This window comes from Giraffa tippelskirchi, chromosome 6, assembly GCF_054371585.1.
Source record: "Giraffa tippelskirchi isolate mGirTip1 chromosome 6, T2T-mGirTip1v1.2.pri, whole genome shotgun sequence".
Classification (NCBI taxonomy): domain Eukaryota; kingdom Metazoa; phylum Chordata; class Mammalia; order Artiodactyla; family Giraffidae; genus Giraffa; species Giraffa tippelskirchi.
In genome coordinates, this window is record NC_137280.1 from 116,071,866 (window position 1) to 116,143,954 (window position 72,089).

Consider the following 72,089-nt stretch of genomic DNA (forward strand, 5'->3'; position numbering starts at 1 on the left):
AGCATATTTTTATAAAAACATAAGGTGTTCTAGTGCACTGTGGTTCCTTTTCTAACTTTTTGAGATGGAAACGTTGGTCGTTGGTTTGTCTTTCCTCTTTTCTAACATTTGCATTTTGAATTTTAAGTTCCCCTCTGAACACTGCTTTGGCTGAATACCATGCCTGTTATAGCAGTTTTTCATTGTGAAAAAATGTCGACCCTATAGAAATCGGCAAGACTGTAAGGAAGAACTCCCACAGCCCCTTAGCCAGCCTTGCCAGTTACTTTCTGCTGTTCATCTATCACCTTCTCTCTGACTCAGAGTGGACGCTTTCTGAGCCCTTGGTGAGCCGATTCACTTTCCTTCCCACAGTGAAGTTCAGCAGAAGGCAGTCAGAGGGACCTGGAACCATTCCTCCTCCACTAGCTTTGTTCTCACCAGCCTTTTTAATGAGAGCCGGATGCACTTGTTTCTCTTCAGCATGGTGGTGATCATCTACACACTCGCCATGGCCGGCAATGCTGCCATGGTCCTCCTGATCTGGGCAGATGCCCGGCTCCACACACCCATGTACTTCCTCCTCAGCCAGCTGTCCTTCTTGGACATCTTCTTCACCTCAGTCACTGTCCCCAAGATGATAGCAGGCTTCCTCTTTGGATGGATAAGCATCTCATTTGGGGGCTGTGGAGCACAGATGTTTTTCTTCATGTTCCTGGGGGCCGCAGAGTGCATCCTGCTGGCCTTCATGGCCTATGACCGCTACGTGGCCATCTGTAATCCTCTGCGCTACCCGGTGCTCATGAGTCGCCAGACCTGCCTGCTCCTGGTGGCTGCCTCCTGGCTGGGAGGGTCACTCAACGCCTCCATCCAGACTGGACTGACCCTGCAGTTCCCCTACTGTGGCTCACGGAAGATAGCACACTTCTTCTGTGAGGTGCCTTCGCTGTTGAGGTTGGCCTGTGCTGACACAGCTGCCTATGAGCAGGTGCTCTTTGTGACGGGTGTGGTGGTCCTCCTGGTGCCCATTGCATTCATCACCACCTCCTATGCCTTAATCCTAGCAGCTGTGCTCCGGATGCCCTCTGTGGAGGGGCGTAAGAAGGCCCTAGCCACCTGCTCCTCCCACTTGGCAGTCGTCAACCTCTTCTATGGGCCCCTTGTCTACACTTACATGTTACCTGCATCCTACCGCTCTCCTGGCCAGGATGATGTAGTGTCTGTCTTCTATACAGTCCTCACACCCATGTTGAATCCTGTCATCTACAGCCTCAGGAACAAGGAAGTAACAGGAGCAATGAAGAAGGTCATAGGGAAGTGTGGGGTAGGTAGGACTGCTTAAGACCCAGGAGAGAAGGATCCTCACCTCTAAGATGTGCCTGTGGCTCCGGGTGCCCATTCTAGGATTGCCTTCCAGAATGAGCAGTCCCAAATCCACATACAGAAAAGTGAAAGGGGCACTCCTCATTCCCTTCCAACTCCCACACTTCAGAGAGATGTCCAGATGGTTTGTGTCCACTCCCCACTCCCCTTCCCTACCTCAACAAGCTCCAGGCCAGCTTTTCCATCCATCCCTTGTCTGAAGCAGCAATCACTCATCATCTCCATGTCACTGAGTGTCCAAGGGCTTCCCAAGGCCCTTCATTGCTGGCTATTTCCCCAAACGTCTCCTTTATTCTTCTCCTCCAGCCACAATAACTCTCTTGCTGTTGCCCAAAATTCCTAAGCACAATCCCACCTAGGGGTCCTTCAACCCAGAGGTCTCAATGCCTGGGCACTTCCCCCTACATTTTTGCATGGTTTTTGCCTTCACTTCATCTAGGAACTGCTCAAATGTGACCTTTTAGGGATTCCTACACTGGCCACCCTGTCCAAAATGTCATTCCCACTCCACCATCTTTTTCTAACTTCATTTGTGTATTCTATGTTTCTTTTTCCCTTTAGAATGTATGGGAGTACCAAGGCTTCAATTCTGAATTCTGATTCCTATAAGAGTGATGGGCACAGGGTCCATCAATAAATACCTGTTTAATCAACAGATAAAGCTAAAGAACATTTTCTTACCTTATCCAATGTTGGCACTGTTGTTAGTTCCTCCTTGAAAATCTCTCTTCTGGCCTACCCTTTCCCACTAAGTGATGAGTGCCTCAGAACCTGGTGCTTACCCCTTCTCAATTTACACTCTCTCTTATTACTCTAATTCATGGCCATGACTTCAGTTACCACCTGACACCAAACTTGGTCATATATTTATAAGCTAGCCAGGTATCTCCTACAAGACTTTTAACACCCAACTCCACATGACACCCCACTGGATGTTTCAAAGATACCTCAAATTCATCACGCCAAGACACAAAGTCATGATCTCACTTTCATGTCAGGTAATTGAGTGAATGTCTCACCAGGTCAGTAGGTGTGCATCGCCACTCATATTCAGTCTCTCACAAAGTCCTCAAGACAGTCCATTTGACTGTCAATGCTTACCTTCCCACAAGGTGTATTCCCTTAGGGTTGCAGCTACCACTACCATAGTCTAAAGATGCAGTGGATGAGTCAGGAATTTCCAAACAGGTCTCCTTGCCCCCATTCTTACCACACCTCATGGACAAAACCACAGGTTTTTTTCTCAAGATGTAGCCAACAGGGTTGAACACAAATCTAACCCCGTGCCACCGACTTCACCCCATAGTTCAGTTCAGTTCAGTTCAGTCACTCAGTTGTGTCCAACTCTTTGTGACCCCATGAATCGCAGCACACCAGGCCTCCCTGTACATCACCAACTCCTGGAGTCTAGCCAAACCCATGCCCATTGAGTCGGTGATGCCATCCAGCCATCTCATCCTCTGTCATCCCCTTCTCCTCCTGCCCCCAATCCTTCCCAGCATTAGGGTCTTTTCCAATGAGTCAACTCTTCGCATGAGGTGGCCAAAGTATTGGAGTTTCAGCTTCAACATCAGTCCTTCCAATGAACACCCAGGACTGATCTCCTTTAGGATGGACTTGTTGGATCTCCTTGCAGTCCAAGGGACTCTCAAGAGTCTTCTCCAACACCACAGTTCAAATGCATCAATTCTTCAGTGCTCAGCTTTCTTTATAGTCCAACTCTCACATCCATACATGACTACTGGAAAAACCATGGCCTTGACTAGACGGACCTTTGTTGACAAAGTAATGTCTCTGCTTTTCAATATGCTATCTAGGTTGGTCATAACTTTGCTACCAAGGAGTAAGCGTCTTTTAATTTCATGGCTGCAATCACCATCTGCAGTGATTTTGGAGCCCAGAAAAATAAAGTCTGACAGTGTTTCCACTGTTTCACCATCTATTTGCCATGAAGTGATGGGACCGGATGCCATGGTCTTAGTTTTCTTAATGTTGAGCTTTAAGCCAACTTTTTCACTCTCCTCTTTCGCTTCATCAAGAGGCTTTTTAGTTCCTCTTCACTTTCTGCCATAAGGGTGGTGTCATCTGCATATCTGAGGTTATTGATATTTCTCCCAGCAATCTTGATTCCAGCTTGTGCTTCTTCCAGCCCAGTGTTTCTCATGATGTACTCTGCATATAAGTTAAATAAGCACGGTGACAATATACAGCCTTGATGTACTCCTTTTCCTATTTGGAACCAGTCTGTTGTTCCATGTCCAGTTCTAACTGTTGCTTCCTGACCTGCATACAGGTTTCTCAAGAGACAGGTCAGATGGTCTGATAGTCCCATTTCTTTAAGAATTTTCCACAGTTTATAGTGATCCACACAGTCAAAGGCTTTGGCATAGTCAATAAAGCAGAAGTAGATGTTTTTCTAGAACTCTCTTGCTTTTTCGATGATGCAACAGATGTTGGCAATTTGATCTCTGGTTCCTCTGCCTTTTCTAAAACCAGCTTGAACATCTGGAAGTTCACGGTTCACGTATTGCTGAAGCCTGGCTTGGAGAATTTTGAGCATTACTTTACTAGCATGTGAGATGAGTGCAATTGTGTAGTAGTTTGAGCATTCTTTGGCATTGCACATTACACATTGCACATTACACATGTTCCAAGTGTACAATCACCTCCAGAGCAGAGAGGGGCTACTTCTACTGGTTACCTAGGGCTGCTGTAACAAACTACTGAAATGAATTGCTCAAAACAACAGAAATGTATTCTCTCATCATTCTGAAATCAGGTGTTGGCAGAGCCACCTGTGTATTGTCACCCTGCTTATTTAACTTATATGCAGAGTACATCATGAGAAACGCTGGGCTGGAGGAAGCACAAGCTGGAATCAAGATTGCTGGGAGAAATATCGATAACCTCAGATATGCAGATGACACCACCCTTACGACAGAGACATGAGGGGACGACAGAGGATGAGATGGTTGGATGGCATCACTGACTCAATGGACATGGATTTGGGTAGAATCCAGCAGTTGGTGATGGATAGGGAGGCCTGGCGTTCTGCAGTTCATGGGGTCGCAAAGTGTCAGACACAACTGAGCGACTGAACTGAACTGAGAGCCACCCTTTCTCCAGATGCTCGTGGGGAGTGTCTGTTCCTTGTCTCTTCCTGCTTCTAGTGGCTGTCAGAATTCCTTGTGACCACATCAGTTCAACCTCTGCTTCCATAGTCTCATAGTCCTATTCTCCTCTGAGTCTTCTCTGTGAGTCTATCTCAAAACTCCTCCTGCTTCTCTAAGAATACATTTTAAGGGCCACCCAGATAATCTAGGGAAAAGGTCTCAAGATCCCCACCTTTATCAAATCTTTTGCTATCTAAGGCAATATTCACAGGTTCAAGATTAAGATACGGATATAACTTTAGGGCCACCATCCAACCCATCACAGTACTACACTAACACAGATATAGATCATTTTTTGTTGTGACTGAAAGTTATTTTGCACAGGTCTATAGCAAGGAAAATTATAAACCAAGAATCAAAACATTTGATGAGGGCTTCCCTGGTGGCTTGGTGGCAAAGAATCCACCTGCAGGAGACACCGGTTCGATCCCTGATCCAAGAAAATCCCATATGCTACAGAGCAACTAAGCCCATGCACCACAACTACTAAGTCAGCACTAGACTCTGTGCTCTGCAACAAGAGAAGCCCCATGCTCGCCACAAGTAGAGAAAAGCACCCCCAGCAACAGAAACCCAGAACAGTCAAAAATAAATAAATAAATAAAATTATTTCCAAAAATTTTGAAGAGTGGTTAGAACTGACCTAGTAGCTAGTGAACTTATCACAAAGAATGAAGTCAATGTAAATGTCAAAGGAGTAGGTTTTTTTTTTTAATTGCGGTTTTGAAAAGCCATAAAATTTCCCATTTTAATTATTAAGTGCATAATACAATAGTGTTAACTATAGTCACATCATTGTGCAACAGATCACTATAAATTCTTCATATCGCAAAACGACCTCTATACCCATTGAACCACTACCCCTTTCCTCCTCTCCCCGCCCCCCATCGCCAGCCCCTAGTAACTATTGCTCTGCTTTTCATTTTGAAGAGATGAAGCAGAGATGTTTAGAGTTGACAGGTAAGAGGATCAGCCACCGTAAGACATCTTTAATCGGGTATGTGAGTGAACACCAAACAACTAGGAAAAGCGGTAACTCAGCTCGACTCAGTTCTCTCAATTCTCCGGACCATGGAAACAGCCCATCAGGCTTTTTCTAGTCACGTGGGCCTCTGCGCGAAGTGTGGGAAGAGCAAGAGGAGGGACCAATAGGGATGGGCCAATTAGGAAGCAGAGGCCCCTGCCCCTGCGCTTGCGCAGTACTCTCTGGCCCGCTCCAGGAAGAGCTGTGTCCCGGTTGCAGGTGCTGGGTGATATGTGCAACTTGCCTGGCCACATAACACACCAGGGAGCTAGACGCAGCCCACTTGCTCCCGGAACCCTGTAGAAAGTAGCAGACAAGCCGGAAGGAGCCCCAGACCACTTCTGAATACCAGGTGCCTCCAAAGGCCAAGCTCACAGCGGCCCACCCAGCAAGTAGGACCTCAGGAAGGGTTCACAAGTGGCAGAAAGGCTATTCCTGTGGGAGGTCGATCCTGGACAGACTGGGTGTTTCTTCTTGTGGACCTGGGCTAACTAGCTCCTGTCTTTCAGAGAGAAAGGGACAAGGCATCAGCCATGCAACAAGCAGCTCCCAGAAGCCTCCTCTTGGCCTATACCCTGGCCTTGGCACCTTTCCTCGCAGGTAAGTGTACAGGGTGTGTCTCTAGCCAGATTCTCTCATCACCACATCCCCACCCACATTCCTGTATCCCTAGCTGAATTATCCTCTGTATTCCTCTTTGAATTCTCTCATTAATGTGCTCATTCATGCATTCCCACCCTTATTCTTCCATTCTTGTCTGTATTCTGCATACCTCAGTGACACTTTCCTTGTGGGTGCTATGCTTGGCATGGATATCTGCAGTGACTATACAGGCATCATTCCTGCCCTCATAGGTCTTACAATGTACTGACCAGTGTTGGGAACAGAGTTCTGAGTGTCAGTTCAAATCAACTCCAACTCCTTACTGCCTGGCCTCAGGCAAATAATTGAGCCCATCCATGGGGCTTCCCAGGTGGGGCTAGTGGTAAAGAACTTGCATGCCAATGCAGGAGAGATACGGGTTTGATCCCTGTGTTGGGAAGATCCCCTGGAGAAGGGCATGGCAACACACTCCAGTATTCTTGCCTGGAGAATCCCATGGACGGGGGAGCCTGGCAGGCTACAGGCCATAGGGTCACAAAGAGTCAGACATGACTGAAGTGACTTAGCCCTCACACACATGCCTCTAGTATAGGCTTCCTAGATGGCTCAGTGGGTAAAAATCTGCCAGCAATGCAGGATACATCCCTGCATTGATTTGATCCCTGTGGGAGGAGGGCATGGCAACCCACTCCAGTATTTCTTCCAGTTCAGGTATCATTGCCTTGGGCACCAGAGAGCACAGGGAGGCTCGAGGGCAACTTCAAGGGAAGAGGAGGAAGTAATACTGCCACGCTTAACCTGGTGACCATTTTTCTTCAAAATTGCCCTTGTATACTCTGCCAGTCAGAGCTTGTTTTGTGGCTATGATTTATAGTGAAGTTTGCTTGAATGTTCTCTACAATAAGCCTTTTTCCTGGTTTTATTAATATAAAATTAACATACATCACTGTTCATCACTGTATAAGTTTAAGGTGTGTGGCATAATGGTTTGACTTACATTTATTGTGAAATAATTACTGAGTATGTTCAGTTTTTCCTTTGTGATGAGAACTCAGGATTTACTCTCCTAACTTTCAGTGTTAACTGTAGGCATCATGTTGTATTACGTCCCTAGTACTTTTTTTCTTATCACCAAGAGTTTGTGCCTTTTGACCACATTTTCCCAATGCTCCTTTCCATTACCTCTGGTAACCACAAAGCTGATTGCTTTCTCTATGAATTTGTTTTAGATTCCACATATAAGTGAGATCGTACAGTATTTATCTTTTTGTGTCTGACTTACTTTACATAGCATAATGTCCTCAAGGTCCATCTATGTTTCCACAAATGGCAGAATTTCCTTGGTTTTTATGGATGAGTGAGACATATATATATATATTTTTTATATGTAAAAGAGAGATCTCACAATTTCTTCATTCATCCATTGATGGAAACTTAGGTTGCTTCCATTCTTGGCTGTTAGGAATAGTGTTGTTGCGAACATGGGGGTGCAGCTATCTTTTTTTTTTTTTTTAGTGTTTTCATTTCCTTTGAATGTATTCCCAGAAGTAAAATTGCTGGACTAAATACAGAGGTACTGTATTTAATTTTTTGAGGATCCTCCGTACTATTTTCCACTAGTGGCTATGCCAGTTTACAATCTCTTTTCTCCACATCCTTACCGACATTTGTTATCTCTTATCTTATTTATGATGACCATTCTGTCAGGTGTAAGGTGAAATATTGTGGTTGTGATTTGCATTTCCTTAATGACTAAATATTGTGCGTCATTTCAGTCCTGTTGGCAATTTGTTTATGTTCTTTGGAAAAAATGTCTATTCAGGAATTTTGCCTATGAATGTTTGGGTTTTGCAGGACTTTTTTTAAGGGACAAAAGCAAACTTTAGGACCCATCTTTTCTATTATTTCCCATTGTTTTTATTTACTTATATTTATTTGTTTTTAATTAGATAACTTTTCAAATAATATAAATAATATATGCTCAAGGTATATAATGAAAAAGGTATAGGATGGAGACTATATCATCTTCTCCTCTGTAGACCCCCAGTTCAGTTCTTTGGAGCTGTGGATAACCAGTTATCCCCTTCATGTTTACCTTTCCAAAGATGGTTCATGTATTTATAAACATATTAAAATGTACCTTTTTCTTCCCATAGCAGCATTTTATACCTAGCGTTCTACATCTTCCCTTAAAGATACACCTTGGAAAGCTTTTCATATCAGTGCATGTTAGAACAACATATTCTGTATATATGCATTTCATGGACATCCCAGAATCCATGTAACCATGAGCATTTCAGTCACTTTTAATCATTTATTATCACAGGGGATACTTCAGTAAATGACTTGGTACAATTACACATGTAGGAAAATACCTAGGAATTGCTGGATCAGAGAGTTTGCGTAATCTGAATTTTTATTCTGTATTATCAAATTGCCCTTTAAAGAAATTATACTAATTTACTCATTAGAAACAGATAATGCCTGTTGCTCAAACTCTCACCAACATGCTTTAGTTTCAATTTTCAATGTGTGTTCATCTTACCATGAAAGACTCTAGAGCAGTGCTGTCCCGTAGTATTTTCTGCAGTGAGCAACATGTCTGTGTCTACACTGTTCAGGACAGTGGTCACTAGCCACATGTGGTTATTGAGCATTTGAAATGAAACAGGTGGAGCCAAACTATTAATTTTTAAAATTTTAACTAAATTTAAATAGACACCTTGGACAAAGTAGCTTCAATCAGAGTGGGGTGTAAAAGAGTTTGGAAAGAGAGAAAGGGGCATATGAGACATATTGGTGAGAAACTGTGAATTAGAAAACCTCTTTAATGACTTAAAATTTTTAGTTTGTTTGATTTTTTTAAATTAATTTTGTCTTTCTGTATGTGTTCCATCAAACAAGACTCTCTAGGGAAGGCAGGCCAGGTTACCCTTAAAAACCTTAAATCTCAAGGTTTTTTGTTTTTTGGTTTTTTTTTTTGGAGTTTAGTTACTAGTGATGTAACAGTGTTGTTTTTTTTTTTTAATTGAAGTATAATTGACTTATAGCACTGTTAGTTTGAGGTATACAACAGAGTGATTTGATAGTTCTGTTACATTACAAACTGACCATGATACATCTAGTTACCATATGTCACCATACAAAGTTACTACAATGTTATTGACTATATTTCCCATGCTATGCATTTCATCCCTTTGACCAGTTTATTTTGTAACTGAAAGTTTGTACTTCTTAATCTCCCTTATCTATTTCACTCATCCTCCTACACCCCTCCCCTCCAAACACATGTTTGTTTTCTGAATTTATAAGTCTGTTTGTTATGTTTGTTCATTTGTTTTTTAGATTCTGCATATGAGTTAAATCATATATTTGTATTTTTCTTGCTGAATTATTTAACTTAGCATAATATACTCTAGATCCATCTATGTTGTTGAAAATGGCATTCTTTTCTACTGCTGATATTCCATTGTATATATATAAAACACATCTTTATGCATTCATCTATTGATATTTAGATTGCTTCCATATCTTGACTTTGTAAGTAATGCTGCAGTAACAGGGGTGCATATATCTTTTCAAATTAGTGTTTTTGTTTTCTTTGGAAATAGAAGTGAAATTGCTAAATTTTTTAATATCTCAAAGGGTTTTAATCTGGATTCTGCTTCTTCCTCTTTGTATGGCAGCATGTGACTCTCAGCCCCCAGAAGCCAACTCCCCAACCCCTGCTCTTGCCCAGGATGGAAAGCTTGCTGCCCTCACATTTGCAGCACCCAGGGCAATACGGCTCAATATTTAAAAGATACACATTAGGCTAAAAACAAAAAGGTGTAGGTGGAATCTTTGTTTTACTGGACAAATGTACCTTCAGAATGACCTAAAATGCCTGGGATTTTCACACTCCTTGGGATTCCATGCCAGGGAATGCCAGCACTGAGAGATTCCCACCCTGGTCTCCAGCCCACTTCTTCTCACCACCCCACCCCTCCCTTCACTGACATACCAGTTTCCAAGTCCAAGCTCCCCATTCCACCTGCTCTGCAAATTGCTTGTGGTACTTGAACAAGAAAGTTCAGGATTGTTGATATCCAGGAAGGATGAGGGGAGGGTATGCAGACTCCCAAGTGGGCATGTTCCCCTGGTGTCACACTCTACTCTCCCTGTGGGGGTTGGCAGAGCCACCAGAGGGGAGGTTCTGTTGGAGGGGGAAGCTGACTAATTTGAAACCACCTGTGGTCTGAGAAAGTTTTGCTGATAAATACTGACTTTTACTCCCTTTTTTCAACTTGCTGTTACTTTCCACAGGTTTCTACTTCTTCACCCATAGTTTCTTCTATTCCCTGCTCTGCTGCACATCTTTCACCGGGGCAGCCAGATCTGGTCTTTGTTCTTACCAGCAGCTAGATAGAGGTACCGGGGCTGGTCAGTGGACTTCAGTTCACTAGGATGTTATCAAGCCCCAAAGGCAGAGAATGCAGGAGTTAAGGCTCCCTCTTGTCAGCCCCTTCTTTGAATATCCTGTACCCTTTACTTGTAAGACTTAGTTACTCTGTACAGGTATTTGGAAGGAGATCTCTTTTAAGACTCCATTCAAAAAAGTTTCTCTTTCAGTGAGAACTTCCCGAACCATACTATAAATTGCAACCACACCCTGCCCTTCTTATCCTAGTTTTCTCACGAGTGTTCATCATCACTTGACAAACTGTGTCATTTCTGTCTGCCTTCTCCATCAGAATGTAAGCTCCATAAAGGTAGGAATTTTTGTGGTAATTCCAGTGTTAAATATCACACATAAAATGCTGGGGTAAGGTACTGGGGAGGGTGAATGGGGCAGATCTAACTCTAATTATGCTCCATGAGCAAGGGTTCATTTACCTGCCAGTGGTAAATAGCCAGCCAGTTTTCTTTCTTTTTTATTTTTGTACAGTCTCCTGGGAGATTAAAATAAATGACTTCGATGAGAAGGATGTTAATAAATTCCAGTCCAATGGCTATAAGTGTCCAACATGCTTTGCTGTGATGGGAAGAAAGTGTAACACCAATCTCAAGTGGTGCCGAGCAGATAAACTCCAGTGTGTTGAATTTTCTGGCATCATAAACACAGGTACTTTTCTAGGTACTTTTCCTTCTTGAGAAGTAAATGGCAACCCACTCCAGTACCCTTGCCTGGAAAATCCCATGGACAGAGGAGCATGGTAGGCTACAGTCCATGGGGTCACAAAGAGTCGGACACGACTGAGTGACTTCACTTTCACTTTCTAGAATGCAGTGTAGACACAACAGGTGGCACTTAAACAAGCGGCAGTCTCTCACAAGCTTATGGGGCATAGGACTTAAGGGCGGGGTTAAGGAGAAATAAACTTTGTTCAAATCTCTTAGAAATAAGGATACTCACAGTGGCTTGATTCTGAAGATATGTCTAATTAGTTTTCTCACATTCATTTGTTCATATATGAATTTTTGCATGCTCTTATTACCAGACTTTCTGATATCTTTGAGGAAGCTATTTCAGCATATTGGGTGACCTTTCAACCTCTGCAAACTTTGGTTAATTTTTTTAAACACAGGGGTAGTTTGTGTTGCCTCTAACCCTGTTTTGTTGTTTTTTTTTTTAACTTTGAAAGTAAAAACTTTGGAGAAAGGCAGTGACTAAACTTACACTTTCCTCAAAGATGTCATAAAGCATAATTTACTGTGCTTAATTTGAGAAGATCCTACATAAAATTCTAAATCAACTGAAGACACAAGTTAGAAATGCATTATGAATAGTAGCATAGTGTGGGTCTTCCACAGTGGCTCAGCAGTAAAGAATCCACCTGCAGTGCAAGAGGTGCAGGAGGCATGGGTTCAATCACTGGGTCACGCAGATCCCCTGGAGGAGGGCATGACAACCCACTCCAGTATTCTTGCCTGGAGAATCCCATGGACAGAGAAGCCTGGCGGGCTATAGCCCATAGGGTCACAAAGAGTCAAACACAACTGAAGCGACTTAGCACACATGCACACAATGCAGTGTGAACAGCAGTGGGCAGAGGACCGTGAGGGTTGGGTAGTTTTCATAGCTCTTCTTCCTCCTGCTAATTCTGGGGAGCTCAGCCTTCTTGAATTCTTCATTAATGAGATAATCACAGGGGCTAGTCATTTTGGTTGGTCTCTGGGATTCGTACATTTCTACTTTCTATAGTTTGCATAACGGTGGTTCTTTGCTTTAACATAGCAGTCACTGGAAATGGCACCCAGAGGAGGTGAGATGAAATCACCAACAGCTGCCATGTGAAAGGATGTATCTGAAGGCACTTTGAAAGGCAGGAAATACAATCAAAGTGATAGCCTTTTTATGGCTGATATTGATATTTTTAAAAAGAGAAAGAATAGGAGATTGGATTTATCTCCTTAAAATCAGAAAGGGTTTATACCTAACCAAAACACAGAAACATCAAATCCTTATAGATAGCAGCATGCAAGATGCTACTAACAAAGTCATTTGAGGACCAATAAAAGGAAGAGATTCTTATTATTATCTGAATAAAATGTCTATAAAAACCCAGTCCATCCTAAAGGAGATCAGTCCTGGGTGTTCATTGGAAGGACTAATGTTGAAGCTGAAACTCCAACACTTTGGCGACCTGATGCAAAGAGCTGAGTCATTAGAAAAGACCCTGATGCTGGGAAAGATTGAGGGCAGGAGGAGAAAGGGATGACAGAGGATGAGATGGTTGGATGGCATCACCGACTCAATGGACATGGGTTTGAGTGGACTCCGGGAGTTGGTGATGGACAGGGAGGCCTGGGGTGCTGCGGTTCATGAGGTCACAAAGAGTCGAACACAATTGAGCGACTGAACTGAACTGAGATCCCCAAGTGATAATAGGACTTGGAAAAAAGCTTATTTAAAGAAGGTTCATAAAGTTCCATGAGGGTTCCAATATTTGATTGAGATGGGCTGTGAGGGGATTTGAGGATTTGAAGGCCCTGTGTTTGGAGAATTCCAGCCCTGCTAGAGAGAGTCATATTTAATGACTCACACTCAAATTGTGTGGCCTGGTTTCTATTTCACTCCAGCCCAGTCTGGGGTGGTAAAAAATGGATTATAAAGAAGGATGAGAGTGGAAGTCTCATTTATGGTTTCTTGCAGGTCTTAAAGACATGGCTATTGAAGTGAAAAGATGCATACAAGCAGATCTGTGCAAAGAGACGATAACTTATATGGGTTTTCCAATTGCTAACCAGAGTAAAAATTGCAGACCAGCCATCAACAGTGGGGCCAGGATCAGACCCCTACCTTCCATCATCTTTATTCTCTTCCTAGAGAAGCTGCTTTATTGAGCTCCTGCAAGGGCCCAGCCATCTCCATTTATGAATTAAACAGGTCTTTTTTTGGTTTATAAATTCTTTCATGTCTATTAAATTTTATATAGGTATATTCAGTTGTCCATTTATTTACCATTCAGCAAGGTTTATTTGTGTATCCACCCTCACACAATCAGTGTTGGCTCCCTTCTTTTAAGAAGATCCCAGGGCATATTGAGAATAAGGATATGCACATGTTAAATGTTTAAAAAGCAACGCAAAAAGCAAGAATGAGAGTGATACCCCTGCTCAGGTAGCCAAAGCTGATCACTCTAGACACAAGGTAGATAAAAGTGGGAGAGTATGAATTTGATTAGGGAAAGGTTAAGAATTTACATGAACTTTGAGGAGATCTGTACTATTTGGCACCAGGGATAGTGTGCATTAGGGCACAAAGAGAGATGGGAAAGTGGGCAGAGGCTACATGTAAATTTTAAGATTATTTGTTCTCGTGAAAAATGCCATGGGCCTTTTCTTGTTTGTAGGAAAAACTCTTCAGCCTCCAAGACCTTCCAAGTTCCAAAAACCAGATTCAGTTACTAATTAGGGGAGAGAGGGAAAGCAGAAGCAAAGGAGGAGCAATCAAGAAACTAGTGCAGTAATAAAGCAGGGTCTTGGTTCTTCTTCAAGGGATATACATAACAATGTATCTCTGAGTTCTTACATAGGAATTAAGACCCCCACTCAGGTTCAGTTCAGTTTAGTCGCTCAGTCCTGTTAGACATTTTGCAACCTCGTGGACTGCAACACGCCGGGCTTCTCTACCATCACCAACTCCCCAAGCTTGCTCAAACACACGTCCTTCATGTTGGTGATGCCGTCCAACCATCTCATCCTCTCTCGTCCCCTTCTCCTGCTTTAAGTCTTTCCCAGCATCAAGGTATTTTCCAATGAGTCAGTTCTTCACATCAGGTGGCCAAAGTATTGGAGTTTCAGCTTCAGCATCAGTCCTTCCAATGAATATTCAGGGCTGATTTCCTTTAGGATGGACTGGTTGGATCTCCTTGCAATCCAAGGAACTCTCAAGAGTCTTTTCCAACACCGCAGTTCAAAAGCATCAATTCTTCAGCGCTCAGCTTTCTTTATAGTCCAACTCTCACATCCATACATGACTACTGGAAAAACCATAGCCTTGAATAGACGGACCTTTGTTGACAAAGTAATGTCTCTGCTTTTTAATATGCTGTCTAGGTTGGTCATAACTTTTCTTCCAAGGAGCAAGCATCTTTTAATTTCATGGCTGCAGTCATCATCTGCAGTGATTGTGGAGACCAAAGAAATGAAGTCTGTCCCTGTTTCCATTGTTTCCCTATCTATTTGCTGTGAAGTGATGGAACTGGATGCCATGATCTTAGTTTTCTGAATATTGAGTTTTAAGCCAAGTTTTTCACTCTCCTCTTTCACTTTCATCAAGAGGCTCTTTAGTTCTTCTTCTCTTTCTGCCATAAGGGTGGTATCACCTGCATATCTGAGGTTATTGATATTTCTTCCAGCAATCTTGATTCCAGCTTGTACTTCATCCAGCCCGGCATTTCGCGTGATACATTCTGCATTTAAGTTAAATAAACAGGGTGACAGCATACAACCTTGATGTACTCCTTTCCCTATTTGGAACCAGTCTGTTGTTCCATGTCCAGTTCTAACTGTTGCTTCTTGACCTGCATACAGATTTCTCAAGAGGCAGGTCAGGTGATCTGATATTCCCATCTCTTATGAATTTTCCACGGTTTGTTGTGATCCACAGAGTCAAAGGCTTTGGCATCATCAATAAAGCAGAGTAGATGTTTTTCTGGAACTCTCTTGCTTTTTCGATAATCCAACGGGTGTTGGCAATTTGATCTCTGGTTCCTCTGCCTTTTCTAAATCCAGCTTGAACATCTGGAAGTTCATGGTTCATGTACTGTTGAAGCCGGGCTTGGAGAATTTTGAGCGTTACTTTGCTAATGAAGTAGCAAAGATGAGTGCAATTTTATGGTAGTTTGAACACTGTTTGGCATTGCGTTTCTGTGGGATTAGAATGAAAACTGACCTTTTCCAGTCCTTTGGCCATTGCTGAGTTTTCCCAATTTGCTGGCATATTGAGTCAGCTCTTTCACAGCATCATCTTTTGGGATTTGAAATAGCTCAACTGGAATTCTATCACCTCCACTAGCTTTGTTCATAGTGGTGCTTCTTACGGCCCACTTGACTTCACGTTCCAGGATGTCTGGCTCTAGGTGAGTAATCACACCATCATGGTTATCTGGGTCATGAAGATCTTTTTTGTATAGTTCTTCTGTGTATTCTTGCCACCTCTTCTTAATATCTTCTGCTTCTGTTAGGTCCATACCATTTCTGTCCTTTATTGAGCCCATCTTTGCGTGAAATGTTCCCTTGGTATCTCTAATTTTCTTGACGAGATCTCTCGTCTTTCCAATTCCATTTTTTTCCTCTATTTCTTTGCACTGATCACTGAGGAAGGCTTTCTTATCTCTCCATGCTATTCTTTGGAACTCTGCATTCAGATGGGAATATCTTTCCTTTTCTCCTTTACCTTTCGCTTCTCTTCTTTTCTCAGCTATTTGTAAGGCCTCCTCAGACAACCATTTTGCCTTTTTCCATTTCTTTTTCTTGGGGATAGTCTTGATCACTGCCTCCTGTACAGTGTCACAAACCGTCCATAGTTCTTCAGGCAGTCTATCAGATCTAATCCCTTGAATACCCACCCAGGTAGAAGATGGTAACTTTAAACTGAACAAGCACACAGACCCGAGACTGGTTGGAACCAAAGGACTGATGATTGAGATTCCTGTAACACCACCCTGTTACCACACCCCATCCAATCAGTTCTCCAGGGAATCTTCCAGACCCAGAGAATCAAAACCAGGTCTTCTGCACTGCAAGCGTATTCTTTACCATCTGAGCCACCAGGGAAGCCAACAGTCTGCAGACCTCCAGCTAAATTTTTCCTATAAAAACTCTCCCCCCCTCCCCCCAAAAAAAAAACTCTTCCCCCAAAATCATTGGGGAGTTCAGGTTTTCTGAGTACAAGCCACCCATTCTTCTTGCATGGCCCTTGCAGTAAATCTCTCTCTGCTCCAAACTCTGATGTTTTAGTTTGTTTGACCTCACTGTACATCAGGCACACGAACTTGAGTTCAACAACAAAACAATAAGAAAGAAAAGGACTCTTCCAATGCCAGATCCCAAGATTAAAACTATTTTAGAGTTTGTAGAATTTGACTTCCATATGGAAAGCTTGGGCTTCCCTGATGGCTCAGACAGAAAAGAATCTGCTTGCAGTGCGGGAGACCTGGGTTCAGTCCCTGCGTGGGGAAGATGCCCTGGAGAAGGGAATGGCAACCCACTCCAGTATTCTTGACTGGAGAATTCCATGGACAGAGGAGCCTGGCAGACTATAGTCCATGGGGTCAAAAAGAGTCGGACACGACTGAGTGACTAACATACACTCTGCATATAAGTTAAATGAGCAGGGTGACAACTTTTAAGTTGTCATTTTTTTTTCAGTCAACAGATGCTATTTTCAGTCGACAAGGAAGAGAATCTCACACCTTCCTTCTGTCTTCCCAACCCAGAAAGTGAGTGTCGGGGAGGAGGGCAGGATGGAAGGGCTTGAAACCTGGTGGAAACAGTGCCCTGACCTCCTCCTTCCATGGGGGAGAGTTGTTGCTGGGAAGAGCTGGCCCCCCAGAACCTATGTTGCCCATAGCCTTGTGTCCAGGTGGTGCCAAATAGCACCTCAGTCCAGTCGAGTAGAGTGAGTGCCCTACTTACGAATGAGTTCCATTCTGAGAGCACGTTTGTAAGTCCAGTTTGTTAAGTCCAACAAAGTTAGCCTAGGTACCCAACTAACATAACTGGCTATATAGTACTGCACTGTAAAAGGTTTTATAATGTTTTCACACAAATAATACATGAAAAACAAACACAAAAAAATAAAATGTTTTTAATTGTGAAATGAAATATTTCCTGCATATTGGTGGGCAAAAATATGTCACAGCTATCTGTGATTCTGGCCCTCCAAATGTGAATGTGGGAAAGGGAACACAGTGCCTGGGATCCAGCAGTTGTCGACACCCTCCACAGTGAATCCTGAAGAGCTGGGGGAATGCAAGAAGCTGCCATCTGCCTCACCTGCCACCCCTTACAGTGAACAAGGAATTAAGGATATAATCAATCAGGAAACAGGATTTGGCCCCCAGACAGCTGAGGGGCACATGAAAGGAATAAATCCAGTGAGCCCAAAGGCTGACGTCTTAGCATACATAGGAGAATGCTAAATGCCTTAACTTGATATCTGAGTTTCCTTGCTGCTGCTGCGTCTCTTCAGTCGTGTCCGACTCTGTGCGACCCCATAGACGGCAGCCCACCAGGCTCCCCCGTCCCTGGGATTCTCCAGGCAAGAACACTGGAGTGGGTTGCCATTTCCTTCTCCAATGCATGAAAGTGAAAAGTGAAAGTGAAGTTGCTCAGTGGTGTCCGACTCTTCGCGACCCCATGGACTGCAGCCCACCAGGCTCCTCCACTCCATGGGATTGTCCAGGCAAGAGTACTGGAGTGGGGTGCCATTGCCTTCTCCGAGTTTCCTTACTTACCAATAATCTTTGATGTTTAGACTGCCTGCCCACCCCGCTGCTTGTTGCAAACTTGTATATAACCTGACTCCCACTCCCACCTCTTCAGAGCTATTGAGATGCTGTCTCCCAGGCTGGGGGTCCTAAACATTTCCAACAAATGAAATAACTCTATTTACAGATTGTGACTAATTTTTTAGTCAACATAATCTTACAGTACAGTACGTTGAAAAATACAGTAGTACAGTAAAACAGCTGGCATACTGAGGCTGGCATCAAGTAAACAGACAAGAAGGTTACTGACTGGAGGAAGGAGAGGAGGAGCCAAATGATAGAGGTGAAGGATTGTGAGCAATAGGGGATGAAAGGCAAACTTCAGTTTCACTCATGCCTGATATTGATGGCACAGGTTCTGGTTCCTACTGAATTCAATTCTATCTACTCTCTTGATAAAACTATCCAGTGATATCTAGTTAGTAGCTCTTTTTTTCTTTCAATAGATGAGATATAGTACTGGATTGCATACTGAATAGCTGCTGCAATCTTTGTGTACCTTTCTACTTTCAGGTCCTGCGCCTCAAAAACTAACAGTGCCTCCTCAAACAGAGAGAATCCCCTTGCCATTTCCTGTGTCGTTAATCTCTTGGATTCTTCAGTGTAGGGAAAGAGCAAATTAGCCAAGATGATGTGGTCAGGCTCTCTCACCCCAGAGCCTCTTGCTCTTGCCCCACATTTTGTAAACAATGATTATGTAACAGCTGAGATCATTTATAGCACTGCTCATGTGTGGCAGGAGGTACTCGCTTGGACAGGGGCTACTTTTGTTATATAAACTCCACTGGAAAAGCCCTGGGGGCTGTGTGTGGTATGCCTGTATGAGCTTCACTATGAAAGCCCTGGCTGCTGCTTCACTGGGGCTACACTGGATCAGCATCTTGATGATGTTATAAGAGGTTGTGTTATGGCTATGTTGCGGCTGCTGCTATGGCTACTGCATCAGCAGGAGAGAGACCATGTTATGGCTGCCATGCTAGCCAGGAGAGAATAAACACGTCTGCAGTTCCTACGGCTCCTCACAAGCTTGTGCCTTGCCTACCCTGGGTTCAGCAAACAGTGTGAACAGCAAGACAACTGGCGTCACGATCAGAATCAGCGATACATTCAGTTACTTCTTCCTCTTGTCTCTCTTCATGCTTTCTCTGGGCCTCCAATTCCATCAGCTCTTCATTAATAAGCTCCTCATGCTGGACAGCAAGGAGTTCAGTGAAGTCATTCTATAGCAGATCTAGCTTGAAATAAAGATACTATACCACTGTACTCTGTACAGTACTCAAAAGCACAGCCACTTGTAGAGGATCCATGCATGTGACAATATCTGCCAGACACATGAACTAACTTATGTGACCGGACACACAAATGCACATTCACATCTTTGAAAGTTTACAACTTGGAGATTCATATGTAGGGGACTTACTTTATGAGCAGAAGAGCTGCCTAACTTTTCCAGGGTGGGACAGTGAAGATGGAGATGAAAGCCTGGGGCCAGAGTCAGGTGGACTTCAAGGAGACTGGGGACCTTGAGGATATGGGGGGAGAGGGCTTCTATATCTTGCCTGGAGGAGTGGTTACATGGGCACATTTGTCAAAACTCATTAGTCAACACATTTACATTTTACTGTATATAAATCCTACAATCCTGGAGGAGGATATGGCAACCCAATGCTGTATTCTTGCTGGAAAATTCCCATGGGCAGAGGAGCCTGGCAGGCTATAGTCATACATAAATGAGCACACACACACAAATCCTACAATATATGAATAAATCTAATTCTAAATAACCTGGGCAAATTTTCAAATTGTAAAGAGCTATAAAAATCAGTGATTCATGATTTGTCCAACTGTACAATGTAAATACAGAATTCTGTGGAGCTCCTCAGACATAGGGCTTATCCCAGAGCTCTGGCAGGGACTAAGGAAGAATTGGCAGCAAAGGGCTTTATCTAGGTGGGAAGTCCTAAACCCAGCCCAGAAGACAGGAATCCAGAGCTAACTATGAATAGCCAAGGAAAGGAATGTAGACATTGAACAGGAGTGGTGCTTTGCCCTCTTCCCTACTCTGGGTGAGGAGGCAGGAGGCAGCAGTGCAAATAGAAGTGCACAGAATGGTATCAATTACTCTCAGTTATAGCAACATTAAAGAGTGCTTGCCCTGGGCAGGTCCCTACTACTTCTTTGTTTAAACTCCTTCCCTGAAATATCATATGACATCCCTATATGTGGAATCTAAACAGAAGTGATACAAATGAACTTACTATAAAAGTGAACTTACTTATTAAAAAAGAGAGAGAGACTCACAGACAAGAGAACACACAGTTGCCAGGGGAAAGGATGGAGGGGAGGGATAGTTAGGGAGTTGGGGATAGACATGTAACACGCTGCTATATTTAAAAGAGATAACCAATGGATACCTACTGTATAACACACGAACTCTGCTCAATATTGTGTGGCAGCCTGGATGGGAGGGGAGTTTGGGAGGGAGAATGGATACATGTATATATATGGCTGAGGCCCTTTGCTGTTCATCTGAAACTATCACAACATTGTTAATCAGCTGTACTCCAATACAAAGTAAAATGTTTAAAAAGTAAATAAACTCCGTCCCTGTACTGTCTTCCTGTTGTCTTTCTACCTGCACCCTACAGTCTAAGAGAGCTTCCTAGAATGAAAACCCAATGCTATTCCTACTTCCGTGCTTACCTCTGCCATGGCCCTCTTCAGCCCTCCATCTAAAGCCTGAGTCCTTCCACCATGTGGAACCTCCCAGAATCTAGTTCTGCTCACCCTCCAGCTGCCTTCCCAAACCTCAGCATCCCCATTCCCATTCCTGTGTGACTCTTTGCTGTTCCCCTAAAGTACTGCTTTTTCCTCACATCAAGCCTGAGTGGGGAACTTCCAGGAGGTTCTAAGAGCTTGTCAGCTCTGGTGGTGCCCTTGGCAGCTGGAGTCAGCAGCCACATGAAGATGAAGATGTAAGCAAGCTGCGCTGTGGCCTGTGCAGTCATGGTGACAGTAACTATGGAGATCTGGGGAGGAAATGAAAAGGGAGAGGGGATCCTGAGACACAGAAGCAGCTATAACCTCAGTGAGGTCAGCATGGTCTGAAGGAAGTGGGCCAGGGCTATGTCTTCCACATCATTCTTTCTGGTAGTCCTCTCTCTCCCTAGAGCATAGAGGGAGCTACTTTCAAACTGGAGTCATTTGCTGATGTCTAGTATTTGCTTCTTGCCAGGGAGCTACGTTGGCAGCTCTTACAACCCCATTCATCAGGCGGAGTGATAACACTATCCCTTTAGTACAAGTGGGAAACTGAGGCCTGGAGAGATGACATATGTTGCCCAAGTTTCTAGGCTGGAATTTGAAGCTATGCCTCTGACTCTAGAGGCCATGCCAGGCTCTTCTGTTCATGGAATTTTCCAGGCAAGAATACTGGAGTGGGTTGCCATGCCCTCTCCTGGGATATCTTCCCAACCTAGGAATCAGAGCTGCATCTCCCGTGTCTCCTGCATTGCAGGTGGATTCTTTACCTCTGAGCCACTGGGGAACCCCACTACCAAGCCATACGGACTGTAAACCTGGTACCTTGATCCTGCAAGCTGCATTTGAATAAACTACTTCCTTGAAAGCCATGTAATTGAGGCCTGACCCCTGGGGCAGGCTGCATAATCCTCTAGACTCTCTTCTTGTCAATAAGCTGGATGCAGAACACTTAACCAAGATCCCAAGAATCCCAGAGAATGGGAGAACCGAACCATGGGATAGAAAGAGTCTGGCCTCTTCCTCACTCTTAGAGGGGAGCTGCCCAGTCAGGAACATCTATATGGGTTTAAATAACTTAGAAATGAACTTTTCTTGTATTAAACCCCTAAGTTTTTTGGTTTTGTTTTGTTTTTGTTTTTTACTGTTATCCATTTGTTACAACAGTACAATTTTGTAATTTGTTATTAATTGCAAAGGGAAAAAAACAGTAACTTTATGTTGGAGAAACCTGGCTGATATCACCTTAAAAAAGCAATCAAGATTAGCATCACCAGTTGATACGTCAACATAATGTAACTTCTGGGACTTCCTTGGTGGTAGAGTGGCTAAGACTCCATGCTCCCAGTGCAGGGGATGGGGGCTGAGTCTGACCCCTGGTCAGGGAACTAGATCCCGCATGCTGCAACTGAGAGTTCGTATGCCACAACTAAAGAATCCACATGTCACAACGAAGATTGAAGATTGTATGTGTTGCAACTAAGACCCAGTGCAACCAAATAAATAATGTTTTTTAACTATGTAGCTCCTGATAAGATGCACTGGAATTCTATACCCATGTCCCATTTCATGCAAGGCTATGAGACATACCATTTCTGTGGGATACTTGCCAAAAAACATAGCTTCAATCTTATCATGAGAAAACTTCAAACAATCTCAAATTTCTAAAAAAATAACTGGTCAGTGAAATAAAGACTCCAAAACTGTCACAGAGTATGGGAGACTGAGGAGACATAAACAACTAAATGCAAAGAATTGGATCCTGTACCAGAGAAAGGACATTAGTGAAAAGTGACAAAAGTCAGATGAGGTCTATTAGTTAACAGTATTGTTTCAATGCTAATTTCCTGATTTCAGTAATTGTACTGTGGTTATCTAAGATGTGAACATAAGAGAAAGGTGGGTGAGGAGGTACTAGAACTCTGAACTGTTTTTGAAACTCTTTGAAAAATCTAAAATTACTTCAAAAAAAAAAAAGTAAATAAGAATGAATGTGGTGATGAGCTACCACCAGACGGCCCTTCTGGTGGCTTTGGTCTTAATCATCATTGGCAAGCCTGGACAATAAAGACCCACAATGGTTTATACCTTTAAAAGTTTTTATTACAGAAAACCCCATTCTTCCAAGTCCAGCTGAAAGCAACCCCCCCGCCCCCCCAGTTTTTGTTTTTGTTTTTTTTACTAAATCTGGGCTTCTGTACATATTGGATCGAATGGTTTTCTTGCTCCTTGGGTATCTGCTACGGAGTCGAGGACTCTGCCATTGATCGTAGGTTCTCCGAGAGGAGGGGCTGGGGCTCTGTAGCCATGTTCCATTCCGTGACGCCTGGTCTGCAAGGTACTGACAGCATTATGCCCCTGCCTGGGAGGCTAGCCAGGGGAATCTGCCAGCCTTCAGCAACCCCTGTGCACCCACTTTGGGTCTCGTGGTGACAGGGCTCTAGACAATGTCACTATGATCTCTGACTACAGCTGATACAACTGCTGGCATCAACACAGGGCATTATGGCTGGGACATTCCTTGAGTGTGAGGATGGGGAGAGTGGCATGTCAGTCCACAGAAGTGCAGGATTGCAGGCAAAAGATGCCAGCACAGCAGAAGGGTCTGCTTCTCAGAAGCAAACTGGGCAGGGATCAGGGAAGTCCTGGGAGCCCACACACAAAGGTGCAAGGATTTCAAAGGCAAGGAGCTGGGATGTGATGCTAGACAGTGGCTTGAAGGAAGCCCAGCCCAGAACATATCAGGACAGATTTGATCAGCGAGTGAACCAATGCTTTAATAATAATAATGTGGCTATTACAGGACATTGCTTGGATGGCTGTGACTGCTACTGCTACTCACTGAGCATTTAAACAAGGGAGGGGAGTGTTTGAGGGTGCAGATCTCAGAGCAACAGCCTTAGCAGGAGGATGCTGGCAAGGGCCAAGGGTGTGAAGGAGGCTTGAGAGACAGTGTCAGAGGTGGTGGTCGAGGTAGGGGAAGTGGTTGTTGAGGAGGTGTTGGAGTTGTCTCTACACTCAAACTTTCGGAAAGTGACTCCTCCGAACGTCTGATTTTCAGCACCCAGGAACTCACAGGTGGAGTTGCTGACACTGGAGCAACCTTTCAGCACGAGCGTTATCGTCTCTGTGAATGCAAACGAGACAGTAAGGACTTTACAGTCCCTTCACCCTCCCTCCCCAAGTGACCTGCAAGAGCTGAAACAAGTCTGTTCCTGAAACAGGAGCTTGAAGAAAGGAGCCCAGGATCAAGAACAATGACTGAAGGGTAATGGCAGAGTGAGGATCTAGATCCCCTCCCTGACCCAGTCCCAGAGAAAGCTGAGGCTCCTGGAGGTGGATGTGAGCCTAAGCTCACAGGTCAGGGCCAGAGCTGGACCTGGGACTCAAATCTTCAGTTTTTTCCTGAGTCACTGGCAAGGGATGAAATGCAGGAACAGGTTCAGACCCTCCATAAATCCTCTGTTCTCAATCCAAGAAGAAGTCAGCACTTCAGACTGCTCCTGGCCTCCACTCCTCTAGGCTCTGCTTTCCATCCCCATTCCTCTCTGGACCTGAGTTCTCTCTACCTGAGTTTTCCTTGAGAAGAGGAGAAACAGTCAGAGGGGATACGAAGAGACTACCACATCTTTACTCCTAATTTGTGTTGTGATGTGTTGAACTCTATTTTACGGTGAGGTCCTAGGAAAAGACCAAGGGAATTTGCAAAGAAGATGTGATTGTGATTGCAGCTATCTTTTATTGAGTACCGATTATGTGCCAGTATTGCTTTGTAGTAGTGTATGTGTATTATTCAGTCATTAAGTTGTGTCCGACTCTTTGCAATTGCTTTGAAAGCTGCAAGTCAAATTGTCCTGAAGGACAGGCAGTTCACAGAAAAGGAAGGGGCTGGAGGAGGTGACTGGCTATTTGTTAGAGGCAGGGCTGCAATTTGAGTTCAAGGCTGACTCCATCCTTGCTCTGAGAAGGAAGGAGAAACTTCCAAATAGCAGTAAAGGAAGAAATTCATTGCTGTTTTAGAGCAAATATCAGTGTTGAAGGTTGAATTAGAGTGTGTGAGGAAGATATGTTGCTTGGCACATGTCTGCAGTATTTTTTTAAGTGACCTTGGGCAAAAACAAAAACAAAATCCTACATTTATGATGACTTTGATCTGTCTGGCTTTCAGATTAAGTCAAAACCTGGTACTTTGCAGGACACCTTGGAATAAGGTAAGCAGAAACAGCAAGTCCTTCTTATGCCATTGCTGCGCTCAGACAAAGCTTTAGAATTAGACATCAGAGCTGTGTAGACATCAAGACCCTTAAATGCATATTATTACCTGACATAAATCACTCTGAAAAGGCTACAATCTATACAATTTCAACCATATAAATTCTGATAAAGGCAAAACTATAGAAAGAGTAAATAAAAATCAGAGGTTGCCAGGGGTTAGGGTTAGATAGAGCACACAGGATTTTCAGGTCAGTGATACTACTATGCATGATACTACGACAGTAGATACATGTCATCATACATTTGTCAAAATAATATCCAGCACAAACAGTGAAACGTAATGGACTCTGAATGATAGCAATGTGTCAGTATAGGCTCATGGATGGTAACAATGTACCTTTTTTCCAGGTGATGTTGATAGTGGGGAAGGCTATATATGTGTCGGGGAAAAAAATTATAGAAAAAAATATATCTTCCTCTCAATTTTCCTGTTAATCTAAAACTTCTCTAAAAAATAAAGTCTATCTTTTTTTTTTTTAAGTAAAAAGAAGTTCAGGAGAAGTATGAAGTTTGGCCCCACTAAGAAATCTGCAATTACAATTAAGTATCAATTTCCAAAACCATAACTGCCATTTAACAAAAGTTGAAATCAAATTGTACTTGGATATTCGTGCTCTTTAAACTCTTATTATTGTAAGGCATACTGTGGCAGAGACTGATGACTGTTCATTTTAGCTTTATGCCTCTTCCTTTCCTGCTGTGTCACCACCGTATTAAATTTTCCACCTTCCAGGGCAGTCTGAGTCCCAGACAACAGAATGTGGAAGGGAGGGAGGCACTCACTTCTAGGCATTGCCAGTAATAACCTTCTTGCCTTCCTCCACTCCCCCTCTTACCCCACCTGCTGGTGAGATGCAAAGAATACAGAAGAGAGCTGCCAAGTCCTAAGTGAGTCCGGGCTGGAGCCTCAGGATGAAAGGAATCCAGGGCCCTGAACTCTGCAATGAACTGCTCCATGAGCAAGAAATAAACTATGTTGCATTGAGCCATAGGACATGGAAGTTGCCCTTTAACAGTAATGAACCAACACTAATAGTGTTATATTAGTAATATTGGCATTAGTAATTGGCTAATAGCAATAGTTAATAAATGTATTATTTAAATAATCATGCATAACATTTGAATATTTAAAGAATAATATTTATTAGTTTTATATTGTATGATGATTCGTTTTTATCTCATAACAGTTAATATCAAATTACTTCTGTAGAAAAGAATGGTTGGTTGGATTTTTTGAGAAAAATCGTCATTGTTGTTCATTCTCAAATATCCAGTGACTTTTTTAAGTAGGAAACACTGTACTGATTTACACCATGACCAAGGGGAATAGATCATAGCTAAAATGTAAAATAGCTTTTTTATTTCAATGTTGTTTTTGTTCTTTTTCCAATTGGTTGGGTATTAAAGCCCAATTTGAGTCTCCCTTCTAGGCAACTCTAGTTGTCAGAAGCCAACACCTCTCAGTGACAGGTAGAGAAGGGAAGTTACATATAAAATGTAATAAAAGTCAAACCCACCCACACCTACAGAACAGCTCAACCTAGTAAAGAAATAAATGCCAGGAATGACGTGATGCCCTTAAATGAGCCTGGCTTGATTACAAGTCATAAAGAGAATAGAATTCAAAAGATGGACAGCCCAGGAGGAATGACACTGGACTGAGGTAGCAAGCAACTCAAGGCTACATTAACAGCCTCACTATCTCAAAGGTACCCTGACCTTATTTCCTCATCCTGTCTCCACCAGGCCCTTTTTGTGAATCCAGAATTTATGATCCAAGGTGTAACATGTGTTTTAAACTCAAGTCCCATAAAAAAGAATTCACATACCATTTAGAAAGTCTGCGATTATACTGACACATCTTTCTCCATAACATTTCTGGGTTTCATTACAGGAAGTTTCATTATTTCCATAACATGCAGGGCACTCGACATTTCTGGACATCTCTTGCTGTGAAGCAGCTGGGTAGAGTAAGAATCATTAACTCAGAACAGTGTTATCACAAAGATCATGGTATTGCCTGGAGTGGAAGAGGAAATGCAGACAAAGATGCTAGCCAGAGAGACCTCTCAGGGTCTCTCTGCATGCTCAGGAATCTCTGATTCTGCCATAAAAATACCAGTCATCCTATTCCCATCTCCCACCAAGATATTTACAGCACTTAACCTCACAGATCTGCCCTTACAGACCATCCACTCTTCAAGAACTGTGGTCGATGAGTGTGTTGGGATGAGAAGGGAAAGGTAAGATTTTGAGCTAAAACTAACATTAGCCAGCTATTCTGGATTTAGCCAACAGGTGTGTGACTATTACTAAATCTTGCTCTGAACAAATGAAATCAAGTAATTATTTATCATTGTGCCTTTGATTTTTTTAAAAATTATATGAGACCCAGCTCTGCTATTAATGAACCATGCTCTATGACTATGGCCACATTTTCTCCTCTTCAAAACAAAGGCTTTGATCTAAGCCAGTGGTTCTCAAATGATGGTCCAGGAACTCCTGGGGATCCCTGAGATCCTTCCAGGGAGTCCACTAGGTCAAAATTATTTCCATGATGATACTAAGATATTCTTTGCCTCTTTGTCTTTCTTTCATGAAAATACAATGGAGTTTTCCAGTGGCAATATGACATGTGAGATTGCAACAGAATAAATGAACAAGCACATTTAGAACCAGCTGTATTCTATTAAACCAGAAATTAAAGTGCTTTGAAAAAACATGGAGCAATGCCATTCTTTCCACTAAATATATTTTGTTTTGGGAAATAGTTATTTCTATTCTAATAATATAAAAATGTTATTAATGTTAGCATGTAATGGGTTTTATTATTTTTTAGTAACTAACAAATATTTTTAAAATTTCTTAGCCTTATTTTTAATACAGTAAATATTGATAGATATAGTCCACAGAAACAGAAGTTATTTGGGGTCCCTCAGTAATTTTTAAGACTTAGCATCTGGAAACAGGGTGTGAGGCCACAAAATTTGAAAGCTACTAATGAGCATCTACTGCCCTCCCACACAGGTTGACGAGCTGTGATTTCTGTCTTTACTAAGAAACAGAAAGCATAATAGTAGTGCTGGTTTTCTTCATTTTTTTCTCAAGTAATTGTTGTATGTCAGCTGTTAATGTTACCCAAATATGCACTGAAGTGCCTAGACTTAAAGTGTCCACCTAAGATTGACAATCACAAGTGGTGAAAGAAGGGATGGATCTGGGAGGACAGAGGGAAGATGTGGCCAGCACCCACCGGTGGTATCACTGGTTTGATTGCATGCCTCTCCTAGACAACACTGGCTTTCAAAGTGGAAGATTTCTTTTTCAGATACGTAGACCATGAAAGTCTCAACTGTGGCCTCACTGCAGTTCTCTGCAGAGCAGGCATGATCCTCATACCATCTGGAGTTTTCTCCTACACAAAGGCAAACACAGAATATCAGTCCTGGGTACAAAGCGTTCAGGGAGCAACTGCTTTAGGCAAGGACAGAAAATATAGTCTCAGCTCAATGCAATTTAGGGGACACTGGAGAGAGTTTCCTGCAAAAAGAAAAACCCTTCCCCACAAAGTAGTTTCTGGCTTCAGCAGGAGATTTTTGCAGCTTAAATTCCAGGTGAAAGGCTGATGGGTGAAGTGGGTGATTCACGCTGACACCCCCAGGGCCCACTGATCAGTCTTAGCATCTCTAAATATAGCCAAGCAGATGTGATGGGTCTATGCACAACATGATATTGAACCTGAAACTAGTAAAGCTTATAGACCAAAGCCATGCAATATGGTGGTCATTTATAAAGCTCTCTGTGGTCATTTACAAATCACTTCCTCATATTTCAAGAAATCAATAGCTGAATGTACATATAAGACAGCATTGATGTACACATTAACATCATTGAAAAACCTTTACTGAACAGCATGAGTGCAGTTTACAAGGAAATACCAGGAAGAGGGGAACAAGTGAAATGACATCCCAAAGAAGCAATCAAGCAAAGCCAGAATATGAGACAGCTACTGGACAAATGCCCCTATTTCTCCAACAATTCAATGGAATTGAGCAAAAAAAAGATCTTACTAAACACACTAGGCACAATAGACCTAACAGCAAAAAGTAATTTTGTTTGGGTCCAAATTTCAATGCATCAATTATAATCTCAATATCTTTGAAATATGTCAAACATTTTTAAAGTCACCTTCATTTTAAAATTTAAATTTTAAAATTTAAAATTATAGCTAATTTTCTTAGGTGTGATCATTGTATGGTAGTTATGTAAAAAGTGGGGAGGGTTCTTATCAGAGATGAATAATGAAGTGTTTATAGAGGAAATAACATATTATCTAGATTTGCTTTAAAATACTGTGGGGAGTAAATTAGGAGTTAAGGATTAAAATATACATGTCACTATATGTAAAATAAATAACCAACAAGGATCTACTGAATAGCACAGGGAACCATACTCAATAACTTGTAATAACCTATAATGGAAAAAAATCCATTTTCCTAAAATGGAAAAGAATTCGTGTGTGTGTGTATGAGACTCACTTTGCTGTACACCTGAAACTAACACAATATTGTAAATCAACTATATTTCAATAAAAATTTAAAAAATAAAAATGCTATGGGGAAAAAAATGGCAAAATGTTAATTGTTGACACAGGACCACAGTTCACTATACTCCTCTTCCTGCTTTTGTGTATGTTTGAAATGTTCATAATAAAAAGTTAAAAATAAATCAAAATGCTCTGAGAGAGCTGTAACAATCATACCAGCAAAACACCCTGGAAGGAAGTCTGAGTGAAAGTACGTTGAATCTGAAACAGGAAGGAACACTGAGAGGAAGGAAAGGGGGGCAGAAAATGGAAAAATGAAAGCACCTAGAGAAAGTTGACTGCTTTGTAGTTTAGCTAAGAGCTGTCCCTGCTTCTCCTGTTCATTAATATGGGCCTACAGTGAGGTTTCAGCCAGAGGAAGCAATTCCAAGGAGCCACAGCGGCTTGTCTGCTTGATTGGCTCTACCAGTGGCATGTTGCTTCTCCTGGGAGGTGCCTTCATGACTCCCTCTCTCCGTGCACAGCCCAGCCTTAGCCTTCCTTTTCCTGGCCAACCCCGCCAGCACCTGCCTTGTGCAAGTTCCAGAAATGAGAATGATCACCCCCTGAGGCTCACCTTGAGAAAAGTTGGTCAAGAAACTCGTACAGCTGATGTTGGCATTTGAGGGACACTCCGTGGCATTTTTTGCAACACAGCTATCTTTCAATGAATTACACTGTACACAGCTCAGTGTATTCGAGTCCTGGGATTCTGGGGAGACAAAATGTTTGGCATCATCAACATTCAGGAGACATTAATAGAGTTTGGTTTGGACAAAGTACCACACTTACCTCAGTTAAAAGAATAGCCAAGATAGCATCCTTTCCCTCTGGGGTCCCCCAAACTTTAAGCTATGAGATGGCATAAAACTAATAAGTCTACCATTCTCCGGTTGGAAGACCCAACCTGGACCTACAGCACAGAGTGGTATCACAGGGGGCAGTGTGCAAGCAGGGGTCTCACAGTCTTCACTGCCCACATCTTGACAAGAGGTCACTTGAGGGGATTCCAGAGCACCAAGACTGACAAGACTCTGGTGAGGTGGAAAATGGGGTCTTCATTCCAAAAGGGAGCAACGTGGTTTCCCTCACCTACAGCTGCAACCGTGAGCACGACGATGATACCAGCAAAGACGAAGCCCTTCATGGTGCTGGACATATGCCTCCTGAGGACGAGAACTGTGGCTGCAGCCTCAAGCCTGAAGAGAGAGGCACAAAGAGGACAGTCTGGGAATTCAGAAGATTGCTAGAGTGAGATATCCCCTAGGGTTGCAATCACACTTCAACAAACCTAGCCCAACCTTGTGACAGAAGGAATCAACATCATCAGCTGGAAGCACAGAGCCATGATACAGATTCAACCCTGCCTTTATACCCACAAGAATCTGAGTTTTCCCTTTGCGTACAAAGGTATCTACACACACAGGTACAAAAGCCCAAGACATTTCGTACAGAGCCACTACAGATACAAAATGGGCAGGCAGATGATTACCAGCCCCACTGAGTATGGGGGTCCAAGAAGAAAGCTGGGCTCTCCTCTCCCAGAGCATAGTGTCCATCCTCTAGTTGGAATCTTGCCACATTCACATAATGCCCTTAGGGGCTCTGTCTCTGCCATCACCACTCCAATAAGCAGACACCTATTGAGCACTTACTCTGTTCTGAGCATTTGTGTGCACTGATTCATGTAATCCCTCCACCTCTGTAGGCAGGTACTATTAAGATTTCAAAGGGGGAAATTAAGCCCCAGAGAAGTTATGTAAGCACTCAAAGTCAAGATCACACTCCTGAGAGGGATAAAAGCTGGATTTGTCCCACATCCCTAATCATCACTCCACACTGCCTCCAACAGACATGACTCTCAAAGCCCCAGACCCAAAGGACCCAGCACACCTCTGACATCAATCTCTCTGCACCTGTAAGTTGTCTAACAGCTAAAGTTTAGCTGTATTTATTGGAGAAGGCAATGGCAACCCACTCCAGTACCCTTGCCTGGAGAATCCCAGGGACAGGGGAGCCTGGTGGGCTGCCATCTATGGGGTCTCACAGAGTCGGACACGACTGAAGCGACTTAGCAGCAGCAGCAGCAGCAGCAGCTGTATTTATTAAGATCCTGGGAGTTTGGGATTAGAACATGTAAACTACTATATATAGGATGGATAAACAACAAGTTCCTACTGTATAGCACAAGGGACTATATTCAATATCCTGCGATAATCCATAATGTAAAAGAATATTTTTTTAAAAAAAGAATGCCTATATGTGTAAAACTGAGTCACTTGGCTATACAGAAGATTAGCACAACATTGTATATCAGCTATACTTCAAATTAAATAAATAAATAAATATCCTGAATCAGAGCTCCTAAAGTTTCAATTTGCCAGTGTATCAAAGCAGCATGAAAGGGAAATGTCTGGCTCTGCACTGAGTCCTTTATTATTAGCTCATTTATCCTGTGAATAGTAGGCAGGAGCCACATGTGGCCACTTACATTTGGATTCATTGAAAAAATAAAAAGGAAACATATTGTTTCTCAGACCAGCCATGTTCCAGTGCTCAGTGGCCACCTGAGGCTGGTGGATGCTGTATTGGCCAGTGCAGGTATGAAACAAGTCTCAGGGCACAGTGCTGCTATAAAGATTTTTGCCTACTCCCCAGCTGAAAACTCTGCAGAAGGAGGGATAATGAAAACTGCCCAAACTCACTCAGCTTGTAAGACCAAAAGTGGGACTCCATTCGGGGTCCTTCCAGGTCCAAAACCGAGTTGTACCATGATAACTGCCACTTATTAAAGAGCAGCAAACCTTCTACTGGGCATTGCAACCCACCGCCTGCATCCCACTTCACTACACCACACATACGTGTACCCCCGCCCATATACACACATACACACACAACACTATGATCATCTAGTTAACTTATCAGGGGTCAGTGAAAAGAAAGAGAAACTAGTCACAATCAGGGAAGACAGATGGCTCATCAATTATCTAATGGCCCCAACATTTAGAGATCCAAGGAGAAAAATAAAGTATGTTTGCTTTGGAGGTTGTGACAGATGTTCTATGCATTGCACCCTACATCCTCCCATGCCCAGTCACTGCTGCAGGCACAGAACCCCAATGCAGAGACAGCTTCAGGGGTTGGGCTTCCTAGAAAGGGTATCTCAAGCCTTGTGGGTGTAAAAGAAGAGGAGATAGGGCAAAAAATGAGAAAGAGGCCACAGAAGCTACATCAATTAAGTGCACAAATCACCTCAGCCTTGTGGTACAGACCTGATGATTAACCTCATTTTCAGAGGGACATAATGGAGGCCCAGAGTGGGCAGGACTCTGCCCAGGAATACACAGCAGAGAGACAGAGACTGAAGGTGGTGGGACCGAGGGGCCAGCAAGCTGGGGGCAAGGGCAGAGGGCCCCGTAGGGAAAATGAGAGCAAGCGCATCCGTGTACCCCTTTGCAAAGTCCTTCCCCCTCATTTTATCATTGGACATTTTCAGCAGTCTGAGAGGGTCCTGTCACAATTGCTCTAATGTTACATAGAGGAGCAAGAGCTCACAGAAACTGTGAGAAGGACAAAGCATCACGAACACACAGAGCAAAGTCCAGTACCTCTCGACTCCAGCCTTCTCCTCCCAGGCACTGCTGAAGGAGCAAGAACCAAGAGAATGCCCTGGACCCCAGACAGCCCTGAATGCCTTTCCCCTGCTCTCAGCTGCTCGCAGGCTGGGCCCCGCTTCCCAGCTCAGCCCCAGTCCTTTACCTTCTCTGTCTGGCCCAGAGAGTGCCCTGCAGAAGGTGGATCCCAGCAGAAGGCTGGAGAAGGTGTGTGAGGGGCCTTATATAGCAGGTGGCTGCACAATCAGAAAGCACAACCGCCTACAGGGAGGGGCTTCTGGGCCAGACTGGGCCCTGCCCAACTGTAGAGCCGTACACAGCTTAACCCTTGGCAGCTATGATGCTGGTCAAGTCTCTGAAGCCTCCGGGAATTGGGAAAAACTTTGGTCAGGGCTTGACTTTGGCAAAAGATACAAAGGAGCCAGATACATCTGTGGCATTGTCTCATGTGGGCTGCCACCCACCAGATGGATTCCATGACCAGTTGATGGATCACAAGTATCACCTTATCCTGACCTCGTAAAGCAGTCACCTTGCTTAGCCCATCTGCAGATGAGGAAACCAAGGAACATAAAAGAAACATAACAGGGCTTTCCTGGTGGCTCAGGGGTAAAGAATCCACCTGCCAGTGCAGGAGACAGGTTCGATCCACAGTCCGGGAAGATCCCACATACCTCGGAGCAGCTAGGCCTGGGAACCGAAACTACTGAAGCCAATGTGCCTGGAGCCTGTGCTCCACAAAGTCACCACAATGAGAAGCCCGGGCACCACAACTAGAGTAGCCCCTGCTTGCTGCAACTGGAGAAAAAGTCCACACAGCAATGAAGACCCAGCACAGCCAAAAATAAATAAATAAATGATTTTTTTAAAAGAGAGAGAAACATAACAGATTCTCCCAAGATTACATGGCTGGGAAAGAGTCAAAACTCAGAATCAGACCACACAGGGTTTGTGCAGCTCAGGGAAGAGGCTCAGGTCTCCTTGGGCAAGTGTCTGAACTTCACTAATTCTCAGGGTCCTCCAGCCAAGATGAGGATAAACTCACTGTACAATCTCACAGGGTAGAGGGGCCATGAAGCCCCTGCTTGTACAATACGCTATGCACCTCAGTGAGGGGCTCACAGCCCCTGCTGCTGCTGCCCCCCACACTCTAGGCATTTTATCTGACAGCACGGTCTGGGCAGCCTCTGTTGGTGAGAACACAGATAGGCCAGGATCCCCCCAGCACCTTCCCATCGTGGTGTGTGTGCTTCTGGCTTTGAGTATGGATCTGAGCTCCCTTCCCTCCTGCTGTTCCTGCCCCTTCAGACGCTTATACTCTCACACACAGACACACCACACAAACAGAGGTTTCAGGTAGGCATCTCACCAGCACTCCCCAACTGGCAGTTAAATCTTAAGAACTCTCTGCTCTTGAATATACACCTTGTCCATCTGCTGCCCGCTCCGTCCTGACTGTGGCTCAGGTCTCCTTCTTTCCTTATATTCATGCATTTAATCAACAAATGGGGCATCCCATGCCCACTCTAGGAATTTGGGAGGTATTTGGGCAAAGAGAGACTTTGCCTTCTGTGGGAGTATAGTCTAGAGGGAGGGACATGACACAAATAAAGTAATAAATAAGCAAATTACAGGGTAGATTAAGATATGGTGACTGTGCTGGCAAAAAAAACAGTAAAAGTGAGGGATCAGCCATGGGAGAAGGGGCACATGATTCAATTTTAAATATAGAGGCATTGGTCTCATGGAGAAGGCAAAATCTGAGTTATTTCTATATGCAGATCCTCTGGCCATCTCCCATTTTCTCTTCTTACCCTTCTGCCATCAGTCTGACTACAACAGCATTTTCTGAAACAAAGGTAGCTCCCTCCTTAATAGAATCCTACTCAGTCCTAATTCCAGCCTCGTGGCAGGGCCCAGTGGGAGAGGTGGGAGCAGGAGCAGCCAATGGGATGTGGGTGGGAGAGGGTCTGAGGACAGAAGAGTTGAAGAGCCCCATATGCTGCCTTTGTGATAACAGCCCAGGGCAGAGAGGTAGCCAGGGATGGGGGTGGGGGTGGGGGCAAGGGCAGTAGAAGGGTAGGGGTAGGGAGGAGGCTGGGGGACAGGTTGTGCTCCAGGGTCAAGCTGAGGACACACAGGAAAATCAATCTGATCAATGTAATTCTTCTTAGAAGGCACTAGACAGCCAGGAATGTCTGGGTCTGAATCTAGACTTTGCTCCTCATGTCCCCTAAATTACTTACTAACCTGGCTTGCTGGGCCCAAGTTCTCCATCCGTAAAAGAGGAACACCAGACCCTGAAGAAACACCTACTGATTATTTCCTCCTGGAATTCTTTTTTTTTTTTTAATATTTATTTATTTATTTTTGGCTCTGTCAGGTCTTAGTTGTGGCACAGCTCTCTAGCTGTGGCCCAACATGTGGGATCTCAGTTCCCTGACCAAGGATCGAACCCACATCCTCTGCATTGGAAGGCAGATTCTTAAATACTGGACCACCAGGGAAGTCCCTCCCCCTGGGATTCTTATCCTGTTCCACTGTGTTTTTGCCAGTGTCATCTAATTGTAATGCCATGAAGGCATTTGATCACGTGTGATGCAGTAGCAACCTCTAAAGTGGGCTGTGCACAACCATTCATGGCAGCCCTGGGTCTGTCCCTCCCAAGGCCCTGGGCAAGATAAGTATCATTATCCCTTTGAAAGATGAGGAGACTGAGCCACAGACAGGACTTGCCTCCAGGCCTTCAGGCACCAAGGCCAACAACCTTTCCATTCCAACACAGCCTATGCAGGACCAGCCTCTGCCCATGGGGCTGAAAACATCAACGCAGCTCTCCCATCTCGCTGTTCCAGGGTCACATCTCTGTCATCACCATGGGGCTATCAGGATCCAAGCACCAGGATCACTCCAAGGTTTTATAAGAAATCACCCTCATAAAACAAGCCTTCCTGACTAACCAAGAAATCCAGGAACCCAAGAGAAACAGGGTCTCAATACAGAGCCCAAATTGGGTATGCCCACTAAAGACACATCTGGTTCCATTATCCCATTAGAACAGGACAAGGCTTTGTCCTCATGACCACTCCATGTGACAAACTGGGACTCACTTGGATCCTGGAGAGTTATCCTGGGATGTGAACCTGTAACCACGGTGGGAAATGGGCTTCCCCCATTTCCCTCAATTTCTCCCATTTCTCTTGATCATTAGCAGAAGGAATGGTCAAAGCTTGGAGGTGAGTTCTTTGAGGAGTCCACTCAGTTTGGGAATAAACAGGCAGAGGGGGCCAGGATCGGAACAGGATGGCCAGAGCAGGAACTCCAACCGGTGTCCAAGCTGAGAACTAGGAAAAGGGTCCCCTGCTTCATCCGTTCTCTGTCTGGGTTTGCTTCAGGGAGCTTTCATCGACTGGCTTGTTCCTCCAGCCTGGAAATGTGAGAACAGGCTAAAAATAATGAAATTATTATCCCTAACTGCAGGCGCCATGCAGGAAAAATGTGTGAGCCCTGAGAGATAAGCCTCCCAAATAGTCCATACTCGGTAAAATGATAATCCTCTGAGTCTTGAGTTCTCCTTTTGTCGAATGGGAAAAGCATTACCATTCACCTCTGAAGAGTGGTTCTGAGGGCCTCCAGAAAACGATTCTTCCCATTATAGACACTGCTCCTAGAGTCTGCACTAGTGACACCACAGCCTAGGGGGACAAACCATGTCACACAGGGCAGGAATTAAGTAGGACCCAACCTCAGAGCACACTTCTGCCGCCTACCAACTGAGCTTGGACAGTTAGTTACATGTTCTCTAAGTCTATTTCCTCGCCTGAGAGAAAGGGACATCCATAATATCCAACTTTTCATAAAGATTAAGAGGAAACATTCTTTAGATGGGGCACACAGTGTTATAAATTTAGCTCAAAGAAATTTCCCTATGATACATACCATCAGTTCAGTCACTGGCAGTTTTCCTGGGCTTCCTTTATGTCATGTAACATGTCCAGGACCAAATAAGTAATCATTTCAGGACATTTTCAATATGACCATTTCTCAAAAAAAAAAAACAGGCACTAAATATATTTGAAGAATTATTGCATCCAACATTTTAAAAATAGTTTGTCTGCCTGATCTATAATGTGAACCTCCACTGGGTTGGGGACAAAGGACAAAAAACAGCAGACAGGCCTGGTTTGACACCTGTCTATGCCAGTTATCAGCTGTGTAAACCTGGTTAAGATTCTTAGTGTCTCCATTAAAATAAAGGGACATAAATTTCCTTGGAGGCTCACTCACATAGTGGCTGACACACGAAGAATAGCAGCTGCCTTCCCCTCATCTTTTTCTGACCATTGAACCTTAAATGTCCTCATTTATTCCATAAATATGTGTTTGGGCATTTACTCTGTGCCAAACCCTGGGTAGTGGATTTACAAAGTTAATGAGACAGATGAGTTCCTTGTCATCCCAAAGACTTTAAGCTAATAACAACAACTACAAATAAACAAGGAAACATTTTTTAAGTAAACAGACAATGATAATTGCAAACTGAAGATTTGTGATGGAAACAAAATGGTAACTGAGTTAGGAAAAAATAGGTTTGGGGTTTGAAGGCATCTCCAAGAAATAAGAAGGAAACAGTCAAGGGAAGAGGGAAGTCAGATGGTTCCCAGAACAGAACAAAAAACACGAGCAAAAAAAGTTTTCTTAGTTGAGAGCATGCCTTGCCGAAGGAACTGAGCAAAAAGGCATACCAGTGTATTGAAGAATCACAAGGTTATATCCACACCTTACTGAGCTCATTTCAACATTTTATGTTGGTTCTTCAACCAAACAGCTTAGATGAAGTGCAAAGAGCACCAGGCTTATTGACGGAAAATGAGAGTTCAAAACCTAGTTTTGTAATCTACTAACTGGGTGTTAACTTTTATCCATGAGTCACAATTTCCTTATATAAAATAGTAAAATTAGTAATACCTACCTGAGAGAAACTGAATACTGACTACCTTCATCCATGACATAGAATGGGAGATAGTTAATTCATCACTGGTTTTATCATTCCTGGCAAACATGGTAGGTGAGCACTGGTTCACTGATATCCCTTACAGATCATGCCAAGGTTACTGTGTCCATTTGGAGCAAAATCAAGCTGATAGGGAGACTCTGTTGTTGTTGTTCTTCTTCTTCTTCTTGAGTCACTAAGCTGTATCTGACTCTTTGCAACCCCATGGACTACAGTACAACAGGCTTCCCTGTCCTTCACTTTCTCCTGGAGTTTGCTCAAATTCATGTCCATAGGACTGAATTACATTGCCTTGAGAAGAATGCTGCTGCTGCTACTGCTGCTAAGTCGCTTCAGTCGTGTCCGACTCTGTGCGACCCCATAGACAGCAGCCCACCAGGCTCCCCCGTCCCTGGGATTCTCCAGGCAAGAACACTGGAGTGGGTTGCCATTTCCTTCTCCAATGCATGAAAGTGAAAAGTGAAAGTGAAGTCGCTCAGTCGTATCCGGCTCTTAGCGACCCCATGGACTGCAGCCTACCAGGCTCCTCCATCCATGGGATTTTCCAAGCAAGAGTACTGAAGTGGGGTGCCATTGCCTTCTCCGCTTGAGAAGAATACTAAGACTCAATTCTGCTTTCTAGGCAATGAGTTAGGTAACCTGCAAATGTTCCCATTGTTGAGAGTCAGAACTGGCCCCAGACAACTCCCTCCTCTTGCCAGTAGTTCATTCTTCCCCACCTCAGAACCAGCAACTCTAGGCAGAGGACAGCTTCCATTAGCAGGCAGCCAGAGCCCAAAGTGATAGCATTGGTGAGATTCCAGAAGGGAGCAAGGATTGGGATTCTGTGTCCCTTGTGATGCAGTGGAGTTGAGTTTCCCTGGGAAGAAGGGAAGACAGAGATAATACTTGAGGGTTCATAGGAAACAGAGGGAGGAAAATTGAGGACGAGTGAAAAGAGACCCAGAAGAAAGAAGAATCATCCAGGACTATCCTTTCCACCTTCTGCCTCCTCTGTGAGACCCAAGACAGAAGTGAGTTGACTCCTTCTAGATGTATCAGTCTACTGCATTCGCCAACCTGTTACTGAATGTACCTCAACCAGCGGGAAACACTGCCTGCCCTTCTTCCAAGAGGTATTAACATCCACTTTCTCATCACTCTGATAACAGATGCTAGTGCTATTTTTCTTTGTTACTTTTCAATGTAAAATCTAGGAAACCTATAGCAGCTCCAAATATTGCTTGAAATCCATGCAGCAGACACTTCATTCTTTTATTCAGTTTGTCCTAAACTCAGAAGCTAGAATGGTGAAGAGTTAAGAAGGACTGGCAGGACTAAAGGAATTAAAAACAAGTACATGGGCAGCTGAAGATAGACAACACACAAGGCTATTTCTTGCATCTTACTTCCAAGCCTCTGTCTATTTGTTTACTGGTACAGGGACAAGCTTTCCAAGCCTTTGTGACTCATGCAAATGGCATACTCCTTTAGGGAATATCGTGCTGTTTCAGAAAAAAGAAATGAGTTATTAAAGGGTGAAACAGTAAAAGGCCCATATTGATGTTGGTGGCAATAAGGAAGTATGGAACACAGGGCTTGTTTCTATTTCTGGTTTTCATAGGCTATGTGATTTTGGCCAAAGTCCTTCCCCTGTTTGTACCCTAGGAAAGACACTGGGGTAAAAATGGGGGAAGTTCAGAATTTAGTCTAGTTTTGAGTGTATATTGTTGTTTCTTAAGATGAAATGGAGATTTAGATAAGAGATTTGTAGACATGTAATTCAAGGTTGTTTTTAAAATTTCTGGTTGCTTTCTCCCAACCACCAAAACAGTTTTTGAAAACTACTTTTTGACTCAAAATTGAAAATAGCTGCCTTTTCCCTTATAGACCAGCCTGAGGTTTGTTTGCCCTTTTTTGAGCACCAAGGGGAAATATTCATAACATTTAAATCAGCCTATGATGCATTACATGATATAAAATAAATTTAATATGTGTATGAAAATGCTTTGTAGCCTAAACTGCAGTGCTTACACATAAACACTGTCAATATTACTAAACTGCTGCAAAAAGAGGAACTTGTCAACACCATTTTAGCTCAAGTCACAGTGATTCAACAGAAAGAGTGGCAGCCCTGATTCAGGCAACTGATTCAAGCATTTACACAAAACTGGGGATGAAGTGCTATATAAATCATTAAGATTTTATGGAAGAAATCAGATACACTCCCCTCCCATGGACGATTGAGACTCCAGCATTTCTAAATAAAATGCCATATAACATTCATTTGAACACTATCTGGAATTCTGCCAGAGCAGATAATTAATTTGAATTGAGGCCCTTGCAGCTTCTTTACCATCGGCAAAAACATCAAAGAAGGCATCCAAAGCCTCTCCTGCTGCCACAAGGTGGTGGGATCTTTGGTGGCAGCCTCAAGCAGAAAGTACCCAATGGTCTGAAGAAAACAAAATACATCATTATCATCTGATATTCCAAGTCAGCCTCCAGAAAATAAGCACTGACTCTAAATGTGGCCAACAATTCATGCACATTATTTTATATAAAGCTGTTAGGGAAATTTTTAAATTTTTAAAAGACAACACATATTTGAAAATATCAAATATAATGATAATTTTAAAATGTCAGGGTTTAAATTCTTAAATAAAATAAAGATCCATTAAGTGATATATGAAAGATTAATCTCAGAAGTAATTAAAATTTCCCCTCTAACTCTCTCAAGAATGCTTTTTCTCTGTTCTTTCTTTTTTGTTTTACTTTCACCTCTCTTACAGTAATGAGTCTGGTCCAGCCTGGAGCAATTCTTATCCTCATGGGAATGAAGGGAGAATGGATGAGTATGGTCAGTAAAGGACCAGAAACAACCAGGAATAAGAGGGAGAAATGGCATTTTAACAAAGTTGTCAGTCCCTCACTGAGAAGCCTACTTTGGTGGGAGACACTTCTAATCCACACAAATCTTTTTTTTTTCTTTTTTTTCTTTTAACTTGACTGTGTCAGGTCTTAGTTGCAGCATCCAGGCTCTTTTGTTGCAGCACACAGATTCTAGTTGTGGTGTGCAGGCTCAGTAGTTGCAGCATGAGGGCTCCAGAGTGAGGGCAAAGTACTTGTGGTGTGTGGGCTTAGTTGTTCCATGGCATGTGGGATCTTAGTTCCCTGATCAGGGTTGAACCCACATCTCTTGCATTGCAAGGTAGATTCTTTTTTTGTTTCTCTGTCTTCCTTTTATTTTTTTTAACTAATTCATTTATTTCAATTGGAGGATAATTACTTTACAATATTGTGATGATTCATCAACATGAATCAGCCATAGGCATACATGTGCCCCCCCATTCTGTGCCCCCCTCCCACCTCCCTCCCTACCCTATCCTTCTAGGTTGTCCCGGAGCACCAGCTTTGGGCACCCTGCTTCACGAATCAAATTCGCACGGGTCATCTATTTACATGTGGTAATGTATATGGAGAAGGCAATGGCAACCCACTCCAGTACTCTTGCTTGAGAAATTCCATGGATGGAGGAGCCTGGTAGGCTGCAGTCCATGGAGTCGCAAAGAGTCGGACACGACTGAGACTTCACTTTCACTTTTCACTTTCATGCATTGGAGAAGGACAGGGCAACCCACTGCAGTATTCTTGCCTGGAGAATCCCAGGGACAGAGGAGCCTAGTGGGCTGCTGTCTATGGGGTCGCACAGGGTCGGACACGACTGAAGCGACTTTGCAGCAGCAGCAGCAGCAGCAATGTATATGTGTCAATGTTATTCTCTCAAATCCCACCCTCACCTTCTCCCACTGTGTCCAAAAGTCTGTTATTTACATCTGTGTCTCCTTTGCTGCCCTGCATGTAGGATTGTCAGTACCATCTTGCTAAATTCCGTATATATATGTCAATATACTATATTGGTGTTTCTCTTTCTGATTTACTTCACTCTGTATAATAGGCTCCAGGTCCACCCACCTCATTAGAACTGACTCAAATCCATTCCTTTTTATAGCTGAGTAATATTCTATTGTGTATATGTACACAACTTCCTTATCCATTCATCTGTGGCTGGACATCTAGGTTGCTCCCATGTCCCAGCTATTGTGAACAGTGCTGCAGTGAACATTGGGGTACATGTGTCTCTTTCAATTCTGGTTTCCTCAGGATATATGCCCAGCAGTTGGTCAAAAATGTTTTTTCCGGGATGTCAAAATTCATATAAATGTTATCTGTAGCAAAAAAAAAAAAAAGCTTTTAAAATTACATGAGAAATACTCTGACTACTTAAAAATTTTAAACACAATTTCAAAAAATATATGAAGCAAAAACTGACAAAATTAAGAGAAATAATGATTTAATAATAATAACCAAAAACTCCAATACCCTACTTTCAATAACGGATAGAAAAACTAGACAGAAGGTCAATAAGGAAGCAGAAGACTTAACAATGCTGGAAACCAACTAGACATCTATAGGATACTCCACCCCACAACAACATAACATACATTCTGCTTAAGTGCATCCAGAACATTCTCCAAGATAGAGCATGTGGCCAGGCCACATAACAAACCTCAATACATTTTAAATGCTAGAAATAATATAGGGTGTGTTCTCCAACAACAATGGATGAATTCAAAAATCAGTAACAAAGAAATCTGAAACACTCATAAATGTGTGGAATTTAAATAACATACTTCTAAATAGCTGTGGATTTTCTCATATATCAACTTAGCTAGGCTGTGGTACCAGAATTTCGCTAAATATTATTCTAGATATTTCTGCGAAAGTATATTTTAGATGAAGTTAACATTTAAATCATCAGAATTTGAGTAAAGCAGATTACCCTCCACAATGTGGATTTTAATTGAGTTAGTTGAGGGCCTTAACAGAAAAAGACTGATCCCCTGAAGAAGAGATAACTCTACTCAACTGTGGACTTGAGCTGCCAGCATCAAATCTTCCCTGGTCTCCAGACTTCTGGATTACCCAATATTGGATTTACCAGCCTCCACAATTATGTAGCCCAATTGTGTAACTCTTTCTTTCACAGAAAGAGAGATAGACTCTCACAGAAAGAGAGATATGAACAGTTGTATAACAACAAATTTGTTGACCAAGATAAAATGTATATGTTCCTAGAAACACACAAACTATCAACATTAATGCAAGAAGACATCGAAAATATAAGTAGAACTACAACATGTAATAAGATTGAATCAGTAGTCAAAAATTTCCAAAAAGAAAAATCAAAGAAAAACCCACTCCCATGTCTCAGGATTGTTCTATCTGTTGTCTGTTTAATAAAAGATCTGTCTGCTTGAGCTGTAACTAGTCTCTTGTTTCAAGTCCTTGCTACAATGAGACAAGAGCCAAGAAATCCTGACTTCTTGAGCTGTAATTAATCCATCATTCCAAATCTTTGTTACAATGAGACAAGAACTGAAGAAGAGAAACAAACTGACCTGACAATATGACTATAAAAAGATGCCTAAAGAAAAGATGGCTTCACTAGCAAATTTCACCATGTTTAAGGAAGAATAAACATCTGGGGCCAAAGACTCATTCTATGGGGCCCCTGCCAAAGACCACTGCTGACATCAGCTCAGAGAAGGCAGCATGTTGATGAAGCCTTCCACAATGAGAAAAGTAAAATGTTAGTGACATTGTGTTTGACAGTAGACAAACTGGTAGGAATATAGAACCTTAAAAAGTCACATCTTTTCCATCTTTAACACTCCTGCAATTGACCTACCTTGGCCCCAGCAGCAGTACTTGGCACACCCTTGATTCAGACACCCTCCCCCATGCCAAGGCTTTGGAATCTGTTGACTCAACCCAGAGGAAGCAGGGGTCCATGGAGGGCACCATTCCATGTGTCAGGCAGGAAAGTTAATGGCCCTGGGCTCCTTTCTACAGTCCAGAAAGCAGTTTTCTCACAAATGTCAGTGTCGCATACAAAGGGTCAAAGAGCCAACCTACAAGGGCCCTCTGGCCATGATACTGTTAGGTAGTTAAAATAGAAAAAAGGAATCCAAAATGGTGGAACTACACGGAAGGGGAAAGGGAGTCCACAAAAGAGGATGTTGAGGACCAGAGTTGAGAACCTCTTGCAGGAAAACACACCCAAAACATGCCCCCTTCCCTGACTAGCCTTGAGCATACACCCATTTGCATTGCTTTTCTTGACTTGTGGCAGGCACAGGCATCTATTTTGCACAGACAGAACCAAGAGGAGACAGGAAGTAAAAAAAGGGAAGCAAAGAGGGATCATCACCTTTCCTTCGGGGTTGGCCCACTTCCACATCTCAGGAGTGTACTATCTGTTTTCTGTTTAATAAAATACTGTCTGCTTGAGCTGTAACTAGTATCTTGTTTCAAATCCTTGCTACAATGAGACAAGAGCCAAGAAATCTTGACTTCTTGAGCTGTAATTAGTCCATCATTCCAAATCTTTGTTACAATGAGACAAGAACTGAAGAAAAGAAACAAACTGACCTGACAATATGACTACCCGAGCAGCAAATATTAACACATAAGCAAGGCTCTGAAAGACCATGAGTTCACTCTGACCCTCAAAGAAAAAAGTTAAGCCAGTGGAAGGTAATATGTTCCATTTCTATCAATTTTGCCAAGTAGGAAAGGGTACTAGCCTGGAAAATGGGCCCCAAAGATATTAGTTCCAAATCTTTGGAACCTGTGGATGTAACCTTAGATAGCAAAGACTTTACAAATGTGATCAAGTTAAAGACCCTGCTTTGGAATCCTGGGTTACATGGGTGGGCCCTAAATGCCATCACGAATGTCCTTATAAGATATAGGCAGGTTGACTGCCTGACTTCAGACATACTACAAAGCAACACTCATCAAGACAGTACGGTACTGGCACAAAGACAGAAACATAGATCAATGGAACAAAATAGAAAGCCCAGAGATAAATCCACGCACCTATGGACACCTTATCTTTGACAAAGGAGGCAAGAATATACAATGGAGAAAAGACATCTATTTAACAAGTGGTGCTGGGAAAACTGGTCAACCACTTGTAAAAGAATGAAACTAGAACACTTTCTAACACCATAAACAAAAATAAACTCAAAGTGGATTAACGATCTAAATGTAAGACCAGAAACTATAAAACTCCTAGAGGAAAACATAGGCAAAACACTCTGACATAAATCACAGCAGGATCTTCTATGACCCACCTCCCATAGTAATGGAAATAAAAGCAAAAATAAACAAATTGGACCTAATTAAAATTAAAAGCTTTTGCACAGCAAAGGAAACTCTAAGCAAGGTGAAAAGACAGCCTTCAGAATGGGAGAAAATAATAGCAAATGAAGCAATGGACAAAGAATTAATCTCAAAAATATATAAGCAGCTCCTGCAGCTCAATTCCAGAAAAATAAACAACCCAATCAAAAAATGGGCCAAAGAACTAAACAGACATTTCTCCAAAGAAGACATACAGATGGCTAACAAACACATGAAAAGATGCTCAACATCACTCATTATCAGAGAAATGCAAATCAAAACCACAATGAGGTACCATTTCACACCAGTCAGAATGGCTGCTATCAAAAAGTCTACAAACAATAAATGCTGGAGAGGGTGTGGAGGAAAGGGAACCCTCTTACACTGTTGGTGGGAATGCAAACTAGTACAGCCACTATGGAGAACAGTGTGGAGATTCCTCAAAAAACTGGAAATAGAACTGCCATATGACCCAGCAATCCCACTGCTGGGCATACACACCGAGGAAACTAGAATTGAAAGAGACATGTGTACCCCAATGTTCATCACAGCACTGTTTACAATAGCCAGGACATGGAAGCAACCTAGATGTCTGTCAGCAGATGAATGGATAATAAATCTGTGGTACATATACACAATGGAATATTACTCAGCTATTAAAAAGAATGCATTTGAATCAGTTCCAATGAGGTGGATGAAACTGGAGCCTATTATACAGAGTGAAGTAAGTCAGAAATAAAAACAAATACAGTATATTAACACATATATATGGAATTTAGGAAGATGGTAACTATGATCCTTTATGCAAGACAGCAAAAGAGACACAGAGGTAAAGAACAGACTTTTGGACTCTGTGGGAGAAGGTGAGGGTGGAATGACTTGAGAGAATAGCATTGAATCATGTATATTATCATACATGAAATAGATCACCTGTCCAGGTTCGATGCGTGAGACAGGGTGCTCAGGGCTGGTGCACTGGGATGACCCTGAGGGATGGCATGGGGAGGGAGGTGGGAGGCGGGCTCAGGATGGGGAACACATGTACACCCATGGCTGATTCATGTCAATGCATGGCAAAAACCACTACAATATTATAAAGTAATTAGCCTCCAATTAAAATAAATAAATTTTTTAAAAAAGATATAGGCAGGTTGAGACTTGACACAGAGGAGAAGATGTGATATGGAGGGAGAGACTGAAGGGGTGCAGCCACAAACCAAGGGATGCTAGCAGCCAGGAGAAGCTGAAAGAAGCAAGATACTGGGTCTCCCTCAGAGCCTCTGGATGGGGTATGACTATGCCAACACTTTGATTTCAGCTCACTGAAACTGATTTCAAAAACTATGTTGTTTTGAGCCACAAGTATACGGTAATTTGTTATAGCAGCCACAGAAAGCTGATACAGGAAGTGTTCATAGGAGACGGGTTTTTGTTTCTTCTGCTAAGTGCAGACTTACAATGGTTCGACTCATGATTTTTCAACACTACAATAGTGCAAAAGCAATATGCATTCAGTAGAAACCATACTTCGAATTTTTATCTTTTCCTGAACTAGCAATATGTTGTTCTAGACTCTGTTGTGCTGCTGGGCAATACAGCAAGCCACAGCTCCTACTCAGCCACGCAGTCATGAAGGTAAACAACCAATACACTTACAATCATTCTGTACCCATACAACCATTCTGTCTTTCACTTTCAGTACTATATTTAATAAGTTACATGAGACATTCAACATTTTATTATAAAATAGGTCTTGTGTTATTTGATTTTACCTAACTTTAGGCTAAAAAAGTGTTCTGAGAACTTTCAAGGTAGATTAGGCTAAGCTATGTTTGGTAGGTCAGATGTAGTAAATGCATGTTCTCTATGTCTGTGTCTCTAATTATACTTTGCAAATAAGATCATTTATACCATTTTTATAGATTCCACATATATGCATTAATATATATTTGTTTTCTCTTTCTGAATTACTTCACAAATGGGGAAAGGGAGGTGGAAGGAATTGGAAGATTGGGATTGATACACATATACTTACTGATACTATGTATAAAACAGATAACTAAGGAGAACACATTGAACAGCACAGGAAACTCTACTTAATGCTCTGTGGTGATCTGAATGAAAAGTAAATCCAAAAGAAACAGGATATATGTATATGTATGGCTAATTCATTTTGCTATACAGCAGAAACTAACACACATATAAAGCTACTATACTCCAATAAAAATTAATTTTAGAAATTAAATTTAATTTTAAAAAATGCATGTTCTACTGACATTTTCAGCTTACAGTGAGTTTACTGAAATTTACCCTGTTGCAAGCTGAGGAAAATCTGAGCGTGTCTTTTTTCTGTGTGAGTAGGAAAGGGAAAGATTAGGATCTAATTCAAAATGTACCAAATAGAAGAAGATAAAACAAGATGAACCAGGAGGAGGAGTTTCAAGAGTGTGTCCCACGGGGAGGAAGGAGGCAAGTTCCTAAAGGAAACCTCATCACCTATACTCAATGCCCTGAGAAAGATTGTCTCCCTGACCAAACTCTAGCCAGACTCCTCTTCTCCACTGGACTTCACCCCCAGCCTATAAAGACTTGCACAAAATACCAACATAGTTTCTAACAGCTCAGGATCACATTCATAGTATAGCCCAAACTTAAAATACCTTCCTGAGAAAGCTCAAGGCTGCCAAAAGAATTGGCTATTCCAGCCAGCACTTGAAGACAGGGTCCCTGTGTCCCAACCTGTGTAGGAGGGTAAGAGCTTAACTTCTATAAGCACCAGTTAGCAAACCCAGATAGGCTTCACATGGACCGACCCTGTCTTCACTATTTTTGTAATTTTTCACTTCCCTGTTTCTGCTCAAGCCCCCAGACCCCTCAATTCTCCCCTCCTAGTCCCTCATTCTCTCTTTAAAACATCCTGTCACGTCTGTACAAATCAAATTTGAACTCAATTCTTGCTGGACTCTTTCCCTACTGCAATTGTACATTACTGATTAAAATCTATCCTTATCACTTCAGCTAGCGTCAAGCTTTCTTTATCTCTGACGCCCCCACCTGGAAATTGGATCCTCCAGGGCCCACTGATTATAACTGTTAGGTAGTTAGAATAGAAAAAGTAGCCTAAGATAGCAGAAACATGTGGAGAGCAAACAAACAAACAAAAGCCCATGAAAGAGGAGGTCAAGAACCAGAGTGAGAACTTTGGCAAGAAAACACGCCCACTTCCCCAACTGGCCTTGAATATATGCCCATTTTGGTGTAGGTACAAGCCCTATTTTACATAGGGCTGAATCAGACCATCTGACCTGTCTCTTGAGAAACCTGTATGCAGGTCAGGAAGCAACAGTTAGAACTGGACATGGAACAACAGACTGGTTCCAAATAGGAAAAGGAGTACATCAAGGCTGTATATTGTCACCCTGCTTATTTAACTTATACGCAGAGTACATCATGAGAAATGCTGGGCTGGAAGAAACACAAGCTGGAATCAGGATTGCCGGGAGAAATATCAATAACCTCAGGTATGCAGATGACACCACCCTTATGACAGAAAGTGAAGAGGAACTGAAGAGCCTCTTGATGAAAGTGAAAGAGGAGAGTGAAAAAGTTGGCTTAAAGCTCAACGTTCAGAAAACTAAGATCATGGCATCTGGTCCCATCACTTCATGGGAAATAGATGGGGAAACAGTGCAAACAGTGTCAGACTTTATTTTGGGGGGCTCCAAAATCACTGCTGATAGTGATTGCAGCCATGAAATTAAAAGACGCTTACTCCTTGGAAGGAAGGTTATGGCCAACCTGGATAGCATATTTAAAAGCAGAGACATTACTTTGCCAACAAAAGTCTGTCTATTCAAGGCTATGGTTTTTCCAGTGGTCATGTATGGATGTGAGAGTTGGACGGTGAAGAAAGCTGAGCACCGCAGAATTGATGCTTTTGAACTGTGGTGTTGGAGAAGACTCTTGAGAGTCCCTTGGACTGCAAGGAGATCCAATCAATCCATCCTAAAGGAGATCAGTCCTGGGTGTTCATTGGAAGGACTGATGTTGAAGCTGAAACTCCAATACTTTGGCCACCTCATGCGAAGAGTTGACTCATTGGAAAAGACCCTAATGCTGGGAAGGATTGGGGGCAGGAGGAGAAGGGGACGACAGAGGATGAGATGGTTGGATGGCATTACTGGCTCGATGGACATGGGTTTGGGTAAACTCCGGGAGTTGGTGATGGACAGGGAGGCCTGGCGTGCTGCAATTCATGGGGTTGCAAAGAGTCAGACACGACTGAGTGACTGAACTGAACTGAACTGAACCAATCAGGCTTCAGAGAGAAGCAATAAAAAGTACAAAAAGGGAAGCCAGGGAGGATGGGGCACTCCTTCAAGGGTCAACCCACACTCAAGTCTCAAGAGTGCACTGCCTACTGCCTACTGCCTGCTGCCTGTTTAAGTTGTAATTGAGCTGCAACAGAGCTGAAACTAGTCTATTATTAAGAATACTGCCTGCTGCCTGCTTAATAAAACTCTGCTTGTTTGAGCTATAAGTGGTCCATCATTCCAACTCTTTGCTACCATGAGACAAGAACCGAGGGAGAGAAATAAACCAACCTGACAAAATCTGAGGAGGGTTCCAGAGTGTTTAACTCTGCCAGCAGGTCAAGTCTCCATATCATACTGATCAGACTCTTAGATACACAGTGCTGGCCAAGTCAACACCAAGGAACACAACTGTAGAAACAAACTGTAAAAACAACTGTAAAAGCAAAACAAAATAAAAGAAAAAAATGTATGAGAACACTGTGGACTTTAAAGTCTTACTGATGTGTTTAAATGGAAATCACCTAAGGAAAGGTAGTTTTGAACCACCTGGAACTACACAATATGTGTCAGGACCCAATGAGAGCTACTTGCTCAGTTACCCAGCCCCAGGACTGTAGCTGGCAGGGTGTCATTTCTGCTTTAAAGTTCTGGTAAGATTATAGCATGATAGGGAGGAGTAAGAATAGTAATATTTCTGAGACCTGAAGGAAGCAAATCTAAGAAAGGAAAGGAAAACAAAAGAAGATAAATGATTATCAATCAATTCCTGGCATTAGAGCAGTTAGAAGCACTGCTGCTGGTGTTCCCATGCTTGTGGACTCTGTAATCCTATAAAGCTGTGCGTGACTTCTCAGTTCCCACTTTTTGCCTTTACATACTATCGGGAAGTGATATGCCGAAGAATTCATGTTTTAGAATTGTGGTGCTGGAGAAGACTCCTGAGATTCCCTTGGATAGCAAGGAGATCAAACCAGTCAATCCTAAAGGAAATTAACCCTGAATATTCATTGGAAGGACTGATGCTGAAGCTGAAGTTCCAATACTTTGGCCACCTAATGCAAAGAATTGACAATTGTTGGGAAAGTCCCTGATGCTGGGGAAGATTGAGTACAGGAGGAGAAGGAGGCAGCAGAGGATGAGACAATTAGACAGCATCAACGACTCAATGGGCATGAATCTGAGCAAACTCTGGGAGATAGTGGAGGACAGAGGAGCCTGGCGTGCTATAGTCCATGGGGTTGCAAAGAGTGGGATGCAACTTAGAGACTGAACAACAATAATCTTCTCAGTGCACTTAAACCGTGTTCCTCAACATTTTTGGCACCAGGGGCCAGTTTCATGGAAGACAGTTTTCCCATGGCCAGGGTTAGGGGGATGGTTTGGGGATGATTCTCATAAGGAGTGTGAAACCTTGATCCCTCACATGCACAGTTCACGTATGGTTCATGCTCCTATGAGAATATAATGCTGCAGCTAATCTGACAGGAGGAAAACCTCAGGTGGTAATGTGAGTGATGGGAAGTGGCCATAAATACAGATGAAGCTTTGCTCTGTCACCTCCTGCTCTGCAGCCCGGTCCCTAACAGGCAAGGACCAGTACCAGTCTGTGGCCCAGGGTTTGGGGAGACCCCTGCACTGAAAAGAATTTAAATGTTCCACAAGAAGCTGACATGTCAGGCTGTGACTAATTCAACACATAGAGGTGTTTTGCTAATTTTACAATCAATGGTTACGCATTTGGGGAAATGCAATATGCTAAACTCAAGTACAGATATTTAGATGATTGTTGATTCTTTGCTATGTTTAAAAAATGTCTAATTGATAGCATAAGATTAGTGACATGGGTTGTTGCTGTTGTTCAGTCACTAAGCCTTGTTCAGCTCTTTGTGACCCCATGGACTGCAGCACTGCAGGTTTCCCTGCCCTTCACTATCTCCCTGAGTTTGCTCAAACTCGTGTAAATTGAGTTGGTGATGTCACTTAACCATCTCATCTTCTGTCATCTCCTTCTCCTCCTACCCTCTATCTTCTCCAGCATCAGGGACTTTTCCAATGAGTCAGTTCTTTGCATCAGGTGGCCAAAGTATTGGAGCTTCAGCATCAGTCCTTCCAATGAATATTCAGGGTTGATTTTCTTTAGGATTGACTGGTTTGATCTCCTTGCTGTCCAAGGGACTCTCAAGTCTTCTCCAGCATCACAATTCAAAGGCATCAATTCTTTGGCACTCAGCCTTCTTATGGTCTAATTCTCACATCCGTACATGACTACTGGAAAAAACACAGCTTTGGCTTCTATGGACTTTTGTCAGCAAAGTGATGTCTCTGCTTTTTAATATGCTGTCTAGGTGTGTCATAGCTTTCCTAACAACGAGTAAGCATCTTTTAATTGCATGGCTGCAGTCACCATCTACAGTGATTCTGGAGCCCAAGAAAAGAAAATCTGTCACTGTTTCCACTTTTTCTCCATCTATTTGCCATGAAGTGATGGGACTGGATGCCATGATCTTAGTTTTTTGAATGTTGAGTTTTAAGCCAGCTTTTTCACTCTCCTCTTTCACCCTTATCAAGAGGGCTCTTTAGTTCCTCTTCACTTCCTGCCATTAGAGTGGTATTATCTGCATATTTGAGGTTGATGGTATTTCTTCTGGCAATCTTGATTCCACCTTGTGATCCATCCAGCCCAGCATTTCACATGATGCACTCTGTATATAAGTTAAATAAGCAGGGTGACAATACACAACTTTGAGGTACTCCTTTTCCAGTGACATGGGTATTAAATGGCAAGTGCAGGGCCTCGGGCAGTAAAGAATCTTCTCTGCTGATGAATTCCAGGAGGTGGGAGGTATAATGTACAACTTTATTTTTTCCTTCTTGGGAAGGTAGAGACTGGAAAGTGGAAGGGAGTTTCCAGAGTGCTGAGGGGAAAGGAAGAGTGAAAGGTTTAACTGTGCTCAGCCCCATACCCAGGCAATGGCCAATGTGACTGGGTGGAAGAGAGATCCCATAACCAGGATTGATCCTTCCCTGGGATGGGGTAGATAAGAGGGTGGAACACTGGTTTTTGTTTTTGTTTCTCTCTCTAGGCAGATCAAATGTGGAGAGGTTCACGTGTCCCAGATACTGCCTCTCCTCCTTGCCCCTAACACTAATTCTCACTCAGCAACTTCTCAAAAATGTACCCTTCCCAGAGCTCCATCTGAGTTCGAAGAGCAAGGCAGCAGAGTAGGGGTAGCAAATCCAAGGCATCATATCTCCTCTTACCTATATACACCAGCTTGGGCCTCTGGAGCCCACTGCAATTGTGAAAGGACAGAAATAGGACTCAGCAACAAGGCTTCTGACTCCAAACTACCCCCTAGACCACAGCTGCCCCCATCACCCCTTCCACTCCTGCACACTTCTGGCAGACCTAGCTTGGATCCCCAGAACATTGTACAACAGTCCCAACACATGCTTTATCCACCCTTAGCATAGATCTCAGGCCACTCTTGAGATCTCAGGAAGCACAGCAGCCCCTCCAGCCCTTCTCGCCACCATTTCTATGTAGGTGGCGTCTGCGTATAGTAAAGTCCAAGGGCAGGAAAGGAGCAGTTTAATCATTAATACCAATTTCCTGTACATTTATGATGGGGTTACTGTGAAAATCATAGGCCCCAGAATACAAAGACCATCTCCGGAAAATTCCTGGCAACCTCCCTGCAATCAGGTTATGGAGCCCAGGTTGAAACACAGCTTCCTCAGTGGCAGTGGTGAGAAGTGTGGGGAGTGCCAGTCCTTCCAACTGTTGTTTGAGATAAGGTTGCTCTCAGCTAGGTTTGACATCTATAAGCTGGAAAAAAAGTTAACATCACACACACATATTCAGCCCAGAAAACTAAGCCTTCCCTTGGGCATTCCCTCTCAAACCTTGTGTTTTCCACAGGTTTCCAATGAGCTTCGAGTGGTATTCAAAGCAAACTTTAATAAATAACAACTGAAGAAAACCCCCACCCAGCCACTCATTGACAAGACTCAAGATCACCCGTTCCTTAGGTCCAGAGCTCTCTCTCTCCTGAGTGTCATTTTGGTATCTCCATCCCAAGCAGGATATTGATTGTTGGTAAATATTATCAATTTTTAATTTCAAATTACAATTGTTCATTGCTAACATATAGAAAAGAAATTGATTTTGTATGTAATCTTGAATTCTGCAACCATGATATACTTGATAATTTGTTGTTGCTGTTGTTCAGTCAATAAATCATGTCTAACTTTTTGCAGCCCTATGTATTGCAGCATACCAGGCTTCCCTGTCCTTCGCTATCTCTCTGAGTTTGCTCAAATTCATATCTATTGTGTTGGTGATGCTATCTAACCATCTCATCCTCTGTTTCCCCCTTCTTCTCTTGCCCTCAATCTCTCCCAGCATCGAGGTCTTTTCCAATGAGTCGGCTCTTTGCATTAGGTGGCCAAAGTATTGTAGCTTTGGCATCAGTCTTTCCAATGAATATTCGGGATTGATTTCCTTTAGGATTGACTGGTTTGATCTCCTTGCTATCCAAAGGACTCTCAAGAGTCTTCTCCAGCACCACAATTCCAAAGCATCAATTCTTTGGCCCTCAGCCTTCTTATGACCCAATACTCATATCCGTGTATGACTACTAGAAAAACCGTAGCTTTGACCAAATGGACCTTTGTTGGCAAAGTGATATCTCTGCTTTTAAAACACTGTCTAGGTTTGCTGTGGCTTTTCTTCCAAGGAGCAAGTGTCTTTTAATTTCATGGTTGCTGTCACCATCTGCAATGATTTTGGAAATGAAGAAAAGAAAATCTGTCACTGTTTCCACTTTTTCCCCTTCTACTTGCCATGAAGTAATGGGACATTCAAAAAGCTAAGATCATGGTATCCGGTCCCATCCAGCTAAGCTTACCACTCCAGCTAAGCTCAACCCTGACAATATTTGGCTTCTCAAACCTGTTTATTCTCCTGTTCCCTCTCCCACTGTAGGCAGTGGTACCATAATCCAGCCAGTCAGCCATGCCAGAAACCAGAGATTTGTCTTAAATTATTCCATCTCCTGCTAATCTTTCTGGCCTCTTAACTGGGGCATGCAAAGTCCCAAGCTAGCTCCCCAGCCCACAGTTTTCGTTTTTGTTGAGGTTTATCTTTTTTATGAGGGAAGAAGATCAAAGAGCTCTCCAGAACCAAAGGGAGCTAGCACGTACCTGTTCTTTCCTTGGCTTCTGTAACCAATCTGTGGTGGCCTCTCTACTCTCCACACCACTCCCTGCACCTCCTCCTTGGCCTCACACTTCTGAATGAGCTCAGGCTTAGCTGAATAACAACAATCTCTATGCTGGCCAGTTACTCAAATCACCACCACTGGGGAGAGGGTGCCCATGTCACCTGCCAGGGCTTTCAGCCTGGATGACTAAGGTGAGACCAGCAATGTTCACAGTGAGCACCTCTTACAGTCTAACAGAGGAAGGCAATTCCATGCACCATCCGTAAGAGAAGGCTTCACCAGAAGGGGTATCATCATAGAGTCAAACAACCTGTCTCTAGGGCCTCCAGCTCATGCTTCCCATAGCCAACACCCAAATATGGTCCTTCCTATTTGCTGCACCTACATGGGCACCCATTCATGGAAGCTCTCTAACCTCTCTCTTCCCACCAAAACTGTTCTTGGGAGCAACTTGAGATCTGCATTCACACCGCTCTGCGATCATGGTGTCTCCCCTGCCAGGTAAGCACGCATTCACACCACTCTGAATCAGAGCTACTAAGTACCTCCCAGCCCCAGGGACTTGCACAAGTGAGGCTTCACCTATCACTGTGGACTCCCAGCTTGGAAGTTTCTAGGAGAGAGGAGCTTCTCACTCCTGCCTTCAACAGAGACTGTTCCAGGTCAGCATACAGCAGTACTCAATGAGGTGAATACAACTAGGACATAGCAGGTGGCCCAGGCCCTGAGAAGCAGAGGTGGGGGCTTGATCTTGGCCCTATTCCCTGATCACAGCCTGAGACAAACTGCTCACCTGGCTAGGCAGTAGTACCCAGCACTGTGCAGGGAACAGCACACCCTTATGCAGAACAAAGAGACACTGCATGTCCAGCATAGTGCTTTGTAAACTGTGGAGAACCAGAGCCATGAATGGTCTAGCATATGCCCTGTGATGATAACAATAATGCTATTGTCAAGGGGATGGGAAAACTTCCTGAAACGATAAACACACAGATGTCACAGTGTTCATGTTACTTGAGCCCTGCAGTGAGCCCATTGCTAATATCACTAGTGCTGTCTCCTTTGAGTCTCAGAACTGCGATGTCCATGCTTCATAGGGGCAGGAGAGTGTGACAATGTCATCTCTTAACAAAGAAAGCATCATGGTCATATTACTGCACACAGAGTGGGAAAGGACAATTCAACCTATACCCAGGACAGCCATAAGCAGAAATAAAGGCACTGGGCTTTGGTATTTAAAAAAAAAAAAACAGTCTGAATTCAAACTCAGCTCCTAGTTACTATCCATGCAATAGGTGCTCATGATTTGGCCTTTCTAAACCTCAGTGTTTTCAACAGTACAGTGACAATAATAGCAGTAGCTGCTACTTGTTGATCATTTACTACATACCAAACACAGCACTAAATATTTTACATCTTATTGGATTGCCAAAAGAGACATGAGGTGGATGCTATCACTAGGGAAATAATACGTTTCTTATGGTAATGAGAACCAAATGCGATTACATAAGCAAACCATAGTTGGTGCTTTAAAAACTGCAACTGAGTCCAGTCCTGTAAAAGACAGGGCTTCACAGATAGCGCAGTGGTAAAGAATCCACCTGCCAATGCAGGAGACACAGGAAATGTGACTTCAATCCCTGGGTGGGGAGGATCCCCTGCAATGGGAAATGGCAGTCCACTCCAGTATTTCTTGCCTGGGAAATTCCATGGACAGAGAAGCCTGGTGGGCTACAATCCATGGGATCACAAAGAGTCGGACACAACTGAGTGACTGAGCATGCATGCTCTGTGAAAGATATGGTAAGAGTTGGAGAAGAAGCAAAATAGGAGGTGCTCAAAGAAAAGAAGTACAAGACTTAGATGTAACCTTCAAGAAGATTATAGACTGTTGGGAAGATAAGTCATAAGTGCATGAACCAGAAAACTGAAACACTCTCCCTCCCATGGGAGAGTAGAATTTCTCCAAGGAGGAATACAGACAGATTTTTGCGGAAGCAAAGAATAAAGAAGAGGGAACTGGAGGAAGATGGGGGAAGCCAAGATATGAAAGCAGGTGGAGATTTTAGGGTCATTTGCTAGTGAAGGCATGGAGAAGTTTCACATTGTTGCTGTTTCACACTGTACTCTGCTATCTCAAGACAAACCATGAGTCATTTCCCTGGCCCATCTTGGCTCTTCACGTAGTTGTAATCAGCTCTAGCTGGCACCAGCTACAGCACTTGTCTCCTCTTTTTCAGATGAGGAATCTGAGGCTCAGAGAAGATACAAAAATTAGCCGATCTGAAAGAGAGCTATCTAGATCTTCTCACTCCCTCTAATGCCCATTGTCCGCAACACTAATTGCCATCGACATCAGGAGAGCCAAAGAAGGCTCACCCTACCTTGAAGCTGCCCCACCTACCCAGTACTGAGGGGAATAGACAAGAGCTTGCTCTTACATCCAAGCAGGGCCTGGGAGAATGTACTAATATTTCCTGAGATCACTGACCCTCCCTGGAGTAGATTATACTCCCTTGTCTCATTGATGGCATGCTTGGTCATATGACTTGCTAGCGTGTAATAGTTTTCCATTCTCTCTCTCTCTCTCATGTTTTATTGTAGTAAAATACACATAAGATAAAATATACCATCTTAACCATTTTTAATTGTATAGTCCAGTGGTATTAATCACCATCTCTTTTTCCTCCACCGTGACAACTAGCAATTCTTCAAATAGGATGTTTTTCATCAGCCTGCGTCCCAGGTTAAGATGACATGAGGAGAAATGTAACTGACTCAGATGGTGCAAGCAAGAAATACATCTTTGACACCTCCAGCACCTTGGGGTTTCTTGTCACACCAGTAATACCTAACCTCTCCTGACCGATACACAGTAGAAAACACTGTCGTCTCCAACTTGCTATCCACACTGCTGGCTAAAGACCATGCAACTTCCATGCCATAGCATCTACCTTGTACAAAAGTAGGAGATACTTTTCAGCTGTTTCCATTACTGATCTGTATCCTGCATCTTGAGATTGATAGATCAGGAATGGAAAGAGCTGAAAAGCAAGGGCAAATGCATACAACTGGACAAGGGCATTTATTAGCATGGGCGTGTTCAAAAGGAAGGCTGCTGAGAACAGATTTTCTTCAGAAGGGAGTCTTTTGACACAGGGTGTTACATCCAATTTTCTCAATCTAAAGAGAAAGGTGGGGGGGAGGAAAGCCAGGGTAGGGGGAAGGAAGTTTCTTAATCACTGGCTATCATCTCAGGCAGGGGATTTTATTGTACTCCTTGGAAGGAAAGTTATGACCAATCTAGACAGCATATTGAAAAGCAGAGACATTACTTTGTCAACAAAGGTCCATTTAGTCAAGCCTGTGGTTTTTCCGGTGGTCATGTATGGATGTGAGAGTTGGACTAGAAAGAAAGCTGAGCGTAGAAGAATTGATGCTTTTGAACTGTGGTGTTGGAAAAGACTCTTGAGTGTCCCTTGGACTGCAAGGAGATCCAACCAGTCCATCCTAAAGGAAATCAGTCCTGATTATTCATTGGAAGGACTGATGCCGAAGCTGAAGCTCCAATACTTTGGCCACCTCATGTGAAGAGCTGACTCATTTGAAAAGACCCTGATGCTGGGAAAGATTGAGGGCAGGAGGAGAAAGGGATGACAGAGGATGAGATGGTTGGATGGCATCACCGACTCACTGAACATGGGTTTGGGTGAACTCCGGGAGTTGGTGATGAACAGGGAGGCCTAGCGTGCTACAGTTCACGGGGTCGCAAAGAGTCGGACACGACTGAGCGACTGAACTGAACTGAACCTTGATAACATGTAGTTAGACACATGTCAAAGAGATGTGATAGGTCAACTTGTCCAGTTCCAGCCTGGGACCACTCACCACTTGCACAAACCCTGGAAGCCTACACCCAGGAGAACAGGGTCTTAGAACAGAGTCTTATAACAGGGTCTTAGAAGAGGTCTCAAGACCTCTGCTGCTTGTTGACAAAAGACAGATGGTGCTTGTACTTCTTTCAAGGACAGACATGTGTCATGTGAAGGTGGAGGAGGAAATAAAGCTCCACAAACACACTCAATCCCTATTTATGGCACCCATTTATATACCTGGCAGCTGTCCAAGTCATCAAAATCCCATTCTTCCTGAACAGGTAAAAGGGTGAAAAATGACATGGGTCAAAGTTCAAAGAGCCAGAGAAAGGCCCAGAGGTGACAAAGTCAGCCTGAGCATAGGCATTGTCCCAAACCTTAAGGTGACTATGCAGCTCCCCCACATCTTTGGGGCCCTGGTGGACCCACCAATATCTATTATGCCCTTTCTAAGAACCTGAGCATAAGGACACTATAAAATTTACAGATTTCTTACCTGGAATCTGGAGCCAGTGTGCCTGATTTCAAACAGCTAGAACAGTACCTGCAAGACTAGACCTGAATAAGGTTTGGCTTTAGCTGCTGCCACAGTGCTCTCAACCATTATTTCCCATGGAGTTCTTAGCCAGGAGCACAGATGTACAGGACTAGTCTGAGCCTAGGACTAGTCTGAGCCTGAGGCTTGGAATAAGTGACATTCAGACGAGGCCATGGGTCCTCTGTCTGTGGAAGTCCCACTTCCTGGGACCAATGGGCCAACCATGGAGATCCCAACCCTGAGTCTCAGCGTTTTTGTTTAGTTCAAAAGGTGGAAAGGAAATTCATCAAAAGCCACAGCTTGAGGGCCAAGAGTGAGGTGTCATTCCCAAAGCCCACATTTGCTCATCTGAGAAGGGGGCGAGTCAACGCAAGGATGTACAGCCGAGCATCTAGTGGGAAGGAGCAGGACTGCAGGGCCTGGTGTGCAGGGCATTGTGCCCAATCCCGCAACACTCGCAGCAGCCCTGCAAGAAGACCTGAGGAAGTCAAGGTTACAGTGCAGGTCCGGGCTGGAGTCTGTGCCCCACATCAGGCTGCTTCCCTGAGACTATGCCTCAATCGAAGCTGAGACTTGACCCAGCTGCCAGGGGGATATGAGAGGAGATGAAGAAAAGAGAAAAAATGTCACCATTGCTGCTTCACACTACTGACTTCAAAGCACTTTTTTCCCAATCACTAATTCACTGGGCCAGAAAGTGCTTTCTGGCTATCATAAACATGATAGGGGTTGGTAGGGGATTTGAAAGAGAGTTAGGATGGAGATACAGAGGATTTCCAGATGGTGGAGTAAGCCTAGATGTCAAAACTAAAAGGTCTATGTGAGGGCTAGGAGTCAACTAGTCTGGACAGGGTGGTGGGTGTGTGAAGGCAGGCAGCAGGAAGGCATGTTGGGTTCAAACTGTGAAGGTAACCATCTTGGTTTTCTCAGGCTGCCACAAGAAAGTTCCATCAACTCTGTGGCTTAAACACAAAAATGTATTCTCTCACAGTTGTGGAGATGAGAAGTCTGAAATCATGGTATCAACAGGGTTGGTTCCTTCTGGAGGCTCTGAGAAAGAGTCTGTCCCTGCATGTCTTGGCATCTAGTGGCTGCAGCAGCCCTTGGTTTGTAGATGCCTCACTCCAGTCTTTACCTTCATCTTCACACGGAGTTCTTCCTGTGTATGTCTCTCTCCCCGTCTTATAAGGATGCTAGTCATATTTAATTGTGGTCCACCCCACTTCAGTATGACCTCATCTTAGCTAAACTAGTAATATCAGCAATGAGCCTGTTTCCAAATGAGAGCACATTCTGAGGTATCAAAGGTTAGGACATCAATATATCTTTCTTGAAAGGCATAATTCAACCCTTAACATGAGCATAAGTTTCTGGGTTTTCCACTCTCTATGCTCCAGGACTCTTCCCTAGATTCTTCCAGTTCTGTCCTTTCTGGTGCCCATTCAGGCAGAAAGCACTGCTCCCCTGGGGACACATTCATTCCTGTATGAACGTGCTCTCTCTGGGAATATAAGTTGGTGGAGCCATTATGAAAAACAGAATGGAGGTTCCTCAAAAAATTAAAATGATGACTACCATATGATCCAGCAATTCAACTTTGGAGTATATATCTGAAGGAAATGAAATTAGTATCTCAAAGAGATATGTGCACTCTCATGTCCATTGGAGCATGATTCACAATAGCCAAGACATGAAAACAACCTAAGTGTCCATGGATGGATGAATGAATAAGGAAGATGAGGTATGCAACTTAGTATCAAAAAGCCAAATAACTCAATTTAAAAATGGGCAGAGGCTAGTGGTTGGGATTCTGGGTTTTTGCTACTGTGGCCCAGGTTCAATCCCTGATCAGGGAACTGTGATCCCACAAGCCACATAGCACAGTCAAAGAAAAAATTTTTAATTGGGCCAAGGAACCAAATAGACATTTCTCCAAAGAAAACCTACAGATGGCCAACATACACATGAAAAGATGATCAATATCACTCATTATCAGGTAAATGCAAATCAAAACCACAATGAGATATGACTTCATACCTGTCAGAATGACTACCATCAAAAAGAACAAACAACAAGTGTTGATGAGGGTTTGGAAAAAGGGGAATCCTCTTCTCAACACTGTAGCATTGGTGGGAATGTAAATTAGTACAGCCACTGTGAAAATAGTGTGAAAGTTCTTTTAAAAATTAAAAATAGAACTACCATATAATCCAGTAATCCCACTTCTGTGTATTTACTCAAGGAAAATGAAGACACTAATTTGAAAAGATACATACACCAAAATGTTTGTAGTGGCATTATTTATAATAGCCAAGATATGAAACAACTTGAATCTCCATCAACAGATGAGTAGATAAAAAAGATGTGGTACATAGATATACAGTGGAATACTAGTTATTGATAAAAAGAATGAAATCTTGCCATTTGTAACAACATGGTTGGACCTACAAGGTATACTAAGTTAAATGAGTAAGATTGAGAAAGCAAACACTATATGATCACACTTAAGATGAAACAAACAAAACAGAAACAGGCAGAGATAGAGAGAACTGGTGGTTACCAGAGGGGAATTGCATAAAGATTAGGCAAATAGGTGAAGGGGATTGAGAGAAAAAACCTTCCAGTTATAAAATAAATAAGTCATTTATATGTAATGTACAACATAAGGAACACATTTGATAATACTGTAACAATTTTGTATGGTGAGAGATGGTTATTGAACTTGTGATGGTGATCATTTCATACTGTATTTGATTGCTGGACCACAATATTGTACAACTGAACCTAGCATAACATTGTACATTGGAAACATTGAAGATGGCAGAGGAATAGGATGGGGAGACCACTTTCTCCCCCACAAATTCATCGAAAGAACATTTAGACGCTGAGCAAATTCCACAAAACAACTTCTGAATGCTGGCAGAGGACATCAGGCACCCAGAAAGGCAGCCCATTGTTTTCAAAAGGAACTGGAGAAGTCTTGAGGTTACTGTAAGAATAAGACTGAAAACCAGAGGCAGGAGGCTTACGTCCAAATCCTGAGAACACCAGAGAACTCCTGAATCCAGGAAGCATTAATCGATAGGAGCTCATCAAACACCTTCACACCTACGCTGAAACCAAGCAGCACCCAAGGGCCAACAAGTTCCAGAGTAAGATATACCACGGAAATTCTCCAGCAACACAGGAACATAGCCCTGAGCTTCAATATCCAGGCTGCCCAAAGTCACACCAAACCCACTGACATCTCAAAACTCATGACTGGACACTTCATTGCACTTCAGAGAGAAGAAATCCAGCTCCACCCACTAGAACACCGACACAAGCTTCCCCAACCAGGAAACCTTGACAAGCCACCCGTCCAACCCCACCTACAGTGAGGAATCTCCACAATAAAGAGGAAGCACAAACTGCCAGAATACAGAAAGGCCACCCCAAACACAGCAATATAAACAAGATGAAAAGACAGAGAAATACCCATTAGGTAAAGGAACAGGATAAATGCCCTCCAAACCAAACAAAAGAGGAAGAAATAGGGAATCTACCTGATAAAGAATTCCAAATAATGATAGTGAAAATGATCCAAAATCTTGAAATTTGAGTTACAGATAAATAACCTGGAGACAAAGATCGAGAAGATGCAAGAAAGGTTTAACAAGGACTTAGAAGAAATAAAAAAGAGTCGATATATAATGAATAAGGCAACAAATGAGATCAAAAACACTCTGGAGGGAACCAACAGTAGAATAACGGAGGCAGAAGATAGGATAAGTGAGGTAGAAGATAGAATGATAGAAATAAGTGAAACAGAGGGGAAAAAAGAAAAAAGAATTAAAAGAAATGAGGACAACCTCAGAGACCTCTGGGACAATGTTAAACACACCAACATTCGAATCATAGGAGTCCCAGAAGAAGAAGACAAAAAGAAAGACCATGAGAAAATACTCGAGGAGATAATAGTTGAAAACTTCCCTAAAGTGGGGAAGGAAATAATCACCCAAGTCCAAGAAACCCAGAGAGTTCCAAACAGGACAAACCCAAGGCGAAACACCGCAAGACACATAATAATCAAATTAACAAAGATCAAACCCAAAGAACAAATATTAAAAGCAGCAAGGGAAAAACAACAAATAACACACAAGGGGATTCCCATAAGGATAACAGCTGACCTTTCAATAGAAACTCTTCAGACCAGAAGGGAATGGCAGGACATACTTAAAGTGATGAAAGAATCTACAGCCCAGATTACTGTATCCTGCAAGGATCTCATTCAAATATGAAGGAGAAATCAAAAGCTTTACAGACAAGCAAAAGCTGAGAGAATTCAGCACCACCAAACCAGCTCTCCAACAAATGCTAAAGGATCTTCTCTAGACAGGAAACACAGAAAGGGTGTACAATCTCAAACCCAAAACAATAAAGTAAATGGCAATGGGATCATACTTATCAATAATTACCTTAAATGTAAATGGGTTGAATGCCCCAACCAAAAGACAAAGGCTTGCTGAATGGATACAAAAACAAGACCCCTATATATGCTGTCTACAAGAGACCCACCTCAAAACTAGGAACACACACAGGCTGAAAGTGAAGGGATGGAAAAACATATTCCATGCAAACGGAGACCAAAAGAAAGCAGGAGTCGCAATACTCACATACACAAATTGAAAAATAAAAACCATGTGATTATTTCAATAGATGCAGAGAAAGCCTTTGACAAAATTCAACATCCATTTATGATAAAAAAAAAACAAAACAAAACCTCCAAAAAGCAGGAATAGAAGGAACATACTTCAACATAATAAAAGCTGTATATGACAAGTCCACAGCAAACATTATCTTCAATGGTGAAAAACTGAAAGCATTTCCCCTAAAGCCAGGAACAAGACAAGAGTGCCCACTCTCACCACTACTATTCAACATAGTTTTGGAAGTTTTGGCCACAACAATCAGAGCAGAAAAAGAAATAAAAGGAATTCAGATTGGAAAAGAAGAAGTAAAACTCTCATTGTTTACAGATGACATGATCCTCTACATAGAAAACCCTAAAGACTCCACCAGAAAATTACTAGAGCTAATCAATGAGTATAGTAAAGTTGCAGGATATAAAATCAACACAGAGAAATCCCTTGCATTCCTATACACTAACAATGAGAAAACAGAAAAAGAAATTAAGGAAACAATTCCATTCACCATCGCAACAAAAAGAATAAAATACTTAGGAATATATCTACCTAAAGAAACAAAAGACCTATATATAGAAAAATATAAAACACTGGTGAAAGAAATCAAAGAGGACACAAATAGATGGAGAATTATACCATGTTCATGGATCAGAAGAATCAATATAGTGAAAATGAGTATACTACCCAAAGCAATCTATAGATTCAATGCAATCCCTATCAAGCTACCAACAGTATTTTTCAGAGAACTAGAACAAATAATTTCACAATTTGTATAGAAATACAAAAAACCTCGAATAGCCAAAGCGATCTTGAGAAAGAAGAATGGAACTGGAGGAATCAACCTGCCTGACTTTAGGCTCTACTACAAAGCTACAGACATCAAGACAGCATGGTACTAGCACAAAGATGGAAATACAGATCAATGGAACAAAATAGAAAGCCCAGAAATAAATCCACGCACCTATGGACACCTTATCTTTGACAAAGAAGGCAAGAATATACAATGGAGAAAAGACAATCTCTTTAACAAGTGGTGCTGGGAAAACTGGTCAACCACTTGTAAAAGAATGAAACTAGAACAATTTCTAACACCATACACAAAAATAAACTCAAAATGGATTAAAGATCTAAACGTAAGACCAGAAACTATAAAACTCCTAGAGGAAAACATAGGCAAAACACTCTCCAACATAAACCACAGCAGGATCCCCTATGACCCACCTCCCAGAATATTGGAAATAAAAGCAAAAATAAACAAATGGGACCTAGTTAAAATTAAAAGTTTCTGCACAACAAAGGAAACTATAAGCAAAGTGAAAAGACAGCCTTCAGAATGGGAGAAAATAATAAGAAACGAAGCAACGGACAAAGAATTAATCTCAAAAATATACAAGCAACTCCTGCAGCTCAATTCCAGAAAAATAAATGACCCAATCAAAAATTGGGCCAAAGAACTAAACAGACATTTCTCCAAAGAAGACATACAGATGGCTAACAAACACATGAAAAGATGCTCAACATCACTCATTATCAGAGAAATGCAAATCAAAACCACAATGAGGTACCATTTCACGCCAGTCAGAATGGCTGCTATCCAAAAGTCTACAAGCAATAAATGCTGGAGAAGGTGTGGATAAAAGGGGACCCTCTTACACTGTTAATGGGAATGCAAACTAGTACAGCCACTGTGGAGAACAGTGTGGAAATTCCTTAGAAAACTGGAAATAGAACTGCCATATGACTCAGCAGTCCCACTTCTGGGCATACACACTGAGGAAACCAGAATTGAAAGAGACACATGTACCCCAACGTTCATCGCAGCACATGATATCCAGGACATGGAAGCAACCTAGATGTCCATCAGCAGATGAATGGATAAGGAAGCTATAGTACATATACACAATGGAATATTATTCAGCCATTAAATAGAATACATTTGAATCAGTTCTAATGAGGTGGATGAAATTGGAGCCTATTATACAGAGTGAAGTAAGCCAGAAAGAAAAACACCAATACAGTATACTAACGCATATATACAGAATTTAGTAAATTGGTGAAGATAACCCTGTACACAAGACAGCAAAAGAGACACAGATATATAGAACTGTATTTTGGACTCTATGGGAGAGGGCGAGGGCGGGATGATATGGGAGAATGGCACTGAAGCATGTAAATTATCGTATGTGAAACGAATCGCCCATCCAGGTTCGATGCATGAGACAGGGTGCTCAGGGCTGGTGCACTGCGATGACCCAGAGGGATGGGGTGGGGAGGGAAGTGGGAGGGGGTTCTGGAAGGGGAACACAGGTACACCCATGGCGGATTCATGTCAATGTATGGCAAAACCAATACAATATTATAAAGTAAAAAAAAGATAAATAAATTTTTAAAAAAACCATTGTACATCAAATATACTGCAAAAAACTACCTCATTTAAGAAAGGAAAATGAGATACAAATTATAAATAATATATAATATATTATAATATAATAATTTAATAATATAATATATAATTATATAAAATATTATATAATTATATATTACACTTTGTATATTGTATACTTATATAATATATAGTATATAATATAATTATATATAAAATCTATAATAAAATATATAATATATAGCATATATAATATAGGCAAATAATATATACATAACATATATGGGCAAATAATATATAATATATTGTGATAATCTATAATAATCTAATACAGGCAAATAATAGGCAAACAATATATATATTTATACATAATTATAAAATTATATAAAACTATATGTAATATATAAAATAATATATTTTAAAATATCTAATATATAAATATATAACATAAAATTATCTATAATTTTTAAAATATTATAATATATATTATGTTATATGTCATATATATTTACATACATAATTATAATATTATATATAACATATCAAATTATATATTATATAATATATAATTAGAAAATTACATATATAATTTTTAAAATATAATAATATATACAATATTACAAAATATATTTATATATTACATATATTTATATATTATATATGCATATTATGTATTTTTTATTTTATATACAATTTATACATTTTAAAATTTATAAATTGTATATAAAGTATAAAAATATAAAATATATTTATTAAAATATACATATTTGCATGTTTATATATTTATAATTATATATATAAATATATAAAATATATATTATGTATTATATATTTGTTATATATTAGATATTTAATATATATTATATATTTTAATATATATCACACATAATATAAAATAATAATATTATATTATTATTAAATATTATTTCCCTATTATAGGCAAATAATATATGATAATAACATAATGTAATATGTAATAATAAGAATAGAGAATATTATATTATATATAATTAATATATGTATTGTGTTATATCATAATTAATATATATTATATATAATATATATTATTTATATTACATACTATATATTATATAGCATATATTATAGTATCTATTATATATTACAGATACATATTTATATTATATTATATGTAGATATAGATATATATATTATATATATTACTTATATTATATATCATATATATTATATATAATTACATATATATTATATATAATTATATATATACTAATATATATTATTTTATATTATATACAATATAATATCTATATATTATTATATATAATATAATATCTATATATTATTTATAATATGTATATTATTATATATAATATATATTAATATATATTATATATAATAATATATTTTATATAATATATTAATATATATTATATAAAATATATTATTATATATAATATAATATCTATAATATAATGTATTATATATAATGATACATAATATAATAATATTATTATATATAATATATAATATATATAATATATTAATATATTATATATCATTATATATCATTATATATTACATATAATATATACATTATATAAAATAATATATACATAATATATTATATATAATTACATATTATTATATATAATTATATATAATATTTATAAGTCTGTATTATATATAATTATTTTATATATAATTATATTTATATATATAATTGTAAATATCATATATAATATATATTATTATATATTATAATTATATATAATAATATATAATGTATATTATATATAATATATTAATATATGTTATATATAAATATGTACTATTATATATAATATAATATATAATATAATGTATTATATATTATTATATATAATATATATTAATGTATATTATATATAATATATTAGTATATTATATATAATAATATTATTATATTATATATCATATATTATTATATATTATATATATTATATAAAATAATATATACATAATATATTATATATAATATATATTATTATATATATTATATATAATGATTATTTATACTTCTATATTATATATAATTATTATATATATAATTATATTTATATATATAATTATTAATATCATATATAATATATACTATATATATTTATATATATAAATAATTATATATAATATATTATTATATATAATTATATATAGTATATATAATATATATTTATATATAATTACATATATATAATGTAAGTATATATAATAATATATATTATATATAATGTAAGTATATATAATAAAATATATTGTTATATATAATGTAATTATATTTTATTATATATAATGTAATTATATATTATATTTTAATATTATTATATATTATACGTATATATTATATATTTTTATATATCATTATATATATAATTGTGTATATATAATTATATATTATGTATTAAATTATACATATTATATTATATATAATATGTAATATGTAATATAATATGTATAATTGTATATATATAATTATATATTTGTATTTTCCACTGTGTAACTATCTTCCATGTATACAGATATTTATATGTCTATGTATATAGATACTTATGTTTCTATGTATCTAGTTATTTATATATGTATATATCTATGCAAATAGACGTTTATATATCTATTTACCTAGACATTTATATCACTATCAATCTGGACATATATATATATATATAATACCTAGACATTTATAATTATGTACACTTATGTATACACAAATAGATGTTTTATCAGTGTAACAGAGCCTCGCAAAAAGGGAACGCTCCTACAAAAAGAGTCAGACATGACTTGGCAACTGAACAACAACCACAAGATAGAAAATACAGTCGGTTCACCTGCCACCAACAACACATAGTATATCAGTGTTACTACAATATAAAATAAAGGTTCATTTAAAAAAAGAATGCTCAGGGGGACTTCCCTGCAGTTCCGTGGTTAAGATTCTGTGCTTCCAATGCAGAGGGCGAGAACTCGATCCTTGGGCAGGGAACTAAAGATCCCACAAGCCGCATGGCATGGCCAGTAAGTAAATAAAGTTGTTAAAATAAATAAATAAGAATGTTCAGGAAGAACACACAAGCTTTTGGGTGTTTCTTCAGGTACATTCCATATTAAATTACAGTCCTGAATTAAAACTCGAAATTTTATATATATTATAATTATATATATATATATATAATTCTATTCAGCCATTAAAAAGAAGCAAATCCTGCCATTTTTGTTGACATGAGTGGACATTGAGGGCATTGTGTAAGTTTATTTGGTGTCGAAGGCCACACACTTGGGAGGAGAAAGAGCTTACACCTCCACCTTTTGACCTTGGACACATACTTTATCTGCCACACCAAAAAGCCATGACACATTCCTGTCACAAAAGCTGTTTATATGTAGAGCACTCCAGTGTTCTTGCCCGGAGAACCCCTGGGACAGGGGAGCCTGGTGGGCTGCCGTCTATGGGGTCGCACAGAGTCGGACACGACTGAAGCGACTTGGCAGCAGCAGCAGAACAGGATGTAAAAGTCCTGATGAAAGTGTTCCTGACTCAGGGTCTGTGTACTGTGAGGGGAGTATTCTCAACTGATACTGACAGATGATCTAAGACTCAGACTCGATTCTCTGGACAGAAATGAATAAAGGAGGTTTGGTCCCTGCCCGCCTTCTAAAGTGTCCAGGGCAGAAGAATATCTGACTTCAAAGAAACTACATGCTCCATTCCTGATCACTCAAAGATCCTTATCTCCAGATACGTCTCTCCACCGGCAGATGGGGAACCTAGGTCCCTCTCTGCTCTGGTAGCAGCCAGTATGATGGGCCACAGCCAGAGAAGTATCCCTGGGACCTGTAATCCTTTCCACAACTCCACCCAGCCAACAGTGGGAGCAGCTCAGGATGGAAAATGAGGGGGCTCAGCCAACTGAGGCCTCTCCTGCAGTCCAAGTTTAGGCTCCTCACTGGAACCTCTTACACTTGATCATCCTCACTATGGCCAACACAGAACAGGTGTCTGGGATGACAAGCTTGGATTGGGTGACAGGGTAAGGTAGGATTGCCATGAGTCAGTGTGGCTGGATGAGTTATTGTAAATAAGTGAGTGGGAAGACGGAAGATGGGAGGGAGGGAGGGAGGAGGATATGTTGCACGTGTGTCTGAGTCACTTTGTATGATCTGGGTCTGGTAAGTATTTGGAAGACTCTCCCTACACCATCCTTCCCCACATATGTAACCACAAACAGGAAATGGTAGTTTAATTCTGAATTCACATATAATCAGCATGCCCTGGCTCCAACAGGCTCTGGGTATTTCTGACACCAAATTAAAAGTGGCATGTGGGTGAGAATTCCACTACTAGCACAACAGTGTGAAAAAAAAAACAACAACCCTGAAGACCAGTCAACTACTGAAAATTACTATATTTTAAATGCCTCTGCAAATGGTCCTAAGGGCATAGAGTCAATGCAGAAACAGTTATTCAAGAAAATATACTAAAATTCAGTAAAACCAGTTGAAACATTTTTGAACCAAAATCCATCTTGGTCCCCTCTCCCAGCTGAGTGAGATGGAAACTTATTTGTCTGTTACAGCCAAGAACACAGAGCTCTTTCTCACCCCTGCTCTAGTCAGAGGACTGTCCTCCTGGGGGAGGCAGAAGTCAGCATTTCTCATCCTCCCTTGGCCTCTTGTTGGCTGAGCACTGAAGAATTGATGCTTTTGAATTGTGGTGCTGGAGAAGACTCCTGAGAATCCCTTGGACTGCAAGGAGATCGAAAGAATCACTCCTAAAGGAAATCAACCTTGAATATTCATTGGAAGGACTAATGCTGAAGCTCCAATACTTTGGCCACCTAATCTGAAGAGCCGACTCACTGGAAAAGAACCTGATGCTGAGAAAGATTGAGGGCAGGAAGAGAAGGAGGTGACAGAGGATGAGATGGTTTGATGACAACACCAACTCAATGGACAATGAGTTTGAGCAAACTCCAGGAGATAGTGAAGGACAGGGAAGCCTGGGGTGCTGCAGTCCATGAAGTCGCAAAGAATCAGACACTACTGAGCAACTGAACAACAAAGTTCTTGGGGAGTGTGGCCAAAAAGTAGATACTTCTTCACAACCAACACTCCTGTGATGGAGGCCTACCTTGAGAATACTCCAGTACTGGGGCCCTGATCACTTCTTCCCCAACTTGTGGGGCAGGTTTCCATGGCAAGAGGGATAAACTGAGAAGCTCTGAGACTGATGCCTACCACTCCACTGAGTGTTCAGCTCCTAATGCAGGAGTGTCACTCAGAGAGAAGCCTGACATTGTCCCCACCCCTAGCACCAGAGTCATGGCTCAGAGATTTTTCCCAGTGGGGAGAATCATACCAGAGAACAAAGAAAGAAGCAGACCACAGAACAGATAGCTCCAAATGTCTCCCCAAAGAACTGACGAACTGACTTCATTTG

The 72,089-nt window shown here is 41.6% G+C and overlaps 3 protein-coding genes across 5 annotated transcripts; 2 read left to right on the forward strand and 1 right to left on the reverse strand.

The window, feature by feature from the left end:
* The first annotated feature begins 403 nt into the window (after window positions 1-403).
* Window positions 404-1,321, forward strand: LOC145510890 (olfactory receptor 2T27-like). The gene has a single exon (XM_081503052.1). It carries the CDS (start codon window positions 443-445, stop codon window positions 1,319-1,321), a length of 879 nt encoding a protein of 292 aa, XP_081359178.1. The 5' UTR covers window positions 404-442.
* A 4,427-nt stretch (window positions 1,322-5,748) lies between these two features.
* On the forward strand, window positions 5,749-20,757 carry LOC145511276 (uncharacterized). 3 transcript variants are annotated; one of them, XM_081504230.1, is made up of 4 exons: window positions 5,749-5,911; window positions 6,069-6,159; window positions 11,090-11,266; window positions 18,654-20,757. In XM_081504230.1, the coding sequence occupies exons 2-4, from the start codon at window positions 6,093-6,095 to the stop codon at window positions 18,761-18,763; spliced, it is 354 nt and encodes a 117-aa protein (XP_081360356.1). In that variant the 5' UTR covers window positions 5,749-5,911; window positions 6,069-6,092; the 3' UTR covers window positions 18,764-20,757. The 3 variants fall into 3 exon arrangements, with proteins under 3 accessions (XP_081360356.1, XP_081360354.1, XP_081360355.1); XM_081504228.1 differs by lacking the exon at window positions 18,654-20,757 and adding an exon at window positions 13,298-13,583; XM_081504229.1 differs by lacking the exon at window positions 18,654-20,757 and adding an exon at window positions 13,298-13,583 and having other exon boundaries at window positions 5,885-5,951.
* Window positions 20,758-22,987: 2,230 nt separating this feature from the next.
* Window positions 22,988-33,568, reverse strand: LYPD8 (LY6/PLAUR domain containing 8). The gene is made up of 6 exons (XM_081504227.1): window positions 33,520-33,568; window positions 30,853-30,959; window positions 30,338-30,472; window positions 28,429-28,590; window positions 27,005-27,136; window positions 22,988-24,027 (listed from the first exon to the last, which is right to left on the reverse strand). The coding sequence occupies exons 2-6, from the start codon at window positions 30,917-30,919 to the stop codon at window positions 23,786-23,788; spliced, it is 738 nt and encodes a 245-aa protein (XP_081360353.1). The 5' UTR covers window positions 30,920-30,959; window positions 33,520-33,568; the 3' UTR covers window positions 22,988-23,785.
* Window positions 33,569-72,089: the final 38,521 nt, after the last annotated feature.

Excerpts from the sequence above, each read along its gene's own strand:
- LOC145510890 (XM_081503052.1), top strand. The coding sequence starts at position 443 with ATGCACTTGTTTCTCTTCAGCATGGTGGTGATCATCTACACACTCGCC.
- LOC145511276 (XM_081504228.1), top strand. The coding sequence starts at position 6,093 with ATGCAACAAGCAGCTCCCAGAAGCCTCCTCTTGGCCTATACCCTGGCC. Across the intron at positions 6,160-11,089 it reads CTTGGCACCTTTCCTCGCAG|TCTCCTGGGAGATTAAAATA; the intron begins GTAAGTGTACAG and ends ATTTTTGTACAG. Across the intron at positions 11,267-13,297 it reads TTCTGGCATCATAAACACAG|GTCTTAAAGACATGGCTATT; the intron begins GTACTTTTCTAG and ends GGTTTCTTGCAG.
- LYPD8 (XM_081504227.1), bottom strand. The coding sequence starts at position 30,919 with ATGTCCAGCACCATGAAGGGCTTCGTCTTTGCTGGTATCATCGTCGTG. Across the intron at positions 30,473-30,852 it reads GCTCACGGTTGCAGCTGTAG|AATCCCAGGACTCGAATACA; the intron begins GTGAGGGAAACC and ends TTGTCTCCCCAG. Across the intron at positions 28,591-30,337 it reads CTTGACCAACTTTTCTCAAG|GAGAAAACTCCAGATGGTAT; the intron begins GTGAGCCTCAGG and ends GCCTTTGTGTAG.